We start from the raw sequence: 72,089 nt of genomic DNA, 5'->3' as shown, positions 1-72,089 counted from the left end.
GCCATTTGTGTCCCTGCTCTTTGCCGTGATAGGCTATGTAAATATATGCGTAGCCTATCATGGCCTAACATAGGGACGCAAATGGCAGCCGCCATTTACGGCCGCAGCAGTCCAGCTGCGGATGGACCCAGCCAGCGGCTCCGTGGACTCACTGCGGAGCAGAGCCAGCCAGGTAGGATTCTGGGGGGAGGGACTGATCGCCTCCCCCCCCCCACAGCAGAAGCCACCACTGGAATGAGGTAAGGGATTCGTACATCCCTAAAATTAAAAGGATAGGGTTCCTCTCACAGTTATGGCTGTTAGAGAAGTGTGGTGTATATTGTCACATCAATTACATTTTGATACATTTTCTCATGCTAAATTGACTCTATGAGGAAACCCAGATTTATAAATTGGTAAGAAAATGTTTTTCTGGTGAACCTGGATGGTAAATTGATTCTTACCTTGGATCAACTAGTGGGTGCTGCTGATGAGTTTTTGTTATTTTCAGCTGTGTAGGTCAAATATGACTTGCCTGCTTGAAGGGCAATACTTGCAGTTGCAACATTTGTTAGAATCTAGGTTTGGCCCTGCCGCTTTTACAGCTTCAGACTCTCCTTTGCTATTGGAAGCACTTATTGAGGCTGATCAGTTATATCAACCCACAATCCATGTATATAAATACTTACTATATGTGAATGATATACAGGGTCTTAAGCAGGAATGGAATAGGGAACTGGATTGTGCAATTTTGCCTAATCAATGGATTGCTGCTTTAACCTCTGTAACTGAAGCATCCATGGATCTCAAGTTATGTCTTATTCAGCAAAAATGTTTGTTCTGTGTCTATTGGATGCCACAATGTCTCCTTAATAAGGGTTTGTCTGAATTGGCTAATTGCTGGAGGTGTAACACAGGTGATGCTTTTTTTAACTGTATGCTTTGGCAATGCCCAATAGTTGCCTCTTTTACAGGAGAGGTTATTATATGGATAAACTTTGTACTGGAACACTCTTCAATATTTACTGATGTACATGTCCTTTTAAATTATTTACCTGCTTCCAGGAAGTTAACACACTGTCAGTGCAAATGGATTCTCCACGCCTTCCTAACAGCTAAAAGACTGATGTTACCATGTTGGAAGGATAAATGCTCACCTCCGGTAATGCAATGGATTGAAGAACTCATAACACTTTCAACATTTGAACAGGTGGTATATAGACACCACTTGCGAATGGATATTTGGTCTCCTTTTGCTGAAGTTTATGTATAATTCTTAGTAAGTTGTATTCATAGAATAGTAGGGTTGGAAGGGGCCTACAAGGCCATCGAGTCCAACCCCCTGCTCAATGCAGGAATCCAAGTCAGAGCATCCCTGACAAATGGCTGTCCAGCCTCGTCTTGAAGGCCTCCAGTGTGGGAGAGCCTACCACCTCCCCAGGTAATTGGTTCCATTGCCTTATATATATTCTCATATATATATATATATATATATATATATATATATATATATACACACACACACACACACACACTCTCTCTCCATATGCATGTATTTAAACTGATATATTCAAATTTCTGTAGCTACATTTTTTCTCCTTTCTCTTTTTGTTTTGTTTTTTATATTGTTGAAAATTTACTTATTTATTTATTTCTATACTGCCCAATAGCCGAAGCTCTCTGGGCCATTCACAAAAATTAAAACTAAAGAGCACACAATAAAACAATACAAAATATATAAAACATTAAAACCACAGTAAACGATACAACCAGACTAAAACCAGAATAAAACCTAGCAGCAGTGCAGGGATTTAAAATACAGATTTAAAACAGCAAAGCTAAAAGTCTAAAGAGCTAAAATGCCTGTGAAAATAAAAAGGTCTTCACTTGGTGCCGGAAAGAAAAGTCACAATAATTTTTTTAAGGCATGGAGCTATTATTGCTCCGGGTTAGGGATGGGTGAACCCACCTTAGCTCGGAGTATGCACTGCTCACCAGACCCACCAGCCGTCCAATCCTGCTCGCCGTGCACGGCAAGGTCCACAGGCACCGGCTGGTCCACAGGCACCCAACAAGCAGCATGCAGCCTCCCGCTCTGTTGCCAAGCTGTCATTTCGACCATTTACGCGTGTACTTTTGTGTAAATGGGCCTCTTTATGGCTGCCAGTTGCACAAAATCAGCCTTTATGTAAAAGGATGAGCCGCCATTTTTACACAGAACTGTGGCTCAGCAAGGGAGTGGGCAGCCGTGCGCTTGCCTGGCATGGCATGCGCTGAGTTGGGCAAATGCTGGGATCTGCAGACTGGCATCTGAGGGCTGAACTGGTGAGAAATTGCTGAGCCTCAAGCCCCAACCAGTTGTCCACAACATCCCTACTTCAGAGCTACTTTGGCTGACCCCACAACACCCTACCACAGTAACTGACCAACATGACTGAGGTCCAATTCATCTAGTCCAAGTTGCTGTCACTTGAAACCAAAGACAATGATCTAAAACACAGAAGACCAGTTTTGCCTTCCAACAGAGCAGAAGTTTTGGACACAGGAAGCCATCCTTTCACTTCACAGTTCTCCACCCCCACCCTATTAACTTAACTTGTTCATTGATTGTAAGCTGCTCCGGGAGCCTTTTTGGCTGAGGAGTGGGATAAAAATACAATCAATCAGTCAATCAGAACATGGTTCATGGTGGTGCATGAAAGGGAAACATTTGCCACAAGGTCGCCATCTAGTGACCTTGGCGGAGAGGAGACGGTACATACCACACAACAAATGGGCTGCGTTTGAGATTTCCAGCCAATGTGCGGGGCGGGGGGGGGGGGAATGTAGTACGTGAGCCAAAGTGCAGCTCAGTTCAGGGACTGGATTTGCCACAGAAGGTTCTGTGTCCTTTGCTGCGGCTGCTGTACAGACGTTTAATATCTCGACAATAATTAGAGGCCTTTGTACCAATAGTAATGTCATATCCAGTGTATGTGTACAACATAGCCAATTTAAAAAGAAAGCTTAAGTACAACTTGACAATTAAGGTCAGTCTCTGCCCTCTCAGAGCGTGCCTGGGGCCATCTCAAGCCCGGCATTGTCCAACACAGCCCTTTGCAGGCCATTCCCCCCTCCCCTCCCCCAACTATATTTCAGGGAGGGAAATATTCCTGCCACAGAGAGGACCCCATCTGCCTCTGAATAGCACATGAATGGCAACAATGCAACTATTCCACTTATATGTTAAGCTATAAAGCATTTTTAAACTTCCTTTCAGAGCATTCTAAATTTTCAGAACTCAATTGCATCAACAACTGCAAACACACGTAGCCAAATGTATTAACATTTGCTGGTGGCATTTAATATAATCAGAACCAAATCTATGCAGCTGTCCTGTGCTGAGGCAGAAAAGTGTTTTGGTGTTTTCTTTTTTTAACCATAGCCTGAGAATTGAAGTCTGCAGCAAATTATTTGTAATAGGCGTGAAAATCTGCATTCTGCTTTTAATATTTTGGGTTTAAATACTAGTTTCCATAAAAGGGGCAAATAGGAAAAACACTAAATAAGGCCTTGATACCAACCTCTGCTTATCCCCTAATGCAGGGCTGGGGAACCTGTGTCACTCCAGACATTATGGGACTATAACTACCATCATCCTTGACCAATGGCATGCTGGCTGCTGCTGTGGGAGCTGAAGTCCAACAACAACTAGAGAAACAGAGATTCCCACCTCTGCCCTCTAATGACTCTAGAAAATATATTGCTAAAAAACCCAAACTCCTTAAATTAAACAAAACAAAAAACATGCAAGAATATGTACAAACGAACTTTAGATCAAACTCTTTATACTTGTTCCAGGGCCTGACCAGCGCATCAGGAGAGGCTGACCGGATTCTGGTCCCTTCTGTCACATGCCATGCATGTTCTCTGCATTCAGCCCTCTCTGCTCCTCCTGGCTTCCAACTGGAACGCAGTGGCAGCTGGTGCCCACTCGGGCCAGTGGGGCAGAGGGCGGCTAACTGCAAGCAGAGCCAAGGATCACAATAAACAGAGCTAGTGGTGGGCAGACCCAGAGTAATCACGTGCAAAACAGAGGGCTGGGGGGTACAACAACCTGCCCAAAGTACAAAAACACTTCTTTGATGACACATCTTTCTGCTCCTGTCTCCAGCAGCAACCCACTACACTACACAGAAGAAGTCATGCTGAGGCAAACGAAATGAAGTTAGACCACAGAGCTAGCAGAGAAGAGCCATTGCAACTGGGCCGTGTAAGGGCAGGAGAGGAGGCGTAGCGCGATGACATCTCTCCTTTTTTCCTGTTGCTGCTGTGTGACTTTCCGATAACCAGGCCGAGGGGAGCCGTCTGTGTTTCCAGGCTGGCGGAAGCGCCCACCTCGTGACCTGCATTCCAACCAGCCAATGACCTTGAAATTGCCAGAGAAGAGCCACTTCAGGGGAACTGCAAGGGCTGTCCTATTGTTGTTATGACCGCCTTGCACGCACTTCGCACTGACAGCTGTCTAATTGCCCACTGACGGTTTGGGAAAGGAGAGCAGGTCGCTCACTCAGCAACCTGCTCCTCGGGCCTGAAGTGCTTAGCTGACACCTGCGGCTGCCCCGCTCCCACTGCACACTTGCCCGGGTCCCAAGCGGGTGTTTCAGCACAGGAGTAACCTGTGGGAAATTGACAGGTTGTTGAACAAGACGAATGCGGCTTTGCTGCGCTAAATGAAGCGATGTGGGGGGGGGCGGAACTAAGAAGGACATTGGCAAGAGGGCGAAATGCCTCTCCGTGGCTACAGAGCAAATGCAGGCGGGCTTGCGATGGTGTGCAGTTGCGCAAGAGCAGCAATATTTTTTCTAAAAAAATTACAGCAATATTTGTGCACGTTTGAAGACACACACGCCCTCAGTTCCACAGATTGCAATTTGCCCAAAGGGTGCAACTGGGAATGGGGGGGATACGCAAATGGGCACCATTTTAAAAAATGGAAATCTATATATTGGCTTGACTCGCAACAGAGTTAGTCAACACCAGCAGGGGGAAACAGAATGAAATCTGGGGGGCCAAGCCAGAAAAATCCATTGAGTTCTCAGTCCCCAAACTGAATTCTCATACATCCCTATGTGAGAGACCCCTAGATTCTGTTGTATCTCAACAGTGCCCCCTAGTAAGTTGGCACCATGACCGGCAACCCTAATAGGCTTATCTCATCTCTTTCTTTCGCAGCATACATTAAAAATGTAGGCTTTTTTAAAGAATACCCTCACTGGCTCAAACCACCTGAGCCTTTTGAAATTTAAGTTTACAGTCACTAGGAAGGACCATCCAACCATTAAGTAATTTTCTGATGTTCTGGCTAGAACACCGATATCAGAAATGGAAGCTATTGCATGATTGAACAAAACAATAATTGAACAAACCAATCAGTCTCTGCTAAGGGGCTAGTTTTTGCTGAACAGATACCCATAGAAGTAAGAGTTTGCTGGAGATTCTTCCACAATCTAAATGGAGGCCAATATTCTCTCTCTCAGGCCATCCTCTCTGGAATGAACTCTGCATATGCTCTGGAACCCTAGTCTACTTGTGTAACTAGATGTTCTTATGTTCTTAGATGTTAGATGGTCTTCTGATTTTATTTGAAATTCTCTCTGTGTTTGTGATTGTTGCCTTCCCTTGATTTTTTTTCCCTTTTCCCCCAAATAAGCTACTTTTTATATTTGGAGATTTGGCTGTGTTGTTTTAAAAGGGAATTCTCACTAAACTGTTCCCCATGTGAAGTTTCATATGGTTGCAAAGCTACCACTTGTATTTTTAGGATTTTCACACGTCTTTTTGTTGAGCTCTGTGTTCCTGGGCTTTGGGCAAGGAAATCCAAAGCATCTTTCTTATTTTTTCCCTAGGGCTGGGCTGAAGGGTGGGGTCCTTGGCAAGAAGGCTCAGGAACACCCCAAACAGCTGAACAGAATAGGGGCGGTTCTTCCTGACTGGTGACAGCCTAACAGTAATTATTGGGAGGGGGGAATCTTGTAAAGAAGGGGTCCACCAAGAGGAACAGGCTATTCCCCGCTCCTGGTGCGTAAATGTGGGGAAAGCATCCTGAGCCAATTGTCTAAGTGTCTCATGTGTGGGGCCCCATCTACACCAGACTTTTACTCCGGGGCGGGTGCGAGTCGAGGTCCCTCATGACAGATGATGCAGTTGCAACTTCGCAGTCATCCATGGTTTTCGACCGGAAAAAACGGAGTTCCAAGGAGTCGTTTTACTGAGATTTGGAGGATTGCTGTGGGTTCCCCCACGGTTGCTGGCCATCTGTTCCTTCCCCAAACTGACTTCACATCTTACAGTGGGCATGTTGTAGGCGTGCGTAGTGCCTACATGATGCCCCTTTACTCCCCCATCCCTTCGCAGCTGCACAGTTACAGAGGCACAGAGGGGCGTTTTCATTTATTTAATCACACTTTCGCACTTTTTTGCAGCTTTGCATCTTCACAACGGTTGCTTTTGGACTCAGTACCCAAGGGCTGAGGAGGGTCTTGGGGGAGGAACAACATCGCTCCGGGCACCATTTTGGAGTGATGGCTAGGAACGTAGCGCTCACACTTGTGAGTGCAAACCATCGCAAGAGTCTCGGGCTCAGGAACTGACAAACTGATGGTGCGGAAATGAAGGAGCACAAAACACCCAATTTTTACCTAAAACAGGGTCAGAAAGGCACAGCAGAGCCCCTCAAATATAAAACAGCCACTGAAGTGTCACACCCCACACTCATGGGACTGCACAGCTGTGCATTTCAGTATAACGGCAAAAAAAAGGGCACAGTGAGTCTCTTAAGGAAGCGCGCAGTTAACAAAGTCGCAGGACATTGCTGTGCAGTTGCAAGGGGGGGTCAAAGCAGTGCCCTATAGATGGGGCTCGGGTTTCTGTGTAAAATTAAGACCACTCACTCACACACACACACACACATGCACACACCTTTTCCAAAGCATGAGCTCCTGTTCTGTGGTGGGCAGAAGCCTAGAGCTCAGCTTTAAGCAAATGCACACTTCATGCATCCAAATGCCACGCTCAGACTGCACCCACGGAAGCTGAAGGCTTTCTGAGTGGCACCAAAGAATGGCTTCCGCCGCTTTCCAAGCAGGCAGCCAGGCCAGCCGCACAACTGGGCCTTATTTATAGCCCTCCTCTGTCTGGTTCATTTCTTCCGACTTCCCTGCAGAATGATCTGAACAGAAATGACACTATTGACTATCTGAGTAACAATAAAGGCCTTATAGAATTACCATTTTTATAGTTCAAGACTGAGGGTATGAAGAGCTTAAGAATTATGGGGTGTAGGAAGAACAGAGAACTCCAGTTGAGCTCATCTGAAGCAGCCCCTTCTGCCGGATCTTCTGCTCAGATTTCTTTCTTTTGAGTTTCCATTTGGCCTAACACAAGCTATATTTGAATGAATCAAATGTCTAACCGAAATATCTTAATAAAGGATGGCTGTAATGCCTCACTTCATTTGCAGCTAGTTTACAAAGGAGTGGAACGCAATGCCGACCTCCCTGTCAAAAACTAGAATATTATGCTTTAAAATATCTTTACATTTTCAGCTCACCAACTGTTCAGGGTTTTGTTCGTTTTTTGTCTTAATGTAGAAGGGGTCTTAATTAGCTTGAGCAGAGATGCTCTTTAACCATAGAGGAGTGTGAGATAGCACTAAGTTTCAGTTCCTCCTTAGAGAGAGGGAAAAAGGTTACAGAAGGTAAAATGCAAGAATGTCAAAACCATATCCATGATTTCACCTCCATGCTGTGCAGATTTACTCAGAAGTAAGTCCCAGAAGGACATAAGTGCTGGGTCACGCCAAAGGCCTACCTAGTCCAGCATTCTCTTCCCAAATTGGCAAACCAGTTGCCCTAATGGGAAGCCCACAAGCAGGACACAAGCACAGCAGCACCCTCCCAGTTATACTTCCCATCAACTAGCATTCAATACAGGCAAGTATGCATGTGTTGGCAGTTTTTGAAAAAATTCACAATCAAAGATTAATTTTTTAAAAATGTTTGCCGTCTAACGGTATATTCCACAGGCCAATACCAGTCTGTGGTAATTGCAACAGCACTGCCTGTACTGGACATTCCTGGGCCCCTGCATACATGGTGCTACTAACATGCTGGAAATTTCTCTGTGTGGAGAGGACACCGGGCTCTGCCACCATGCAGCAAACGTGTCTGACGGAAAGAAGTCTTTCGAGTTGTGTTGTACTCTGTCACCCTCTTCTGCCCCTACAAGTTCTTTCTAGAGATAATTGTGCTGATGAACAAACAAGAATTGCTGGTGGCACTCTCTGCTATACGGGTCCAAAGTAGGGATGTATGAGAAATTTGTTTCAGTTCATTTATGACCAGAACTTACCTCGTTTGCACCTCCCAACATGAATGCGAATGCAAGCACAATCTGCAGCCGAACTGCACACATCACCAAGCTTGCGATGCTGTTAGCGGGGGTGGGGGCAAAATGTATTTTCGACAGATAGGTGCAGTTTTAGCGTGAGGGGGTCTTAACATTTTTGTGGTGGATTTTAAAAGTTTGCTAATCCCCACCGCCACCCCATTGGCTTGGTTGGCAATTTGTATGGAAACAGCAGATATGCAGGGGAGGCTGCTGGCTCCAGGTCTGGAGGGTGGGTGATTCCATTCTGGGTTAGAGTTAGATCCAGTGAGAACTCTAAAAGTGCTATCCAAGGTGCCAAGCCCATTTGGGGGAGTAGGATGCAGCACCTTGGATAGCACCTTTAGAATTCTGGCTGGTTCTAACCAAACCCAGAATGGAATCAGTTCCCCTCCACAACCGGAGCCACCCGCCTCCACTGCAGTTATGGTAATGGTGCTTTTTACCCCTTTGGTAACTTGCAAAATAATGGAAGGATAGAGAAAGGGCTTTTCTACATGAGGCTTTTAACCCAACACTTTACCGACACTTCTGCTTACGGATCCTTTGTGGGATTAAGGTCAGCTCCATTCATGTGTTTTTTCCAAGGATTTTCTTTCTCTACCTTTCTATGTTCAATTACACAACCACTAGGCAGTGCTGTCATATACCAGAACTGTGCAAATAAACCAGGGTTTCATGTCACAATTCGCAGGTTTTCCTCATTAGAAAAAAAGTTATAATGGTTGCAAAGCACAGGAGAGGCCCTGGAGGATGACAGGGTGACAGTTAGGAGCTGAAGAACTAGATGCCACTCTGCACCAGTGGAAGCAGTGGCGCTGTGGAACCGATTCCAGGTACTTGCGGATGAGACTGGAGGACAACCTGCAGAGGAAGAATCACAGGGGAACCTACATGAGAGTGAGCAAGAGGCTGAAGGTCTCTTGAAGCAGAGGCAATGAAGCCAAGGCCTACAACAACAAGAAAAGAAGAGGAGGAGTGGGAGACTCCTTGCTGCGTGGGATCAAAATCCAAGTATGTCGCGAAGACCCGTGGACTCTCCAGGTATGTTGTCTCCCGGGAGGACAGATTAGAGACGTGACTGAAGGGTTGCCTGCACACATAAAGCCCACTGACAGGTATCCCTTTCTTCTCATCCATGTGGGAACAGATGATACCGCCAAATGGAGCTATGAAGAAATCATGTGATGTCAGACTTCAACGCTTTGGGAGGAAACTCAAGACCTTTGGGGCCCAGATAGTTTTCTCAGCCATCCTTCCAGTAGTTAGAAGAGGGATAGAAAGGGGGGGGGAAATACTCTGGGTGAATGGCTGGCTATGAAGGTGGTGCCAATGTTTCAAGGAAGCATGATGTAGGGGTTGGGGGGTCTGATGCATGATGAATGGGGGACTTCTATTTCCCCGATATTTGTTGGGAGACAAATGCTGCAAAAATGGCCCCTCCAAGAAATTCCTGACTTGTGTTGCTGATCATTTCCTCCTACAGAAAGTAGAGGAAGGAACTAGAGGATCGGCTATCCTTGACTTGATCCTAACCAACAGAGATGTCTTAGTGGATAAAGTAGCAGTTACAGGAACTCTGGGGGAAAGCAACCATGTAGTACTTGAGTTGTTGTCCCTATCTTCAAAAAGGGCAAAAAGGAGGAATCTGGGAACTACGGATTTCCCATCAATCCCTGGGAAAATTCTGGAGCAGATTATTAAGCAATCTGTTGATAAGCACCTTGAAAACAATGCAGTGATTACTCAAAGCCAACATGGATTTGTCAAGAACAAATCCTGCCAGACGAATCTGATCTCATCTTTTGATTAGGTAACCTCTGTTGTGGACTGTGGGAATGCTGTGGACATAATATACCTCGACTTCAGCAAAGCTTTCGACAAAGTTCCCCATGATCTCCTGATGAGCAAACTAGCTCAAAGTGGGCTAGATGGAACAACTACCAGATGGATCCACAGTTGGCTATAAAATTGGACTCAAAGAGTGCTGATCGATGGGATCTTCTCAAACTGGGGAGAGGTAGTCGCTGGTGATTAGCATCTGAAAGAGTCATTAAGTTGTAAAAGGATTAAAGCTTTGAAAAGAATCCTTTCGTCTGTGTCTTGAGTTGGCTATTGGAGTCTACTGAAAGACTCCAGGGAGTTCCTGACACTCTGCTCTACACTTAGTTTTCGTTGCTATACCTTAATGGCTGTGCCATAGTTCTGCATCCCCCCTGCCATGTTACCAAGATAAGAAACTGAATGAAGCTTTCCAAGCACTTTGCAAAAGGGCCTAAAATGGGCCCAGAGCTGATGCCTGTACCAAGCAAGCTTGGATCTGAATTTAGCGTCACTCAGCAAAGCGGTTCCTGGATTCTCCTGGAACTTGCACTGGCTGATGCTGTGAGCTGATGGTCTTGATTACACCCAGCAGGGAGCCCATCTTGGTGATGAGAGAAAAATATTCCACAGCCTGTCTCTGCAATCACAGCCATGAGGTACACAGAGGAGAGATTTTTACAAGATGCTTTTCCTACGTGCTCGAAGGCAGCACCTCAGCTCCTCCCCGTGAATCCTTCCAGCTCCTTTGGCATCGGCTACAGAAGCTCCGTGACAATCCACTTTCCCCTGGATGGGGAGGAAGGCTCCCTGCTTCATGGGGTGCTTTGAAGCCCTGCATCTTGTTTGTCATGCATTCCGTACAGTGCTTCTCATGCCGCCAGTCTTGCTCAGTTTCTCTTCTAAGACCCACGCTCTCACTCAGTAGCTTGACTTTGTCCAGTTGCTTCCAAAGGCAGCCCCCACATGTGACCCTTCCTGGTCCAGATAGGTGCTCAGAGAGTTCTAGATGTGGGTGTCTGCTGAGTTATTTCAGTTAGCAGACATTCGGGAAAAGGCAAGTGAGAATCAGGATCCTTTCATATTGCAAGGGCTTCACACACATTAACTAGGACAGCTTGGCAGCCCTGTGAGCTGGGCCAGCCTTGTTATCCTGATGTGGCGGGTCAGGGAGCAGGTGAGAGAGAACAGAGCTTCTTGCCTGTGCTAAACAGACACACTTCCATGTGGGACAGGCTATGCAAAGTATTTGAGTATTATCACCACCCAAGAGGTCCACTTTGGACTTTTCTGCCAGTCAGCATTTGAACTTCTCCTTGTGACCCAGTCAGCTGAACAGGCCCCTCTTCTTTACTTCCTAAAAGCAAAGCATGGCGAGTTCCTGAGGGCCACGCAGTGGGGCTTCTTTGCCCCAGGCCTGAACTGGCCAAATGGGCTGTGGGGGCCTCTTTGCATGCACCTCTGGAGGGGTGGCACCAGGACCCGGCATTGCATCTGACATGGCCAGAGCAAGGGCAGGGCACCCGGGCATAAAAGCCTGCCCTGCGTCGTGCTGGCCCTCATTTCCCTTTGCTCACTGCCTGCCCGCCCACCCTGGAGTTCTCGGGGCAGGTGAGGGTGGTTGCTTTGGGGCTGAGTGGGGTTTTCCCCTGCCGCCTAAACGGCCCTTGATGGCAGGGTTTCCACCGTCTCTCCGCTGGCCTGGCAAGGGGCGCACAGGAGAATGGAATGAGGCACTGTAGCTCATCATTCAGCCACGAGGGTGGGCCACGGATCACCAGGCACTCGCGGCTGAGCACCCTGAGACACCTTTGTGGCGAAGGAGGATTTGCTAGACTCACCCTTGCAGGCTGTGGGACTCGGGAGTGGGGAGCGAGATCTTCCTGAGGCCCGCCCGCGGCACACACTGGAATGGCAAGCCAGAAGGCTTTCCTCACCAGAGTGGTGGCCAGACAGGCATGAGCCAGAGACATACTGGTTGCCCCGGGCGGGCTGGGCTCACCCACAGCACTGCCATGCGGAGGAGAGCCCAAGGGGGCCCTGCCGTATTTCGCCCCACCCAGCCAGCTGGACTTTCTGCAGATCGCACTGCAATCAGCCCAGTGAAGCGGGGGCCTTCGTCGCGCCCGTAGCTGCGTTCCACCTCTTGCTGCCAGGTGAGTGGGCAGCGCTGGCTGCCCAGGCCCATCCTGTTTCCTGACTCCTAGCTGCTTTATTCCCTTGACCCTTCTTGGGGGCATGTTGTGTGCACAACCTTGATCAGGGGGAGGATCCAGTGCCAGACCTCGGAACCGTGCAGACCCAACTGACGGGCCCGAAGAACCAGCAATAATAAGGCCCCCAAGGCTCCCAGCCTCAGGCCTGCCAGCCAGTCGCGAGAATGCTGAGGCCCACAAGGCCGGCAAATGCAGATCGTCTAGGCCTGCGCAAGCAAACGCCTTCCACTGCTGAGAACAATAAAGGTGGGGAGGTGACGAGGTCACTGAGAACGTGATCCCCACCCGGCACCCAGCGATGCCTGGGATTCCTCAAACCTATGGGCACAAAGGCCCAGGAATATAAGGCCCAGGGCCTGCTAGGCACCTGAGTTTGCAGGCTGGGCACCAAAAACACCCATGGCTACCAGGCCCTCAGGCAGACACCTCCTGCCACCCCACAGGTCAGCAAGTAATGTGGGGAGGAGACAGGCCAGAATGAGGGGCCTCCGAGGAAAAGGCGCTCTTTCAGTGCCAGCGCTCCCACTCGGCACCGAACCGCCGGAGGGCTGCAGCCTCCCCTCCTTCTCGCAGCTGGGAGGGAAGAGGCTGAGTCGGGGGGAGGAGTGGGCTTATAAACCCTCAGCTCCGCCCCACCTCACAACTGCGCGATGTGTGGCTGCACACCACGCCGAGCACGCTTCGTCTCTCTCCTCCAAACCCTGCAGAGGCGTTCCCGACCAGCACATTCCAGCCAATCGGTGGAATAATCGTCTCCCAGATTGGAGAGACCCTTTTGGAGCGCCTCACAACCCTTCTTTGTTTTAAGCACCCTCAGTAATTGGGTGTCGTCGGCAAACTTGGCCACTTCACTGCTCACTCCTAATTCCAGCTCACTTATGAACAGGTTGAGAAGCGCTGGCATTAATACAGACCCCCACTATTTGCATCCTTCCTTTGGGAGAGAAGGGTCACGACCGGCATACCAGCCTAAGCTGGTAAAAAGTACCAGCTTAGGTCACCTCAGCCTCCCCAGCTAGCAGTACCAAGTCCAGAAGCACACTCAGATGGCACCCCTAGTCTTCCAGGGGGGGTGCAACCCCATCTCAGACCAGATGTGTTCCTCTGCCCAGATTGGTCTGCTCCCCTGCTCACAGGACCTCCCCTGTCAGGATTAAATCTCAACATGTTTGCCCTCTTCTATCCCAAAACAGCCTCCAGTCCAGTTCAGGCATTCAACAGCCTCACTAGGATCATTTGAGGGAAACAAGGGGTAGATAACTTGCTGCAGTCTATCGGCCAAAATTGTTGCTAATATGTTGATATCTACATTAATGCAGGATATAGGTTGACAGTTAGCACAAAATAAGTATGGTCCTTGCCAGGCTTAGGAATCCTGGTAATATAAGCATCATTTGACAATGAAGAAAGGAAGCCTGATTCAAAAACAGGATTACAAAGGCAGAACTGCTTTGGAGCTAAAAGGCTTTTATACCACTCAATTGGAAATCCATCTGGACCGGGTCATTTCCCAGTATTCATATTCGTAATTGCATCCATAATTTCCTCCAAACGCAAAGGAGCCCAAAGAAACTGTCATTGCAAGGAATCTAAGTGTGGAAGATTAACGTGAGAAAAAAACGTCCATATCTTGCAACAATATTTCACTACCAGTGCTGTAAAGTTCAGTATAAAACTTTTAGAATTGTGACTTTACATCTATAGGAGTATGTATTTTGTCACTCTCATCTCTGATAGCTCAAATAACATTGCAGTGTTGTTGCTGTTTAAGACGGTGTGCAAGGATCTTACTGGGACATTTGCCATTTTCCCAAGAAGCCTGTCGTAAACAACTCAGAGCAAATTCCGTCTGCTTGTGAAAGAATATCGTTCAACTCACGCGTAGCATTCTGCAACTCTCGATGAAGTCGTGCAGCAGGGGAAATGGCAAACTGAGTTATAAGAGATCTCAGCTTCATATTTAGAGACATCTGTTGAACCTTAAAAAAAATGGTCAGAGGCACAGGCAATAATTCGGCCCCTTATAAAAGCTTTACTGGCCTCCCACTCGATGGCAAATGAGCCAGCTGTACCCTCGCTAGTTTGAAAATACTCTGTCAGTTCAGCTAACGTCTGAGTTTTAAATGTCTCATCATTAAGAAGAAAAACATTAAGGCACCAAAGACCAGGGGCCCTGGGGTGCCAGGAAATTGCAACTCCAAGCATACCGGGGCATGATCCGACACTACCAGTGTGTCAAACTTGCAAGCTTTCAATTGACATCGCAAAGAGGTAGAAACCAAAAAATAATCTGATCTAAAGCAATGCAGATGGACCGGCAAAATATTGCTGATATCTCTGTCACCAGGATGTAAAATTCTGCAAGCATCAGTTGATCCATATCCAGCCATGTACGCCTGGAGTGCCAGTCTCACAGCTGTTTGGGTCTTTGGAGGAGGTATACTATCCAACAAAGGATGTAACACCTCATTACAGTCCCCACCCACAATCAAATAATCATGACTGATATCAACCAATTTACTGAAACAGCCATGAAACATAACCAGAGAATTGTTATTAGGCCCATATAAATTAATCACAGCAATTTATCCGGTACTTCCCAACCAGGATCAAAAAGAACAGAAGAAGAGCCCTGCTGGATCAGACCAAGGGTCCATCTCGTCCAGCATTCTATTCACACAGCAGCCAACCAGCTGTCGACGGGGAACGCACAAGCAGGACACGAGTGCAAGAGCACCCTCCTGCCCATGTTCCCAGCTACACAAGCAAGCAAGCAAGCTTCCAGAGAGAGAGTGACCAGAGAGAGAGAACAGAGAGAGCAAACAGAGTATGGCAGGGGAGTTGCAGTGGAGGAGGAGATAAAGGCAAAGTGGTGAGAGGGCTGGACTAAGCCCAGGGACTTTCTATTCTGAGTCGCTGTGTGCTCACCATATGTTCCTGAGAGCCCCAATTGAAGGGGCCTGTCCTGAGCACTGGACATGGCCTGAATGCTCTCAGCACCTACGTGGGTGGGGACTCTCACTCTGTTTCCTGACACCTAACAGAGCAGAGCAGAGGAGGCTGCCCCAGCTGGTTTAGGGGATATACAAGCAAGCAAGCTCCCAGAGAGAGAGTGATCAGAGTGAGCAAATGGGGAGAGCAAACAGGAGTTCGGCAGGGGAGTTCGGCAGCGGAGGTCAAAGGGGAGGCCCCTAACAATTTTTTTAAATTTCTTTTTCTTGTAACACACACTTCCATACCAGTGGGACTCTGTTGTTAACATCCAGTGAATAGAGGACAAAGCACAGGCTATCTCAGTACAATCAGAAAGCTGGAAACAAAAAGGGAATAGAGATGAAAGGAAAAGACTCTCCAGTGGTGGTGGCCTGCAAGGTCTGTGCTGTGTTTGTTTTCTTGCCTGAGATCAACATGGCCTACAAATGCAACAAGTGCAAGTTGATCATGCTGTTGGAAGAAAAAGTAAGAGGACTGGAGCAGTGAGTGTCGAACCTCCAGGGAATAAGAGAACATGAAGAGTTCTTAGACAGAATGGTGGAACTACAGCAGCAAAGGGAAGTACAGGAACTAGAAAAGCAACAGCAAGCTGAGGCAGAAGAGGAAAATGTTGAGGTGAGGAAAAATGAAGTAGAGGATACTCCTGGAAAAGGGTGGCAGGAGCAGAACTAGAAGCCACTCTGCACCAGTGGGAGCAGTGGAACTAGGGGTGGACGAAAGTCACTTACCTTTCGTCGAAGCTTGTTCGCGGTGGGGGGGAGGCGCTTCGCTGCTCCCCCCGCGAAGTTCAGGCCGGGGGGAGGCTTCCCACCTTGCCCGGCTGCGAACTTGAAAGTTTAAAAAAAAAAAAAAACGCCCCCGTGATAGGCTACGTGACGATTCACGTAGCCTATCACGGCTAGATCTGCAAAGTCAGCCGTGATAGGCTACGTTAATCGTCACGTAGCCTATCACGGGTGACTTAAAAAAAAAAAAAATTGCGTACGCTAATATCGGCCCCCATAGGGAGCCGCCATTCGCGTTCCTTATTTGGTTGCTGTAGTCTACGTAAATCTTTACGTAGACTACGGCGAAAATAAGGGCAACGCAAATAGCGTTGCCCTTATTTTCGCCGTAGTCTACGTAGACTACAGTGACCAAATAAGGAATGGGAATGGTGGCTCCCTATGGGGGCCGCCATTATCCGTACACGCTTTTTTTTTTTTTTTAAAGTCACCAGTGATAGGCTACGTGACGATTTACGTAGCCTATCACGTCTGACTTTGCAAATCTAGCCATGATAGGCTACGTTAATCGTCACGTAGCCTATCATGGGGGCGTTTTTTTTTTCTTTTATTGGAATGGCGGCGGCGGCAGCCAGTCGAAAGACCGGCTGCCGCTCCCGCCCCGCACGAACAGCCGCCGAACCGCCGGCCAGACCCGCCGCCAGGAGAAACATTCAGAGGGGGGGGGGTGCGCGGGGCGGGGGGGGGTGCGGAGGATTTCTCCCCGAAACTTGTTCGGGGGGCCGAACATGTTGGCGCTCGGCCCCCCAAAGTTTCGGGGAGAAATTCTCCGCCATCCCTAAGTGGAACTAGGGAACCATTTCCAGGTACTTGAGGATGAGAATAGAGATCAGCCTGCAGAGGAAGAATTACAGGGGAACCTGCATGAGATCAAGCAAGAGGCTGAAGGTCAGTCAAGCAGAGGCGATGAAACCCAGGCTTACAACAAGAAGAAGAGAAGAGTAGTAGTAGTGGGAGACTCCTTGCTGCATGAGATCGAAACCCAAGTATGTTGTGAAAACCTGAGGATTTGCCAGGTATGCTGTCTCCTGGGAGGACAAAAATGCTTTCTTCAGCTACATGCATAGTAAAAGGCAGAGGAAAGAAATGGTGGTTCAGCTATTAAATAAGGATGGCAAAACGATAACAGATGACAAAGAAAAGGCAGAGGTGCTCAATTCCTACTTTGGCTCAGTCTTCTCCCAAAAGAGGGTCTATGACCCCCCTGGCAAAGGCAAAGTACAGGCTGAAGGGGCAGGATTGCAGCTTGAGATCGACAGGCATATGGTCAAGGAACACCTAATGACTTGGAAATAGTTCAAATCTCCAGGGCCAGATGAACTGCATCCTAGAGTAATAAACGAACTGGCAGAATAACTCTCAGAACCGCTGTCTATTCTCTTTGAGAAATCATGGAGGACGGGGGAAGTGCCAGATGACTGGAGGAGGGCTAACGTTGTCCCTATCTTCAAAAAGGGTAAAAAGGAGGAACCTGGGAACTACAGACCAGGCAGTCTGACATCAATCCCTGGGAAAATTCTGGAGCAGATGATAAAGCAATCCATCTGGAAGCACCTTGACAACAATGCCGTGATTACTCGAAGCCAACATGGATTTGTCAAAAACAAGTCCTGCCAGACAAATCTGATCTCATTTTTTGATCAAGTAACCTCCCTTGTAGACTGTGGGAATGCTGTAGACATCATATACCTCAACTTCAGCAAAGCTTTCGACAAAGTGCACCATGATCTCCTGATGAGCAAACTAGCTAGATGGAAGTGGGCTAGATGAAACAATGATCCGGTGGATCCACAGTTGGCTACAGAATCGGACTCAAAGAGTGCTTATCAATGGGACCTTCTCAAACTGGGGAGAGGTAACGAGTGGGGTACCGCAGGGCTCAGTCCTGGGCCCAGTGCTTTTCAACATTTGTATTAATGACTTGGAGGAGGAGGTGCAGGGAATGCTGATCACATTTGCAGATGACACCAAATTGGACGGAATAGCTAATGCTTTGGAAGACAGAAACAAAATTCAAAGTGATCTGGATAGACTGGAGTACTGGGCAGAAAACCACAGAATTACATTGAATAGGGATAAATGCCAAGTTCTGCACCCAGGAAAAAGAAACCAAATTCACAGTTACAAGATGGGGGATACGTGGCTCAACCACACTACAAGCGAGAAGGATCTTGGCATTGTTGTCGATCACAAGCGGAATATGAGCCAACAATGTGATGTGGCTGCAAAAAAGGCCAATGCTATTTTGGGCTGCATTAATAGAAGCATAGCTTCTAAATCCCGGGAAGTACTAGTTCCCCTCTACTCAGCACTGGTTAGGCCTCATCTGGAGTACTGTGTCCAGTTCTGGGCACCACACTTTAAGAAGGATGCAGACAAACTGGAGAGGGTTCCGAGGAGGGCAACAAAGATGATCAGGGAACTGGAAACAAAGCCCTATGAAGACAGACTGCAAGAACTGGGCATGTTTAGCCTTGAGAAGAGAAGACTGAGGGGAGATAGGATAGCACTCTTCAAGTACCTGAAAGGTTGTCACAGAGAAGAAGGCCAGGATCTCTTCTTGATCATCCCAGAGTGCAGGACACGGAATATGGGCTCAAGTGACAGGAAGCCATATTCCAGCTGAACATCAGGAAAAACTTCCTGACTGTAAGAGCAATACGACAATGGAACCAATTACCTGGGGAGGTGGTGGGTTCTCCCACACTGGAGGCCTTCAAGACGAGGCTGGACAGCCATTTGTCAGGGATGCTCTGACTTGGATTCCTGCATTGAGCAGGGGGTTGGACTCGATGGCTTTGTAGGCCCCTTCCAACCCTACTATTCTATCATTCTATTCTGTGATTCTATGATTCTATGAAAACAGGGCAAGGCAAGAGCACATTGAAAGCCTCATCTGATCAAGCCCTTAGATGAAGGACATTTTCAAACCTAACCCTGCAAAGGACCCTTGAGCTTCCCACTTTCTATTTGTTCCCTGTGACTTTACATCCACATTGTAAGGTGTGAGCACCATTTTTGATAGAAAGACAGAATATACATTTAAGAAATACATTTAATAAATAAATAAGGTGCTTTCAGCACAAAATGGTTTAAGTCATACTAGTGGAAATGCCCCCAAGATCTGCTCAAAGTACATTCAGCAGCAGTTTCTCCCCGTCCAGCCCTGAGGAATCTTCCCTGACTGGAATGTGTTTTCCCTGTCTTGATGCACAACCACAGGGAGCAATGCTGAGCAGCTGCCTGATGCTAACGGTTACTGGGGGAGCCTTGGAATCCTGGCTGGCGCACGCAGAGCATAAACATTTTTGCATCTATGAGTTCTGCAGAAGCACGGCCAGTGCATGGCATTGACAAAAGAGCCCCACTCCGAAGGCAACCAGGGGCAGAAGCAGAGGCCTCAATATATTCATCCTGGCTCTGACTCTTCCGGCTTTATGGATCTGGATTTCACCCAGCCAGAAGCCCTCCTCTGTAGTGAGAGTGAGAAAATCCAACAACATGGCTTCATGCTAGTCTTTGGAAGAGCCCACTCTCTTTGGGCATTAGCTACAAGCAAGCTGTCTAAGGGAAGCACTTCCTGACTCTGCAAGTACCACAGAGCAGAGGGTGGCAGCAAGTAGAAGCTGACTGCAGGGAATCATGGGGCACAAGTCACTTGCCTTGGCCCTTCTGCAATACTTTGTGCAAGAGTGCTGCTTACTGATACCTGATGGATTGTGTAAATGGTAAAGCCCATTTCATCTTCCGTAGAGGCCACTCCTAGCATCAATGGCCGACCTCTGCGCAGCTGTGGACTCCAGGTCCCCAAACACCTCAGAGGTCAGGAAGGTGCCAGAGCTGCACAGAGCCTGAGCATGGCAGGTGGGGAGAATATCCTGCACCAGGACCCAGCAGGGTGCTTCGGGCAGCAGGCCTATTACCATGAGGAGGAAATTGAGGCTGAAAACATGGTAGATCATGCTTGAAGGTATTTATGGAAACTTATTGCCCTGTATAGAGATGGGAGTACCAGACCACCTTACCTGTCTCCTGAGAAACCTGTACGAGGGTCAAGAAGCAACAGTAATTACCGGACATGGAACAACCGATTGGTTCAAAATTGGGAAAGGAGTACGAGAAGGCTGCATATTGTCGCCCTGTTTCTTTAACTTATATGTATCATGAGAAATGCTGGGTTGGATGAATCACAGGTCGGAATTAAGATTGCTGGGAGAATTATCAACAACCTCAGATATGCAGACGATACCACCCTAATGGCAGAAAGCGAAGAGGATCTAAAGAGCCTGTTGTTGAGGGCAAAAGTGGAGAGTGCAAAAGCTGGTCTGAAACTCAACATTAAAAAAACGAAGATCATGCCATCCGGCCCCATCACTTCCTGGCATATAAAAGGGGAAGAAATGGAAGCAGTGACAGATTTTACTTTCTTGGGCTCCAAGATCACCACAGATGGTGACTGTAGCCATGAAATTAAAAGACGCTTGCTCCTTGGGAGGAAAGCTATGGCAAACCTAGACAGCATAGTAAGAAGCAGGTTTTCCCATTAGCAACGTATGGCTGTGAGAGCTGGACTATAAGGAAGGCTGAGTGCCGAAGAATCGATGCCTTCGAACTGTGGTGCTGGAGAAGACTCTTACGAGTGCCCTGGACTGCAAGGAGGTCAAATCGGTCCATGCTAAAGGAAATCAACCCTGACTGCTCATTGGAAGGACAGATACTGAAGCTGAAGCTCAAATATTTTGGCCACCTAATGCGAAGAGAAAACTCCCTGGAAAAGGCCCTGATGCTGGGAAAGATTGAAGGCAAAAGGAGAAGGGGACGGCAGAGGATGAGATGGCTAGATAGCATCACGGATGCAATGAATATGAACTTGAGCACACTCTGGGATAGAGCACAGGACAGGAAGGCCTGGTGTGCTATGGGCCATGGGGTCACGAAGAGTCGGACATGATTTAACGACTGAAGAACAACAATTGCCCTGTATCTGTGTACGAATTGTCCTGATCTTGTGAGATCTGCTAGATCCAATTGCATAGCAAGCCACATTCTGAAGGGAGCTGCATAGAAAAGAGAGGGTGTGCTGATTCTGCAGTTAAGCTAGGGCAGGGGCAGGCAAGGGGCTGGAGGCTCCTGAGGGCAGCACGGCGGCTTCTTCTCCCAGCACATCGGCTAGAAACCACGCTTGGCTGCACACCGGCTTCCCCTTCCCCAGCCCCACTGCATTCTGGCTTTGCAGGCTCAAGAAAGCCAGCTCCCAGAACAAGGCCTGGGTGGAGAAGTGATCCCACACTGGGCACGTTTTCTTCGCTTTCTGCCATTAGGGTAGTATCGTCTGCATATCTGAGGTTATTGATAATTCTCCCAGCAATCTTAATTCCGACCTGTGATTCATCCAGCCCAGTGTTTCTCATGATGTACTCTGCATATAAGTTAAAGAAACAGGGCGACAATATGCAGCCTTGTCGTACTCCTTTCCCAATTTTGAACCAATCGGTTGTTCCATGTCTGGTTCTTACGGTTGTTTCTTAACCTTAAGGGGAAGGAGCCTGGGGAAGGAGGACCAGCCAGCAGCTGCACCAGGTGGATCCTGAGCCTGAGCCTGCTTCTGCCCCCGCCCACAGGTACTTAAGGCGGGGCTGCCAGAGGCTGCTCTGGAAGGAGTATCTGAAAGTGATCTGAAAGTGGAGGAATTAACATCTGTCCCTTTGTCATGGTCAGATCACTTCCTGCTGAGGTTTAGACTTCTGGCGGCCTTTCCCCTCTGCAAGGGTGGGGGACCTATTAAAATGGTCCGCCCCCAGAGATTAATGGATTCCGATGGATTCCAGAGGGCTCTGGGGGATTTTCCTGCTGGTATGGCTGGTGCTCCTGTCGAAGCCCAGGTCGCTCTGTGGAATGCAGAGATGACTCGGGCGGTTGACACGATCACGCCCAAGCGCCCTCTCCCTCTGAGCAGAACCCGGCCAGCTCCTTGGTATACACCTGAGCTGAGGGCAATGAAGCAAGAGGGGAGACGGCTAGAACGCAGGTGGAGGAAAACTCGTGCTGAGTCTGACCGAACACAGGTAAGAGCCCACTATCGAGCCTACTCTGTGGCGGTGAGGGTGACAAAGAGGCAGTTCTTTTCCACCAGCATTGCATCTTCTCAGTGTCGTCCGGCGGAGCTTTTCCGAGTGGTTCGCGGCCTGTTACATTCTGGGCCAGGGAGAGAGACGGTGGAACCCTCGGTAGCACGCTGTGACGAGTTTGCGCGGCACTTTGAGGATAAAGTCGCTCAGATTCGTCATGAATTGGACACCACCATTAATGCAGTTCCATTGGTAGAGGCGTTCAGAGCACCGTCTGGTCCAGTTTTATTGGATGAGTTTCAGTTACTGAGGCCTGAGGATGCGGACAAGGTGCTTGGCCAAGTCCGATCGACCACTTGTGTGCTTGACCCTTGCCCTTCATGGCTTATTAAATCAAACAAGGAGGGGTTGTCTGGCTGGGTCCAGGAGGTTGTAAATTCCTCCTTGAGAGAGGGAGTGGTGCCTGCTGCTTTAAAAGAGGCAGTAATTAGACCACTCCTGAAAAAGCCTAACCTGGACCCAGAGGCTGTTAACAATTATAGGCCAGTGGCCAACATCCCCTTCCTGGGCAAGGTGCTTGAGCGGGTGGTTGTAGGACAGCTCCAGGCACTCTTGAATGAAACGGATTATCTAGATCCATTTCAATCGGGCTTCAGGCCTGGTTTTGGAACGGAAACTGCCTTGGTCGCCCTGTGGGATGACCTCTGCCGGGAGAGGGACAGGGTGAGTGCGACCCTGTTGATTCTCCTGGACCTCTCAGCGGCTTTCGATACCATCGACCATGGTATCCTTCTGGATAGGTTGTCTGGGTTGGGAGTTGGAGGCACTGCACTACAGTGGTTCCGCTCCTACTTGGATGGCCGATTCCAGAAGGTGGTGCTGGGGGATTATTGCTCTGTGCCATGGCAATTGTGCCATGGGGTTCCACAGGGCTCTATTTTATCCCCCATGCTGTTTAACATCTACATGAAACCGCTGGGGGAGGTTATCCGGAGTTGTGGGCTGAGGTGCCATCAATATGCGGATGACACCCAGCTCTACCTCTCTTTCTCATCAAAACCAGGTGAGGCAGTGGCTGTTCTGAACCAGTGCCTGGGCACGGTAATGGACTGGATGAGGGCTAATAAACTGAAACTCAATCCAGACAAGACGGAGGTACTGTTAGTGGGTGGTTCGTCTGCCCGGCTAGGTGATATTCAACCTGTTCTGGAGGGGGTTGCACTCCCCCTAAAGGATCAGGTTCGTAGTTTGGGGGTGCTCTTGGATCCAGAACTGTCACTTGAGGCACAGGTGAACTCAGTGGCACGGAGCACTTTTTATCAGCTTAGGCTGGTATACCAACTACGCCCTTATCTGGACAGAGATAGCCTAGCTACAGTTATCCATGCTCTGATAACTTCTCGTCTGGATTACTGCAATGCGTTATACATGGGGCTGCCTTTGAAAACGGTCCGGAAACTTCAGCTGGTCCAAAATAGGGCAGCAAGATTGTTAACAGGGACTGGCCTGCGAGCTCATATTACGCCAGTACTTTTCCAGCTGCACTGGCTGCCAGTCCATTTCCAGGCCCGATTCAAAGTGCCGGTGTTAACATTCAAAGCCCTTAACGGCTTGGGGCCAGGTTACCTGAAGGATCGCCTCCTCCCATATGTGCCTGCCCGGACCTTAAGATCATCATCAGCGGCCCTTCTCCGTGAGCCCCTGCCAAAGGAAGTGAGGCGGGTGGCTACTAGGAGGAGGGCTTTTTCTGTTGTGGCACCCCGGCTCTGGAATGAGCTCCCTAGTGAGGTTCGCCTGGCGCCTACATTGTACTCCTTTCGGTGCCAGGTGAAGACCTTTTTATTTTCCCAGGCATTTTAGCTTTCTAAATTTTTATCTTTGCTGTTTTAAATCTGTATTTTAAACTCCTGTACTGCTGCTAGGTTTTATTGTGGTTGTATTGTTATATTGTGGTTTTAATGTTCTATATATTTTAAATTGTTTTATTGTGTGTTGTTTGGTTTTAATTTTTGTGAACCGCCCAGAGAGCTTCGGCTATTGGGCGGTATAGAAATGAAATAAATAAATAAATAAATAAATAATAAACCCTCGTACAGGTTTCTCAGGAGACAGGTAAGGTGGTCTGGTACTCCTATCTCTTTCGGAATTTGCCACAGTTTGTTGTGATCCACACAATCAAAGGCTTTAGCGTAGTCAATGAAGCAGAAATAGACATTTTTCTGGAATTCTCTTGCTTTCTCCATGATCCAGCAAATGTTGGCGATTTGATCTCTAGTTCCTCTGCCTCTTCGGAACCCAGCTTGTACTTCCGGTAATTCTCGGTTCACATGCTGCTGAAGCCTAGCTTGTAGGATTTTGAGCATCACCTTGCTGGCATGTGAAATGAGCGCAATTGTACGGTAGTTTGAACACTCTTTGGCATTGCCCTTCTTTGGATTGGAATGTAAATTGACCTTTTCCAGTCTTGTGGCCACTGTTGAGTGTTCTAAATGTGTTGGCATATTGAGTGCAGCACTTTAACAGCATCATCTTTTAGGATTTTAAATAGCTCAGCTGGAATACTGTAATCTCCGCCAGCTTTGTTGTTAGTAATGCTTCCTAAGGCCCACTTGACTTCACTCTCTAGGATGTCCGGCTCAAGTTCAGTGACCGCACTATCATGATATCATGGCTATCAGGGACATTAAGATCTTTCCTGTATAGTTCTTCTGTGTATTCTTTCCACCTCTTCTTAATCTCATCTGCTTCTGTTAGGTCCCCTCCTTCTTTGTCACTGTTAACACACTGCCATGCCTGGCTATAAATACAAATCAGGCAGACAGAAATATAAGGAGGTTCAACAAAGGGAACTAAGGGAGCAATCCTATGGTACTTAGTGGATAAAGTAGCAGTTACAAGAGCTCTGGGGGAAAGTGACCATATTATACTTGAGTTCTTGGTTCTAAAGTAAGCAAAAGCCAAGTGTGGTCAAATGCATACCCTGGATTTTAGGAAAGCCAATTTTAATAAACTCAGAACACTGATGAGTAAGGTCCCCTGGCAAGCAACTCCAATGAGAAAAGGAGTCCAAGATGGGTGGGAGTTTTTAAAAAAGGAAATTCTCAAGGCACAATTACAAACTATTTCAACAAGACAAAAATGTGGAAGACAACAGAAGAAGCCAATGTGGCTTCACAAAAAGCTTAGAGATGACCTGAAAACAAAACAAAAAAATGACACATAAAGGTACTGGAAGGAAGGACAAACAACAAAAGAAGAGTACAGGCAGGTAGCACAGAATTGCAGGGATGGCGTCAGGAAGGCTAAAGCAGAGAACAAGCTGAGGTTAGCGAGGCATGCTAAAAACAACAAAAAGGCTTTCTTCAGCTACGTGCATAGTAAAAGGCAGAGGAAAGAAATTAGGGTTCAACTATTCAATGTGGATGGCAAAACGATAACGACAAAGAAAAGGCAGAAGTTCTCAGTTCCTACTTTGGCTCAGGGTCTATGACACACACACACACACACACACACACACACACACCAGCAAAGGCGAAGTACAGACTGAAGGGGCAGGATTGCAGCTTGAGATCGATAGGCATATGGTCAAGGAACACCTCATTAATTTCAATGAGTTCAAATCTCCAGGGCCAAATGAACTGCAATAAAGGAACTGGCAGAAGAGCTCTCAGAACTGCTGTCTATTATCTTTGAGAAATCATGGGGGATGGATGAAGTATCAGATGACTGGAGGAGGGCTAATTTGTCCCTATTTTAAAAAGGGCAAAAAGGAGGAATCTGGGAACTGCGGACCAGTCAATCTGACATGAATCCTTGAGAAAATTCTGGAGCAGATTATAAAGCAATCAAACAGTAAGCACCTTGAAAACAAAATGCAGTGATTATCAGAATAGTAGGGTTGGAAGGGGCATATAAGACCATCCAGTCCAACCAATATTACTCAAGCCAACATGAATTTGTCAAGAGCAAATCCTGCCAGACTCATCTGATCTCAGCTTTTGATCAAGTCACCTCCCTTGTGGACCGTGGGAATGCTGTGGACATCATATACCTCGACTTCAGCAAAGGTATCGACCATGTGCCCCATTATATCCTGATGAGAAAACTAGCTCAAAGTGGGCTACATGAAACAATGATCAGGTGAATCCACAGTTGGCTACAGAATTGGGCTCAAAGAGTGCTTATCAATGGGATCTTCTCAAACCAGGGAGAAGTAACAAGTGGGGTACCACAGGGCTCAGTCCTGGGCCCAGTGGTCTTCAACATTTTTATTAATGACTTGGAGGAGGAGGTGCAGGGAATGCTGATCAAATTTGCAGATGACACAAAATTGGGCAGGATAGCTAATATTTTGGAAGACAGAAACACAATTCAAAGTGATCTGGATAGACTGGAGTGCTGGGCAGAAAACAACAGAATGACATTTGATAGGGATAAATGCCAAGTTCTGCACCTAGGAAAAAGAAACCAAATGCACAGTTACAAGATGGGGGAGACATGGCTCAACAACATGACAAGCAAGAAGGATCTTGGCATTGTTGTCGATCACAAGCGGAATATGAGCCAACAATGTGATGTGGCTGCAAAAAAGGCCAATGCTATTTTGGGCTGCATTAATAGAAGCATAGCTTCCAAATCCCGGGAAGTACTAGTTCCTCTCTACTCAGCACTGGTTAGGCCTCATCTGGAGTACTGTGTCCAGTTCTGGGCACCACGTTTTAAGAAGGATGCAGACAAGCTGGAAAGGTTTCAGAGGAAGGCAATGAAGATGATCAGGAGACTGGAAACAAAGAGACTGAAAGAACTGGGCATGTTTAGCCTTGAGAAGAGAAGACTGAGGGGAGACATGATAGCGCTCTTCAAGTACTTGAAAGGTTGTCACAGAGAGGAAGGCCAGGATCTCTTCTCGATAATCCCAGAGTGCAGGACACGGAATCATGGGCTCAAGTGTCAGGAAGCCAGATTCCAGCTGAACACCTTGGGGGGCCAGGTGCAGGGGAGTCTGCCAGCCTCCGGGACCAACCCAAGCATTTGTGACATTCCTACTTATCACAGAGTCTGACCCAGCCAAAGGAGGACAACAGCAACCCTCACCCAAGCAACATATCTTAGTTGGTGACGCATTCAGGTGGACATAGCTGAGAGAGACCAGCACCTCCCAGCTCCTCCAGCCATGGTGTGGAACCCTCGTCTACAATCAAGTCAGGGAAGTTGCTGTTTTATCATGGACCAACCTGGCATTCAACAGCAACACCAAACTCAATGGTTCATCACCAGAGCAACTCATGTCACTGGGACTGGGGGTAAGACAGTAGATATAATATCTGAGCAGTCTTGCAGGGGCTTTTGCACTCTGCCTGTTTTGCCATGATTGACTGTGTCACAGACCATCAATGCCCTGTTCTCTGCCTGGAAGGGGAAACAGGCAAAACAGTGCACCCAACGTTCTTTCTGCTCTTCTCTTCCTGTGGTATTTTCCACTGCCACCAGGTGGAAATCTTTATTTCTCTGGCTGCTTCCATCACACTTTAAAACTCTCTGGGGCTGTTCACACACCACGCTAACCCATGGCAGGTTGCAAGCTACGCTGGGCAGGTAACATGCAAACAACCTACTGTGCTCCCGTCAGACAATTAGGTAAACTAGCTACACAGAGTAGTTAATTTCACATCCCGCTCCTCCTCCCCCTGAAGTCCTCCCGCCCACCCGGGCAGGTATCCCAGCTTCCTTTGTGGTGGGAATAGAGGTCACTTGAGAGGAGCAGAGCAGAGGCAGCATTTTGGCTGCTCTTGCCGAACAGCTCTGTAGGCACTCTCCATAACCCACGCTGGCATGACAGATAACATGCTAACCCACCATAGGTAAAATGCATGCAAAGCATGGGTTCTGAGGGTGGCTTAATTGGAGCAATTAACCCATCATGTGTGGAAAAACACCCCTGACATGACATGCTAACACATCATGGGCAGCTCAGGCCACTTACCCACCATGACTTACATCTGAACCCAGCCTCTGGATCTCATCTACTTCAGTTAGTGTGTGGGTTGGCTATTAGATGTGGAGTGTGTAACTCAAAAAGAGACCACGAAGTCTCAAATTACACATTTTAAATTTTACTCAAGAAAAATGTCAATAGGAAAAAAGTTCCTGTAAACTCTTTATGGACAGACACACACACACAGAGAGAGAGAGAGAGAGAGAGAGACAGAGAGAGAGAGCGCGCAAAAACAAAACAGACAAACTGCAAGAGCAATATGGTAATAAAACAATCAAAGTTACATGCATCCTGCTAACTTACCTAGACCTTGCCCCTATTTTATCTAGGCCCTTTATCCAAGCAATGTTGGTCCAGCTCTCTCAGTAAATTCTCCAGTTTCTGCAGCACTGACAATTTCTTTCCTGGTCTCTCCTTTTCTCTGCCTTTTTCTTGTTCATTTCTGGAAACTAAGTTTCCATTTCTTAAGTTGAAACTTTTTTTCTCTCTTCCTTTGACTTCTGTTTAACTTTATAATCTCCTGCTTCTTTCAGCACAATTTCCTGACTTCTAAATTCTGACTAAATCTTTGACCTCTAAGGGTGCAATCCTATGCATGTTTAGACAGAAAAAAATCCTACAACTCCCAGCATTCTCCAGCCAGCCATGCTAGCTGCGGAATGCTGGGATCTGTAGGATATTTTTCTATCTAAACATGCATAGGATTGTGCCCTGAACTATTAACCTTTTGTCTGAAACTGGCTAGCGCATGCATACACACAAAGACAGACAGACATTTAAGCCCATAAAAGCAAACTAAATACAAAAATGGAGGGCCATTCTATCCCTTCACAGACTACTAGATCAGAATCCTGTGCTCTTGGCATGGCTCAGGGAGCAGAAGGGGAGGACAGACCTTCATTGACTCCAGTGGGAGTGTTTTAGGTTAGGCCACCACTTATGTTGGGGTAATGTTAAACCATCGTTGTGGGGTGATACCAACTTCTGTATGTATTATTCTGTCCAAGCTCCACACCCTCCAATAGTGCCCACTATTGCTGCTTGCACTGGCAGTGTACCACCAGTGTAGCAGAATGCTGGTCGAATAGTAATGCTATGCTGGCATAAGTCCAGTATGCCTGCCTAATATTTTGTCTCGGCAATGTGAAAGTGTTAGTAGTTATCTCCATCCAATGGGCATAACTAAAGGTTATCACACTCAGCTCTTGGAAAAGAGTCTCAGGGCTTTTCACTAGCCTTGTTTGCATTCCTCCATCCCATCATTGTGGCTTCTTGTTTCCCCAGTGTCTACATACACACACACACACACAGAGAGAGAGAGAGAGAGATGGAATCCACATCTTGTTTTTATGACTTCCCTTTTCCCTGCACATGCAAATATCTTACAAGTTGTTTGGGCCATTAGCTTTAAAGCTTTTTAAACTCATAGAATCATAGAATAGTAGGGTTGGAAAGGGCCTACAAGGCCATCAAGTCCAACCCCCTGCTCAGTGCAGGAATCCAAGTCAGAGCATCCCTGACAGATGGCTGTCCAGCCTCGTCTTGAACGCCTCCAGTGTGGGAGAGCTCACCGCCTCCCCAGGTCATGGGTTCCATTGTCGTATTGCTCTAACACTCAGGAAGTTTTTTCCTGATGTTCAGCCAGAATCTGGCTTCCTGCAACTTGAGCCCATTATTCTGTGTCCTGCACTCTGGGATGATCGAGAAGAGATCCTGGCCTTCCTCTCTGTGACAGCCTTTCACGTACTTGAAGAGCGCTATCATATCTCCCCTCAGTCTTCTCTTCTCAAGGCCAAACATGCCCCGTTCTTTCCATCTCTCCTCATAGGGCTTTGTTTCCAGTCCCCTGATCATTTCTGTTGCCCTCCTCGGAACCCTCTCCAGTTTGTCTGCATCCTTCTTAAAGTGTGGTGCCCAGAACTGGACACAGTACTCCAGATGAGGCCTAACCAGTGCTGAGCAGAGGAAGACTAGTACTTCCCAGGATTTGGAAGCTATGCTTGTATTAATGCAGCCCAGAATAGCTGCATCATGATCCCCCCCTACTTCTCCCAAGCTTTTGAGAAAGAATGAAATCCTGCCTAACATCATGAATTCTGTCTCCATCCTTTCTGCAGGTAAGAAAAGCAGTAACTGACCACCCCTGACAAACTATCTCAACCCTCCAAAAGTGTTGAGGAAGTGGGCTTATTCATTTTAATTTCTCCAGAGTAACAAAGTGCAACCATACTGGGAACAGGAAGGTTTGGCAAGTGATGATCAGAGGTCAGCTTATAGAAGCAGCTGTTAATTTGGAACGCAGGTACCCTCTAACTTCACCCAGTTAGCGGATTTCGTGACGGGAAAACCTCAACAGGAAAGCCATGGTGGCATCTACCGTTTTCACCTCCTGCTAATATCCAACTATGGATTGTACATAAGGGTGGCACCTTGATAATCAGAAAAGGCTGGCCTGGGAAGGGATGTGCTCATTCACTTGTGTAACTGATGCACCGTCCTGTGTGGAGCAAGGCAGCACCAACCCTAGCTTGGCTGGATTCCTGCCATGCTGGCTGTCATGGCCTCTTCCTGCCCCAGCAGCCATGCTTAGGTCGCAGGAGAGAAGGATGGGGCAAAAGCCCCCACTGGGCAGCAGAGAGGGCACTAGGAGCACCAGACAAAGGAAGTCTTGTCGCAGGTTTCCTTGCCCCTCACAAGTTTTCCTGCATTTTGATACCAAAAAAATAGGAATTAGTGTTTGGAAAATGTTGACACTTTATATACATAAAATGTTAAACATGTACAATGTTAACATTTTCAGAACATTTTGACATCCAGGGGAAAAAAATATCAGAAGTCATTCCTTTGTATGGAAACTTGAACATTTGCATTCCAAAGACCCACAGAGCTGTAGGAAAGAGCATTTGGTCATCGCACTTCAATAAAGCATGGATGCGTGCCTTTCCACCATCTGCTGACTCTCCCCTTTCTGGATGGAGGGCCTGGGCTACACTGAGGCCTCACTGAGGCTGCAGGGCATGGGGGGCAGCTACCAGCCTCACCTTCCCTCCCACGCCACACACACAGCTCCTGCATCTGGTCCCACCACAGGGAAGGCCCAGCAGGGCCTCTGCTCCCCCCCACATGGGCTGTGAAGGGCCCTGCTGCCTCCTCAGATGTTCTTCACGCTCCCCCTGCAAGTCCCTCCCTGTTAAGCAATGTGATAAGAACATGCAGTCACACTTGAAATGAAGTGTCTGGTGTGTGTATTTTGGTTTGGTCTAAAAAGGGAGCTGGGTTGCTCAGTGTGAATGTTTGTGCTTTAATCACCCTGTCACTGCAGCTCTGGAAAACGGGGAGCAGAAGCTATGGGGACTCGGCTGCAGGCACCCCCAAGGGTTTCAGGTGTGCAAATTACCCATGGTGGCAGCCCGTTGGAGGGAGGAAACCCTTGAGTAAAAAGTGGGAAGCAAAATTGAACTGATGCCACAACAAGATCAATTCTATTTTGAGCATGGACGTTATGCACCACTTTCCATTTTTTCAAGAAAATTTCATTTTAACTTTTCTTTTCCCCACCCTGGGCCCGACAACTGAATTATAATGGAAAACAAAAGAAAAAATTACAGCATGACCAAATGATTAAAATAGATTTACACTTTCTTCTCCCTGCCCCTCAGTCAGAAATGGATCTGTCTCATATGTTGAAAGTTACTACCTCAAGCAAAGCAAAGCAAAGCAAAGCAGCAATAAGGGTAATTTGGTATAACAAAACCAGGGCTCTTGATGGAGAAAGGAAGTCTTCAGTTAGGGATGAGGGAGGATTTCATCCGGATCACATTTTGATAATAACTTAACAAATCTGCACTTCCGAAATCAATATGCAAACCAGAATTCCAATTTCTCACAATTTTGCAGTGGAATTCTCAGAACAAAACAATGCATACAAAAATGTGTATATAGGGGAAACACATATTGGGGCGGGGGGGTTGTACAAAAGGCATTATACAAGGAAAATGTGTACATTTGGCAAAACTATGTTCAGAAATGTGCTTGAAGAAGCAGATGCAAATGTTAATGCAAGTCAAAAAGTGAGACAGAAATGGGATAAAACTGAAGCGAGCAGCTGCAGCTGCCCTCCCCCTTCTGCCAGGGCCGTGGAGTCCAGCAGTGCCCTGGGCACAGCCTCTAAGGCTAAGAAACCATCAGCGCTGGCAGAGGAGGCACCTGGCCTGAGTACCACTGCTGAACCAGAGACCCCCAAGCCCAAATGGTGGAGACCCCGAAGCCTCAGACCCTTGAGCCGAAAAGCACAGCCCCCGCCTGGCTCCAGAGCTGGGCCACATGGGCAGGCTCTGCTTCTTTCCCTCTCACACACGCTACTACATGTTCCCACACACACAAGCTCTCCCATGAGCTCCCGTCTCCCCCTGCCTGGTCCCAGCCAGACACTCCTGTACAGCCTCTCTTGGTATCGTCCCAGCCCCAGGCAGGAACTTTAGAAGGGCAAGCAGGACTTTGACTGAGCCCTCACTATTGCTCAGCCCCGGGATCTGCTTTCAGTGCCCGGCCTCTGCTATGGCACATGAAGATGAAAGAGCCTCTGAGCATGGACAGGGAGCATTTCTTTCACCACTCAGTAGCCATGACACAGGTATGCCTGGCAGGTGAGTTTTCAGGAGGAAGGTGTAACTTCCATTCACATGAGAGCCAGAGCACCTAGAAGCTTACCACCAGGAAAAGGGTGCGAAAAAGGGCCATTGCTCAGTGGTGCTTTGCATGCAGAAAGTCCCAGGTTCAATTCCTGGTAGGGGTGGGCTAGTTTTCCAGAGAAGCCTTGTAAATTCAGCCATGTTCTAAAAGCATTCTAAAGTGTGTTGAGTTGCTTAGAGCTAATATATCTGACCAGAAACTAGAAGCTGGTACCAATGGAATGAATGCCACAGTGATTGCGAAATGAGATGAATATCTCAGGTCATTTAAGCTGAATAAACAGTTCATAATAGAAAGCCCTCAATGAAAAGCTAAGTCCATATTATACACGAGCAGTTCAGAGGAAATGTGAGAAACTCTTGAGTTCAATGAATATAACAAGGTTATTAATAGCTGAATTCCAAGAAAGTAGCTCAAGAAGACCGAATAGCTGAAATGAGATCACCAAGAGGCAGATCACCATATGAAATCAAGTGATTTCACAGTTCATAGAATCATAGCATAGGAAGGGGCCTATAAGACCATCGAGTCCAACTGCCTGCTCAGTGTAGGAATCTAAGTTCCACTATTTCCAGACAAAACTACGAGGATGAAACGTGGCATATTAACAGTTCTTGGACAAGAAAATCCTGGCACATGGAAGTTGTCAATACGACTGGATACAAACCTGCAAGATGATTTTTGGCTTTCCAAGAACTGGGCGGATTCTCAACATTCCTAAACTTCCTTCCAGAATCATTTTCTTTCATTTTGTTTTTAAATGCTTATTTTGTTTGGTGTTTCCTCAAATGACAGATGCAAATTTACTAGAATCTTAGAGTTGGAAGGTATCTCCAAAGTCAACTAGCCCAACCCTCTACTGATGCAGGAAATCAGTACAATTTGGGAACTTTTCCTGGGAAGGGCATTTTAGCACCTTACCCCCAGGTTCCAACTGTGTCCCAAAGGCCTGCTGGAATAAGAATGTTTTAGCCTGCCTCCAGAAACACATCAAGGAGAAAACTATCCTAGCTTCCCTGGGAAGGGCATTCCACAGCTGCGGGGCAGCCACTGAGAAGGCCCTCTCCTGGGTTCCCACCAAATGTGCCTGTGACAGCAGTGGGACTGAGAGAAGGGCCTCCCCAGAGGATCTCAGGACACGAGCACGTTAATAAGGGAGGATACAGTCTTTCAGATAACCTGGACCGGAGCCGTATAGGGCTTTATAGGTCAAAGCCAGCACTTTGAATTGTGCCCAGAAACAGACTGGAAGCCAGTGAAGCTGTTTTAACAAGGGAGTTGTATGCTCCCTGTAGCCAGCCCCAGTCCGCAGTCTGGCAGCAGCTCTTTGGACCAACTGCAGTTTCCAAACACTCTTCATAGGCAGCCCCACATAGAGCACATTGCAGTAATCCAAACGGGATGTAACTAAGGCATGTGTCACCGGGGCCAGATCAGACATCTCCAGGAACGGGCACAGTTGGCGCACTAGTTTTACCTGTGCAAAAGCACTCCTGGCCACCGCTGAAACCTGAGCATCCAGGCTTAGGGCTGAATCCAGGTGACCCCCAAACTGCGAACCTGAGTCTTCAGGGGGAGTGCATCCCCATCCAACACAGGCTGAATCCCTATTCCCTGATCTGCCTTTCGACTGACCAGAAGCACCTCTGTCTTGCCTGGATTAAGTTCCAATTTGTTCTCCCTCATCCAGTCCATTACTGATGCCAAACACTGTTTAAGGACAGAAACAGCTTCCTTGGAATCTGGTGGAAAGGAGTAGTACAGCTGGGCATCATCAGCGTATTGGTGGCACCGAATTCCAAAACTCTGGACAACCTCTCCCAGCGGTTTCATGTAGATATTAAATAGCATGGGGGACAGAACAGAACCCTGAAGGACCCCACAAGCGAATGGCCACAGAGTCAAACAGGCATCCCCCAACACCAACTTCTGAGTTCGTCCCCTAAGGAAGGAATGGGCCACTGTAAAACAGTACCTCCAAGTCCCATCCCAGTGAGGCATCTCAGAAGAATACCATGCTTGATGGTATCGAACGCCATTGAGAGGTCCAGCAGAACTACCAGGGACACACTCCCCCTGTCCAGTTCCCAGCGTAGGTCATCCACCAAGGTGACCAAAGCTGTCTCTGTGCCAGGCCCGAAACCAGATTGAAATGGATCAAGATAATCCGTTTCATCCAGGAACCCCTGGAGCTGGGAGGCCACCACACGCTCTAATACCTTGCCCCAAAATGGTACGTTAGAGACTGGACGATAGTTATCTAGTATGGTGGGATTCAGGGAAGGCTTCTTCAACAGAGGTCTCACAACCGCCTCTTTCAAGCATAATGGAACAATGCCTCGTTCCAGAGAGGCAATAACCACTCCCGTTATCCACTCAGCCCGTCCTCCTCGGGCTTCTTTAGTAAGCCAGGAGGGGCAAGGATCCAGCATACGTGTGGTGGCTCTCACTGCTCCGAGGATCCTGTCTACATCCTGGGGCTGCACAAATGAGAAGAATCCATCAGCACTGAACACGCAGGAGCCAAAGTGGCATCCACGGGATCTGCATCAACTACAGCATCCAGGTCAGGACGGGTCTGAGCGATTTTATCAGCAAAGTGCTGAGCAAATTGTTCACAGCGGGCTGGTGAGTGGTCGGAATTTTCATCACATGGGCCAGGATGTAGAAGGCCCCTGGCCACTCGAAACAGCTCTGCTGGCCGGCTCCCTGCAGATGCAGTGGTGGCAGAAAAGAAAGACTTCTTCGCTGCCCTCACGGCCACGGAGTAGGCTTTCAGATAAGCTCTGGCCCGTGTCTGATCGGGCTCGTTCCGAGCTTTCCGCCAGCGTCACTCCAGTCTCCGCCTCCTTCGCTTCATCGCCGCCAGTTCCCCAGAGAGCCAGGGCCCGGGTCTGGCTCCGCTCCGTGAGAGGAGGCACTCAGGAGCGACTGTGTCCACTGCCCCAGCCATTTCCCAGTTCCAGAGATCAGCCAGGGCTTCGACAGAATTGCCTGCCGAGGCAGCAGGAAAATCCCAAAGAGCCATCAGGAAACCATCCGGATCCATCAGCCTCCTGGGGCAGACCAATGTAATCGATCCCCCACCCACCCTGCAGAGGCACTGAGTTTCAGTGAGTCTAAACCCCACCAGGTAGTGATCTGTCCATGACAACGGAGCAACAGAAAGTTCCTCCACACCCATTGGCTCCCTAGGGAATTGGTTCCATTGTCGTATTGCTCTAACGGTCAGGAAGTTTTCCTGATGTTCAGCCGGAATCTGGCTTCCTGTCACTTGAGCCCATGATTCCGTGTCCTGCCCTCTGGGATGATGGAGAAGAGATCCTGGCCTTCCTCTCTGTGACAACCTTTCAAGTACTCGAAGAGCGCTATCCTGTCTCCCCTCAGTCTTCTCTTCTCAAGGCTAAACATGCCCAGTTCCTTCAGTCTCTCCTCATAGGGCTTTGTTTCCAGTCCCCTGATCATCTTTGTTGCCCTCCTCTGAACTCTCTCCAGCTTGTCTGCATCCTTCTTCAAGTGCGGTGCCCAGAACTGGACACAGTACTCCAGATGAGGCCTAACCAGTGCTGAGTAGAGGGGGACTAGTACTTCCCGGGATTTGGAAACTATACTTCACAGTCTGGCAGTTCCCTCAGCCTGGCCTTGTGGGTGCAGTGGCACCCGTGGGCTCCACGTTGGAGACCCCTGCTGTAGTGTATAACTGCTACAGCTGCCTCCCATGTCACCTCACCCTTTTTGTTATATATGAATAGGGGGTGCAAACTATGTTCACTGTATCGCTCTAACAATCTCTCTCACACACACACTCCCCAGGGGAAGCATTCTCCCCCACCTGCAAATAAGGTCCCTGCTGGCAGCGGTGAGGCACTCCACTCCAGCCATTGCCACTGCTGGCCAAATGTACATGAAGAGGTTTACCTTGCAGGGTAATGGCTGGATGCACAAGAAGCCCCTGCACACGCAGAGTTCCAGTGCAACTGCCATAGGGCGGGGGGCTCATGCGGTGAGCCAGCATGACCACAGTCACTGCAGTCCCCCTCCCTCATGGGGTTAGGAAGCTCAGGCATGAGCGCTGGCTGAGCACCCAGGGAGCACCACCTCTTCACACGCCCTCCTCACATCCAGGTTGAGAGCCAAAGTGCTCCAGAGCCGCTGACGACTGGTCCTGACATCGCTCCGTGTGCCTGTGGGCAGACTGTGTGGTTTACGAGATGAACAAATGAATAAGTGCCCTGTCTGTGTGTTCCCATATCCAGCTGATATGGGACCCATCCCAGACCCTGCCCTGTGCTGACCCCCTGGGAGGCCCACCAGGTGGGTCCACCCTTGTCATCAGTCGCAGTGCCAAGGGTGCTCCCAGCTCCATGGGCTCATTAACATCCTTGTTCCAGGCGGGCTCCTGCATCCTTGCAAGCTCCATGACAGACAGTTATGCAACAGGTGAAGGTGCATAGGGGCGCCACAAGGGACACTGCACCTGCTGCCCTGCTGTCTGTCAAGCCACTTTCCAAGGTGACTGGCTGGAAACTCCACATATCACCCGTTCCCTTTTGAGGGGGAGGGCTGCTGCAGAAAAGGAGTGGCTTCAGTGGCTGAGTTTTTCCCTTTCAGGATCCCCTCCATCCCAGATGCTGTTCAATCCGGGCATTGCTTTTGACAATGCTGAAATTGGTTCCCAGTTCCTTATTTGTAGGAACTGGGACCTGTTCTCCACTTCTGTCCAAAGCCCAAATAATGAGGCGAAGCGGGCTGATTCGGAGGTGCCTCATCGGGACACAAAGTAGATCAGACCAGCACCGAGGCACCCCGAACTGAAGCAGGTCACCTATGAGGTGCCTTTGGTCCACCTCGTATATTCGGAGCTCTTCTTAATGCCTGAGCAGTCCAGGCAAGCTGTCTCCAAAATGTATCAACTTCTGTTCTGATCATGTGGAGGGGCAGGAGGAGGAGGAGAGAGAGGGAAGGCAAGCAGAGGCGGGAAGGCAAGCAGAGGAGGAGGAGGGAGTGTGCTTTGGCAAATGGGAACTCTTGGGCTGAACCTACACCAGCAGTCTCCAATCAGGGACAGTGATGCAGGAGGGGAGTATACATAGTTTGGTGAAAGGCTGCAGTTGTTTATTGCACAAGGTGGTCGGTTGGGAGAGGGCTGTGTTTACTCCGTTAGATATGCGTGCACTCGTGGCAGCTTCTTCTTCCTTAGCCATTCAGCTCTGTCTTTCCTGAATTTGTAAAAAACCAAATATTTAGCTAGCTTCTTCTGGGCTCGTTCCTTCGCTCCCTCCCCACCATTACATTCTTCATTGCACAAGGTGGTTGGGACAGTTTGTTTTTAAAGTTTGGCACTCAGTGCAGCTGCCTTGTTCTATTCCTTCCTCCTGGTTGTTCGTTCTGTATTCAATTCTGTCTTTCCAAGATTTTTAAAAACAAGCATTTACTACTAGTTAGCTCGCTTGTTCTTCACTTGTTCCTTCACTCCTCCCCCCCCCGCCCCCACCTTCCATTGTTCCTTGCATGGGGTGGTCATTTGGGGACTCTGGAGAGGGCTGTGTTTGTTTTTTAAGTTTGGCCCTCACTGCTGCTTGTTCTGTTCCTTGTTGTTCACCATTCAACTCTGTCTTTCCCAGATTTCTAAAAACACAGTCTTATCTAGATTTTTTTAAATAAACATTTCTGGGCTTGTTCCTCTGTCCCCCCACCCCACCCCCTGGCCCTTTTGAATTATTATTCAACCATTTAGTTTTTTCTTTCTTTCTAAATTCTAAATTAAAGAAATATTATCAGTCTACCCATGCCTTGCCTTATTGTCTGTTTCTTTTCCAGCTTGATCCTCCCAAAGCATAAATTAAAGAAAGGGTTTTTTACCTGTTCTTTGCTTGCTCTTGGCTCTTATCTTATCCCCTCCACTGCCCTCCTGTATTTCTTGAACTTTACATGTCTTCCTTAAAATAAAATAATAAATAATAAACCCTTTTCTTTGCTTAGGTAGTTCTGTATTTGCTTTTCTTTTGCTCGTGTGTCTGTGTATCTGTGTGTGTATGTTGTGGTCAAGCAAAGCAATATGTCCATATTGCAATACAGTGGGCAAAGCACTAGACACAAATTATTTATTTTAATCAACTTATTATTCCAACAATACTCCACTGTGTGGCAAAACAAGCCAGCCCAATATGAGGCATCTTCAGGCAGGGGCAGAGGTGGGCAAGGTGCTGCTGTCACTAGCAGCACCATTAGGCAAGCTGGCTCTCCTCTAGTCTGGATAGCGCATCCCGGAGCAGTAGGGCAGCAGAGTGTGGAGGCCAGTGGCAGTGCCTGGAGGTCACTGTTCGAGGAGGCTGGTGGAGGCAGCAGGAGCAGCAGCACTCGTGCCAAAGGAGGAGCAGCATCTCCTTCTGTAGTGGAAGAGGGGAGCCCGCTGAGGGACCTCACGCCAGAGGTGCCTGATGTCCGCGTGGTGGAGGGTCAGCAGGAGGAGAACCTCCAGGGTGTGGAGGAGGAGGAGCAGCAGGCAGAGGCTCCCGCACCCAGCCCCTCTTCCACTGTTCCCCCTGCTTGTGTGGTGCCCCCCGAGACTCAAGGCAGGCAGTCTCTGTCTCCACAGAAATGTCAGGGCAGCATCATGTGGGACCGCTTTGAGGTGGGAGTGGATCCCAGCACTGCCATCACAGGTCCCACCTGGCAGAGTTGCTGCATCTTCCTGTCTCTGTCAGAAGACCACTGAGACCCTGAGGTCACTGGAGATCACCAACTGCATATATATATATATATAGAGAGAGAGAGAGAGAGAGTTTAAATTGGATAAAGATGTGCACTTGCTACACTCTCAGTTCCTTCAGTTCCCTTGAATCATTTTTTAAATTAAAAACTGTTTGAAATTTGGTAGGCGTGGTGTGGCTAACCCCCACCCCCCAAACATTAAAATATAAAATAAATACAAAATATTCATTTTGTGTGTGCTAGGGAAAAAAAGCACATTACTAAAAAAATACCAACCCCTTCCAGCCTGCCTGCCAAGTACTGTGTGTATTCAGCCATAGAGAGGCTGAGCTGGTGATTCTTCTGAATGAGGGTTGTTTTCCACTTCAAAGAAACCTACAGCAGAGATTAGGGATAGTGACCTCCACTTCAACACACTGCCCCTTCTGCGGTTGGTCTGAGTTTCTGGGAACAGCACATTTTACCTGCGGCTTGCACAAAAACCAGTGGACCAAACTGCCTGAGATTTGGCAGGTGGGATGCCCTCAAGGGGGCCCGAGAGGGGGCCCAGATTTCAAACCCTTCTGTGGAGACAGTGAAAAGTTATTGCTCTTTGCCTTGAGAGTTTTTGTGGAAAATATCAAATTTTAACTCCACCTTGCACAAAAACCACTGGGCCAAACTCTCTGAAATGTGGCAGAAGGAGTCCCCTCCAGGGCAGGGCTGAGAGGTCCCCAAATTTCATGTCTGCATCATACAAACCAAAAAAGTTATGGCCATTTTTGTTTTCCCATGCAAGTCAATGGGAAAACACCAAAAATGAGTGATCCAGATATCCGACTCTCACTTTGGATCTGGATCCGAGTTGAAGCAGAGAGGGTCCAAATCAGTCCAAAGTGGAGCAGGGTCACTTCAGAAGATCCAAAGCAGCATCCAAAGCAGAGCAGAGGGTCCGTGCACAGCCCTACTTATTTGCATGAAAGTTCAGACGGAGCTTACTCAGTAAACGTAATAAAGAACTAAAATGTATATGTCCCTGCATCCCACAATAAGCTTTGGATTCCTCCTTATCATCATATATCTCCATTCCTAGAGACCCTTCAGGATCAACAATTATATCCAATATTTTGCACAACACAGATCAATGAGTGACAATTCATGAATCGCCCAGTTGACAATTGCAAATGAGGAACTGGCATATGCACCCCACAACAAACTTTGGACCACCCAACATCATACCCCCACACTTCCAAGACACCATCTTCTAAAAGGTGGCACTGAACCATGGATGGCTCAGTGCTTCATTTGAGTGTAGGACACCATCAAGCAAAGTGGCCACATGCTAATAATAGCCAAAATATTTAGAAAAGACCTAGGAAATGGGGCTGTGCACCCCACAGTAAGCTATGGACCACCCAAATTCATACACCCACATATCCAAGAGAATGCCCACTACAAGCTCACATTGAAACATGCCCAGGCTGTTTAGTTGCAAGACACTGCTGCATGGTGACCGCTGCTGTTATGTGAGCACTCTTCTCTCTCTTTTCGGTGCTGTGCTCTAAAAAGGTGGTTGTGAAGAGCCAAAGGAGGCTGAATCCCTGCCTGTAGATTGCTAACTGTGCCACTGGGCTGATGGAGTGTGTGGGGGGGAGGGGTGCGCAGTGGTGTTGTCTTGCATGTTGTGTATGTTGTGGTGCAAGAGTGTGCTGGGGCCATGTCCCCATCATTGTGAGTTGACTGGCTCCCTCTGTGCATGGGTGGCATTGCCAGCACTGCTCTGGCAGAGTTTCCAAAGATACTTGGGAGTACATCCACTGTTTCTCCATCATGTTTGTATTGACTGGTTGTGTCCCGCCCCTCCCGTGCTGAACACATATGGGATGCAGCAGCCATTCTGCTGGCAAAGTTGTGGTGTTTCTCCCCCATCCCACCCCTGGTATAATGTGAATATAGGATTACTCTGCCCGTTTTCATCACAAAGCAGATGACTATGTTAGCAGATAAATGTTTGCAGCAGAATACTGTCCATTGGCTTCCCTCTGCTTGTACTGACTGGTCCATTATGGCAGGAACTGAAGAATGGGGGAGAGGTCTGTGATGATGCTCAGACATGTGATACTGGAGGGCTGAGAACTGAAGGCTGGGGAGGGGAATGCATGGTCCAGAGCAGAGGCCAGATGGATGCAGCCCAAGGGGCCACTGGCAGAGCTTTGGCCAAGTGTCCCATCACCCTCCTCCTTCCATTTCAGAGATGCTGTGGCTGAAACTTCTTGGGGGCTCTGGGGATGATTCTGCCTGAAACTCAGATTGGGCAGACAGCTCAGCGATGCAGAGGCTTCAAGATGAAAAACAAGAGCAAGGTCGAAGTGGCCTCCCAACAAGGCCAGCGTGCAAAATAACCAGTCTTGCCACAACCCAGCTGCGGGGTGTGGGCTGTGCTGGGGTCTCTCTCCTTGCCATATGGCGACTTGAGGAGCTCTCTGCTCAGACTGTCATACACCTGTTCTTCACCACAGGGATAGTTCCCGTCTCCAGCTTTTTATTCTCAGGTTTCACAAGTTAAACTCTTGCCGAGAGGCACTTCCAGCCCTGTATGAGACTCAGCTTATGGGCGTCTCTGAGACTGACACTCCACAAAGTGCCTGTGTGTTTGCTGGCCTGGATCCTTCTGCAGCCGCTCTCTGCTGCCTCCTGGCAAAAGCGCTGGAGCCCATCGGCTCCCTTCCCCGCCCGAACAAGAGAGCGCTCCAGCTCCCCTCCTTTGAGCCGATGTTCACACAAACTCAGTGCTTTCAGCTCTGCTGCCATCCCCCACCCCCACCCCCGTCTGCTCTGGATGGGCCTGATGTGCAGGACAACAGCTACTTTTCCTCCCAAATGGGGCTGGAATTGGCTGAAAGGACTTTGTTGTGTGACACTTTGACAAGATAGCAGTCAACTTTTGTTCGTTTCACTCCCAGCAAATATGCAGGGCCTTGGAGGATACAGTTTATATGGAGGGAGCTTTAATTAAGCATCTAGTGGAGAACTGCACTTCACTTGCCTTTTTTTCCATAATAAATCAGAGGCAACTTGGATGCAATATTTTCATCTAATCAGCAGCATTCCAAAAATTAGCATGTTGTTTTCCAGTAGACATTCCATTAGAAATCAGATAACATTATTTAACAAAGCAGCTTCCCTAATGTTTGACTGGACATGCAAAGAGCAGCACTTGGGATCAAAATCGCGCAAAGTTCTGTGGGAAACAGGGCAGACAGTAGCAATAATTCGATCTCATCCTTCAAATATGATATATACATAAAATCAAATGCTCTTCATAAATGCAGTGCTAAACATGGCGGACCTTTTTACTTATTTATTTATTTATTTCTGAAATGTATATACCACTTTCCACAGAGGTATCAAAGCAGTGAATATAAAATACAATGGCATCAAAACAATAATATAACAAGAAAACAACACGCTACAACATTAATCAGCAGTAAAACCACCCATGCTACTGTGTGATACAAACCCAGGAGCACACCTGGCCTTCCACTCAGGACGCTTGGTTCACTTTGAATTGTGCTTGAAGATAGATGGGCAGCCAATGACAATGGCTCAAAACTAGCATTACATGTTCCCTAGGCCTTGTCCCAGATATTAGCCTAGTATTCTGGACTAACTGACGTTTCTGAGAAGTCCTCAGAGGTAGCCCCATGTACAATTCACAGTGATGACTGAGCTGTCCTGCTTTACCAGAAAATACGCTTGAATTTTTACTTCTACCTCCATCCCAATTGCACAAGATATAAGGCCAGAGAAGAGAAATCACCTCATCAGCCTAGGTTCTTATAGGAATGACAGAACTTTGTTTCAGGGCTCCACTTAGTATGAAGGAACTGCAAGTCTGAATCTATTACAGACACTGTGGATCATTTTATATGCTGTGAGCAAAATCAGAGCCATCCTCTTTCATCAGTACCTTCTTCCAGTGAGGGATCAACCACCTTTTGCTCCAGGCACCGAACACATCGTTGGAGCCAGTGTGCTGTAGTGGGTGCAAATGCCACACTCAGCCATGCATATGGGTGTTTAAGAGGGAAGCAACAGTCTGTTCATCATTTCCCCTCCCCTTTTTACTCTTCCCCCACTTTCTTATATAGCAGCGGTTATATAACCTGTGGGTCGCAACCCCTTTGGGGGTCGAACGACCCTTTCACAGGAGTCGCCTAAGACCATCGGAAAACACATATTTCCGATGGTCTTAGGAACCGAGACACCGCTCCTCTATCCGTCTCCAGGCGGGTCCGCCCACATGCAGATACGCCCACATATGAGTACCCGGCGTGATGACATCATCACACCAACTTCATCACATACACCCTGTACAAATACAGGTGCATGTGACAGGGTTGGCGCCATAATGTACTTATGCAGACCAGTCACACATGTGTAGAGAGCAGCTACTGTGTAGAAAGCAGCTGCTGTGTTGAAAGCAGCTACTCTGTTAAAAGCAGCTACTGTGTTGAAAGCAGCAGTATTGGAGGTAAAACGACACTTCATGAATTATAATTACTGAGTAAATGTGAAATCATGTACTGTAAAAGCATCAACTACTGCAAAAAAAAATATCTGTACCATGGGAACTTTATCTGGATGCTGATCGGTCTTTTTATATTCAGCTGTGGTTGATGTGAATACTGCCCCCTTGTGATACTAACAGGTATGTAAAAACAACAACACAGAGAATGGTAAATCATAGGAAACTTCAATGAACTGTATTGACTGAACTATGCCATGTATCATCTTTTGTATTATTAAAGCTATTGTTATATATTATTTTCATTAGCAAACCATCCCATGACAATGGATCGTGTAGAGAAGAACGTTAAGAAAAGAAAATATAGTGAGGATTTTTTACAGTATGGTTTTACCTCAATAATTACAGCAGGAATTGAGAAACCACAATGTGTTATTTGTTGTGAAGTTCTATCAGCCGAATCTATGAAGCCGAACAAACTAAAACACCATTTTGATAGCAAGCATCCGAGCTTTGCCGGCAAGGATACCAACTATAATTTTTTTAAGAAAATAATTTTATGGTTGGGGGTCACCACAACATGAGGAACTGTATTAAAGGGTCGCGGCATTAGGAAGGTTGAGAACCACTGATATATAGCATCTAAAGTGAAAGCCCAACATAAAAGCATAACAAGCTAGTAATGTGGTATATATATGGGTTGTAGATTGGTTGGAAACCCCTAGAACATTCATATAGTTTCCATAGTTCTCACTGAGGCAAGCAAAGAAGCTGGCAAAAAGTATTCTTCAAATGTATCTTCTGGTGCTCCCCCCTTCTGGATATTCCATGGAAAAGCTTTAATGTTGCATGCAAATTAGATCTTCTTTGTTAGAGCCAGTGTGGTATAGTGGCGAGAGTGCTGGGCTGGGAGCCAGGAGATCCGGGTTCTAGTCCCCACTCAGCCACGGAAGCTCACCGGGTGACTTTGGGCCAGTCACAGACTCTCAGCCCAACCCACCTCACAGGGTTGTTGTTGTGAGGATAAAATGGAGGAGGAGGACCATGTATGCCGCCTTGGGTTCCTTAAGGAGGAAAAAAAGGCGGGATAGAAATGTAATAAATAAATAAATAGGCTGTGTGGGGGTCTGTACACAGAGCATTTCTACACCAGCCTAAAATCCTGCATTTAAAACGGGGCTTTCTGCTTCCGTTTTAAATGCAGGATCACAGCAACTCTCTTTTCCACGCGCTTCCTTCTCCCCCACCCACTTCCCCCTCCTTCTCCCCGTATCTGAGGCTTCCATTGTCTTTCATTGACCTCGCTCCTCTTCTTGCAACTTTTCCTCTTTTCACGGAGGGAACTCAAGCGGGACACAAGAGGGTAACTCGATCGCTCATTATCTGTGATATGTTTAAAAATGGAACAGAGGGCATTTAGTGCAGGAGGGGCACGGCAAGGTCATGGCGTGATGTAAAGAGCCCGCATACTTCCATGAAGGAGCAATCTCAGTCACAGGATAAAAGTCCGGTGTGAAGGAGCCCACACCCACTGGTAGGAGCTTGCTTGCAATTAAATTCTGAAGAGGGAGCAGGGCAGGAAGAGCTGCCTGTGAAATGCTAGTATTTTACACAATGTCTGATTTTACTGCCCCAGACTGGAAGGTTTGACTTTTACAGTAGCTCACTGGCTTTAGCACAGTAAAGGAATTAATTAGCATCCAAAAACTTCTTCACCCCACTGCACTCGCCACACCTTTTAACTTTTCCCGTACAGTGCCAGGCAGCAGATCATACCAGCTTGCAGCTTGAGATTGATAGGCGTATGGTCAAGGAACACCTAATGACTTGGAATGAGTTCAAATCTCCAGGACCAGATGAAATGCATCCTAGAGTAAGAAAGGAACTGGCAGAAGAACTCTCAGAACCGCTTTCTATTCTCTTTGAGAAATCATGGAGGACGGGGGAAGTGCCAGATGACTGGAGGAGGGCTAAAGTTGTCCCTATCTTCAAAAAGGGTAAAAAGGAGGAACCTGGGAACTACAGACCAGTCAGTCTGACATCAATCCCTGGGAAAATTCTAGAGCAGATGATAAAGCAATCCATCTGGAAGCACCTTGAAAACAATGCCGTAATTACTCGAAGCCAACATGGATTTGTCAAAAACAAGTCCTGCCAGATGAATCTGATCTCATTTTTTTATCAGGCAACCTCCCTTGTAGACCATGGGAATGCTGTAGACATCATATACCTCAACTTCAGCAAAGCTTTCGACAAAGTGCCCCATGATATCCTGATGAGCAAACTAGCTCAAAGTGGGCTAGATGAAACAATGATCCAGTGGATCCACAGTTGGCTACAGAACCGGACTCAAAGAGTGCTTATCAATGGGACCTTCTCAAACTGGGAAGAGGTAACAAGTGAGGTACCACAGGGCTCAGTCCTGGGCCCAGTGCTCTTCAACATTTTTATTAATGACTTGGAGGAGGAGGTGCAGGGAATGCTGATCCAATTTTCAGATGACACAAAATTGGGCAGGATAGCTAATACTTTGGAAGACAGAAACAAAATTCAAAGTCATCTGGATAGACTAGAGCACCGGGAAGAAAACAACAGAATGACATTTAATAGGGATAAATGCCAAGTTCTGCACCTAGGAAAAAGAAACCAAATGCACAGTTACAAGATGGGGGATACGTGGCTCAACCACACTACAAGCGAGAAGGATCTTGGCATTGTTGTAGATCACAAGCAGAATATGAGCCAACAATGTGATGTGGCTGCAAAAAAGGCAAATGCTGTTTTGGGCTGCATTAATAGAAGCATAGCTTCCAAATCCCGGGAAGTACTAGTTCCCCTCTACTCAGCACTGGTTAGGCCTCATCTGGAGTACTGTGTCCAGTTCTGGGTGCCACACTTGAAGAAGGATGCAGACAAGCTGGAGAGGGTTCAGAGGAGGGCAACAAAGATGATCAGGGAACTGGAAACAAAGCCCTATGAAGAGAGACTGAAAGAACTGGGCATGTGTAGCCTTGAGAAGAGAAGACAGAGGGGAGATAGGATAGTGCTCTTCAAGTACTTGAAAGGTTGTCACAGAGAGGACGGCCAGGATCTCTTCTCGATCATCCCAGAGTGCAGGACACGGAATCATGGGCTCAAGTGACAGGAAGCCAGATTCCAGCTGAACATCAGGAAAAACGTCCTGACTGTTAGGCAATACGACAATGGAAACAATTACCTGGGGAGGTGGCGGGCTCTCCCACACTGGAGGCATTCAAGACGAGGCTGGACAGCCATCTGTCAGGGATGCTCTAACTTGGATTCCTGCATTGAGCAGGGGGTTGGACTCGATGGCCTTGTAGGCCCCTTCCAGCCCTACTATTCTATGATTTTATGATTCTATACCAAAACATGGGTTCAGATGATGTTTGGTCATGTTCCAGGAAGTGCTGGGAAGGCTGCATGCAGAGTGCCTCACGGCACAGATAGCAGGCTTTTAAATCAGTCTCACAGTTTAAAAAAGAAAGAAAAGGCTCTCAGCAACCTCACCTCATAGTTAATTCAGTTATGTACAACCCTCCCATTGACCCCCCAAATTCCTCCGAAGTGCTCCCCCTATGAAAGGACCCACTTGGCTTAGGGAATTCTTTCCCTGCTCCCTCCATTTCCAGTAGCTTTTCTTCTTTTTCCCTTCTCTTCTGGTCTTTCTTTCATTATAATAATTATAATAATTATTATATGTTTAATCCACCCCAATAACCAATGTTCTCCGTTAAAGGATTAAAATGCCATACAAACAGTTAAAATATAAAATACAAGACAAATATTTAAAAGAATAATATATAATACAAAAGGAACAAACAAACAGCACAAGAATAGATAAGACAGCCATAGAAATCTTGAACTAGGTCTCTAAAGTGCCTGGGAGAAAAGGAAGGCCTTTGCCTGGCACTGGAAAGATAACAATGTAAGCGCCAGGGGAACCTCTTTGGGGAAGGCATTCCATAAGTGGGGTGCCACAAGTAAGAAGGCCCTCTCTCTTGTAGCCACCCACCTAGCTTCCTTCAGTGGAAGTGGGGGGCACATGGAGGAGGGCCTCTGAAGATGACCTATGGATCAATTTCATACTGGGGGAGAGATTCCTTTAGATACTCTGGTCCCAAACCATTGAGGGCTTTGAAGGTCAGCACAAACACTTTAAATTGGGCTCAGAAATGGACAGTGCAGCTGACAAAGCACAAGCATCACATGATCATATCAGCCATTCCGAGTTAGCAGGTTTGTCTTGAACTAACTGAAATTTCTGATCCATCTTCAAAGGTATCTCCACATACAATGCAGTGCCGCAATCTAGCCAGGAGGTTTCCAGAGTGTGGATAACTGTTATCAGGCTATCTCTGTCCAGACAGGGTTGCAGCTGGTATATCAACCTACGCTAATAAGAGGTGGTCCTGGCATTAAAGCCACCTGGACTTCAAGTGACAAAGATGGATCCAGGAGTGCCCCCAAGCTGCATACCTGATCTTTCAGGGAGAGTGCAACCCCCACTGGGCAGATGAACTACCTGATAACAGTACCCTTGTCTTCTCTGGATTGAGCTTCAGATTGTTGGCCCTTATCTAGTCCATTATCCTGCTCAGGAACTGATTCAGGACTTCCACTGCCTCACCTGGATTTGATGAAAAGAAGAGGTAGAACTGGGTGTTACCATCATATTGATGGCCCCTCAGCCCACACCCCTGGATAACCTCCCACCAGATATTTCATGTAATTTTTATTTGTTTGTTTGTTACATTTCTATACCACCCCATAGCCAAAGCTCTCTGGACATTTTACAAAAGTTAAAACATTAAATACAATATAAAAAGTTTAAAATCCATTTACATAAAAGCACACAGACAATATACACAAACAAGATATAACAAAAAACAACTTTAAACAGTCATTCATAACTAAAGACACATCCAGGACCAATTAAAACTCATCAAGTGCTGCCAAATGCCTGGGGAAAGAAATGGGTCTTAACCTGGCACCAAAAAGATAACAAGGTTGAGCCAGGCAGACCTCATCAGGGAGCTCGTTCCACAGATGGGGGGCCACCACTGAGAAGGCCCTCTCCCTCGTTGCTGCCTTCCAAGCTGGTTGAACTCATCCAGGCACCTGGTCTGCATCCTCATGTCTCAACAACTGAAACCCATCAATACAGCTGGGTCAGATGGTCCTCTGGATACCTCCATTAAAGGAACCGCACTGATAGAGGAGTCTAAGTCATGCCAAATACAAGCTATTTTCTTCAGTGTCATGTGAATTTATGATAGCAAGTGGTTGAGAGTGTGACCAAGTCTTTCTCAGCGTCAGATTGTAATAACCCCTTCACCACCCGAAACAGCTCTGCTGGACAACACTGTGAAGATGCAATGGAGGGGGAAAAGAGCTTCTTCTTTGCCACCACCACTACACACACACACACACCACATAGTAGGCTGAATAATGCCCATGCAGCACGAGTCTTTCTCCACTTGTATTCCAGCTGATGTCCTGCTTGCTTCATTGCTCTCAGCTCCAAGGTGCACCCTAGCTAATTTGGCTCTGCCGAATGGGAGAAAGTGCTTGGGCATGTTCATGTCAACCACCCTGGTTAATTCCATGTCCCATACAGTGACCAGGATTTCAACAGGAGACCAGTCATACCAACTGGAAAATCCCCCAGAGCCCCTTGGAAGCCACTGAACTCCATTAGTCTCTGGGGGCAGACCAATCCAATAGATCCCCCACCCTTGTGGAACAGAAAGCTGCTGAATGTCTAAACCTTAACAGGTAGTGATTTGACCATGACAAAGGGGTGGATGTGAAATCCCTCACCTTTGGATCACTGTTTTCCTGCCAAACTAAGAAAAGCAGATCCAGAATGTAACCTGCTGCATGTGTTGGGCCAACAATAAGTGGGGACAGCCCCACAATAGTCACAGTGTCTATGAAGTCCTGAGCCATGTCGGTTTGGACAGCCTCCGCATGAGCTATCGATCATCCTGGGATTTCTCAGCACCAATTTCGAGACTATCTCTGTCAGCTCAAGCTCCACAAAAGCAAATCTTGGTGAATTTTCTAGAGGGGAGGGCCGTGGGCAGGGATGGGGGAGAAATTCATTCAGTTTGCATTTTAACACGAACTCAACTGATTTCACACTTTTGAACCATGTTGCAAACTGAAACTCAGTTATTCTCCTAAACTTTCACTTCTCCAAATTTTGTAATGGAGTTTTCCAATCAAGACATGCATACAAAAATGGATACATTAGGAGAAATAAAGAAAGTTGCTTGCAAAAATATATATAGTACGCAAACATGCTGAAATCCCACAGTTCCATAGTCTCCAAAACACTCAAATGTTGGCAGAAGTTCCTATGTGGTAAATTCTAAATCCAAACTTTGCGTTTGTATTGGTGTGTCCAATCACTTCCCAACAGAGGCCCAAAAGCTATTTTAGCAAAAGTCAATTTCTCCCATCGGGGGGGGGGGGGGATGCTCTCCCTACAACTCCTTGGGCTGGAGGGTATGACTAGAATACCAAATGTTAAGATTTGCTCATCAAAGTCTGACTGCCATCTCTCCCTGCCGAAGCCATGGGAGGGCAAGAGGGGGACAAACGTTCCGGAATCAGACCACCTCCAATCTGCCCATCAGTCCCCCACTTCTCTTGCATGTGAAATGAACCAGTTGTTGCCCAACACTACAAAGGGGAGAGATCCCGTCAAAGGCAGCAGACCCAAGGGTAGGTCTGCTTGGCAAGGGGGCTGCGTCTCCTCTTCTCTTGCTGCTCCTTGTCCCCAGGGAGGAGAAGACAACAACACATGCAAACCCAATAAATACACCCCTCCTTGTGTCACAAAGGTAGAGGCCAAGAATGGTTTCCAGGTGGCCATTCAACTAGCAAGGAGGAAGTGGTTTCTCTGCCATTGGGGTTGCCCTCTCAGCAGCTTAGAAGCGTAGATCTTCCCTTCTCCCTTTCATAGGCAAGAAAAGTTAGGGTGCAGTCCTATTGATTGCACCCTCAATGATAGGAAGCCCCTGAACTCAGAGGCTTCCAATCATCCAGTGCTGGGTGGGAGAAGCAGCAGAGGCAACGTTCACCTCTCCGTCCTCCCACCCTGCATTTTTCACTAAATGGACTTTTTTGTCCATCTAGCAGTGGTGCTTCAGAGGGGGAGGGAAGGAGGCTGGAAGAGGCTCAGGATATCCTGGCCTTTCCAGTGTCCTCCCCTCCTCATCCACCAAAATGCCCCCTTTCTCCCCTCTCTGAAGTTGATTTCCCAACCTTGGAGGGCAGCCAGCGTGGTTCTTTCCACATCAGCTGAGGGGGGGGGGGGTCAGATCTCTGACTCCCTCTTCCGAAGTCAGAGCACTGTTTCCAGCCTCAGAGGGGGGATCCCCAGTACCCTATGGCCCCCTCAGACAATGTCTACAGGCCATAGGATTGCTCCCTCCAATAAGAACGGCTGACTTGAAGGAAAAGGAAACTCCCTGTTTCTCTGGAGGGTCATGTTGACCCCTCCCCACCCTCAGGTATGGTTATTGCTATTGTTCCTTCTTGACTCTGTGGCAAGCAGACCTTGAACTGCCATGGCATCTCTGGCTGTCTGGCCCAGTGAGAAAGAAATGTGTTTTTTCTCTGTTGAGTTTTGAGAGAGACCTACTTTGCATATGACCCCCTCCAAAATGATGTGCCTTATAACAAGGGAGCACTTGACTCCCTTATTACAACAGCTTCACTGGCTACTGGTTTGTTTCTGGGCAGAATTCAAAGTGCTGGCTATGACCTATAAAGCCCTATATGCCTTGGGACCATGCTACCTGAAAGACTGCCTCCTCCTATATGAGCCTGCCTGGGTCTTAAAATCTTCTGGAGAGGGCTTTCTTTTGAGACCACTGCCTTCAGCAGTGCATTTGGCAGTGATGTGAAACAGGGCCTTCTCGGTGGCAGCTCCCTAGCTGTGGAACTCCCTGCTAGGTTTGCTCCCTCTCTGTTGTCCTTCTGCCAGCAAGCAAAACCTTTTTTATTCAAGAAGGCCTTGGCGTGTATGCAAGTTTTATTGTCATGGTAAGCTACCTTGAGTGTCATTTTTCTTAATAGAAAGTAGGGATGGGGGAGAATTCCTCCACGGACCCCAATGAGGCCGGATTCCAAGAATACGGCCCCACTGGGGCCCGTGGAGGAACGGAGCACTCACCTCTGCCTCCCCCCAGAATCCGTCCGGGTCGGATCTGTCTCTGCACTGATCCTGTGGAGCCAGCCGCCTGCTCCGTATCACTGGCAAATGAAAATACGGCTGGCAGCCATTGTTCACGTGATAGGCTACCAGGCCCTTGGCAAGGAGTGGCTCCCGCACCAGCTGTTTTTCAGAAGTACAGCTCCCCCACCCCCATGCATCAAAGGAGAAATAATTCCATTCATTTCCATGGTGGGGGAGGGGGGAAGCAGCAAGAACCCGGTGAGCATCTCAGCATGGCCTCACAGGTGCAGTGATACCTGTGGGTGCAGCACGGCAGATGCCAAGCTTAGGCATTTTAATACCTTCAGGCCTTTGACTGACTGCCAATCCAGGGTAGCCACTGGATTCAAAATCAAAAAAGGAACAGCTGCACCAATTGAATTCTCAGTGTGTTTCAACACTGGTCTTTATCAAGGGAATTGAAGAATACAAAATATAAAATTCATGATAAATGATATATAATGTACACCAAAGCATTTAAAATTTACATGTTTCCAAAAGAATTCTTGAATAATATCTATTAATTAATTAAAATCTTCAGAGCATGCTAAACTATCCTAAAATGTTAAAATTCATTCAAAATGTGGATATACCGATGCATGCTGAAAATACCATGGACTAGTCAAGTAACACATAAAAACATCCTACAGAGCTTTGGCTATCGGGCAGTATAGAAATGAAATAAATAAATAAATAAATGAGTAAACAAGCAAACAGAATTGGGAAAGACCATCAAAAGAGGAAAGTTACAATACCTTGGTCATATTATCTGAGGTGAAAAATACTCCATACTTCAACTATATACTCCAACTATATACTAAATATGCCATACTCCAACTCATTATACAAGGGGAAATGGAAGGGAAAAGATCAATGGCAAGAAGATGAACATCAGGGTTAAAGAATCTGAGGGAATGGTTCAGCTGTACTTCTTTCTATACAACAATTCAGAGCAGTGGTATCAAAAACAAAAATAGCTGTCATGATAGCTAACCTCTGACAAGGAGATGGCACCTTAAGAAGAAGATGTTATGTGTGCAGGGCTTTACCCACTTTGTTTTGAAATGCAGATGTGTGTATTGCTTTGCTTGACTACAACACAAGCAGACACACAGAGAGAGCCATACAAGAGCAAAAGAAAAGCAAATACAGAAATACATACAAACAAAGAAAAGGGTTTATATTTAAAAGGGGGGAGAGATATAGAGTTCAAAACTGGGAAGGAAATGAATTAGAGGTGTGGGCAAATGGCCTCTTGAAATTCTCTACTTTACTTGTGGCTAGGGATGGCACAGAATTCCGCCACGGATCTCGGTGAGGCCGAATGCCAGTGCATTCGGCCCCCCGAAATCCGTGGCGGAACGGCCTGCCACCCCCTGCCCCCCCCCGCAGATCCCCCCCCCCCGGGGCGAGACTTACCTGGGGCAGATCTTCCGGGCAGCGGCAGCTCTGGCGGCGGCTCCGGCGGAGGCTCCGGTGGCGGCGGCTCCAGCGGCTGGTCTTCTGACCGGCTGCCGCCGCTGCCATTTGCAGACTTGTGGTTTTGTTTTGTTTTCTCAAGACGTGATAGGCTACGTAAAGATTTGCGTAGCCTATCATGGCTGGGTAAAAAAACCAACAACAACAACCGCGTATGCAAATGGCGGCGGCTACGGCCGCCGCCATTTACGTTCCTTATTTTTGGTGTCTTAGTCTACGTAAATATTTACGTAGACTAAGACAGCGAAAATAAGGGGAACGCAAATAGCATAGCGGGCGCTATTTGTGTCCCTTTTTGATTCGCCGTTTTAGCCTACGTAAATATTTACGTAGGCTAAAACGGCAAATCAAAAAGGGACGCAAATAGCGCCCACTACGCTATTTGCGTTCCCCTTTATTTTCGCCATCATAGTCTACGTAAATATTTATGTAGACTAAGACGGCGAAAATAAGGAATGCAAGTGGCGGCGGCCATAGCCGCCGCCATTTGCGTATGCGGTTTTGTTTTGTTTTTTACCCAGAGCCCTCCACGGCCAGAAATCCAACTGTGGACGGCTCTGGCCTGGGCCTGGCCCAGAGTACAGCCGGCCATCAAGGATTCCGGGGGGAGGGACGGGACGCCTCCCCCCCACACCATAAACATAATCCACGGAAAGGTAAGTACATTTTGTACATCCCTACTTGTGGCAGAGAAATTTGGGAGACAATTTCACCAAATTTCTCCAGGAGGATGAGAAATTCTCCACAGTTTCTCCCAGGTAGGGCTCCCCATTGTCAGGGCTTGTAGCACAGCTTCTTTCTTTTTGGGTAAGGGCTTGTAGCTTGTAGGGCATGTAGCACAGCTTCTTCCTTTTTTAGAAAGGAAGGAAGAAAGAACTAATAAGAATGGTTGAATAATTCAGAAGGGCAGGGAGAGCAGGAAGCCAAAGAACAAGGCAAGGAAAGGAGGAAACTAAACTACTGAAGTACTAAAAAAAAAAATTAAATAATCTAGAAAAGAAAGAAAGGGAATAGTTGAATTGAGAAGGGCTGGGTGGGAAAGAATAAGAATAAAGCTGCAGTACAACACACACACACACACACACCCCTACAGCTCTAGCCAACTAACTAACCAACAGCTCTCTCCAGGAACCACCTCTCTCACACAATGAAACAAACACAGGCTCTCCAATATATACAGTATTCCCACCCCTGCTTCCTCCAACACTGTCACTGATTGGAGACTGCTGGGTTAAGTTCAGCCCTAATTTGGCAACTAGAGTTGCCATTCGCCAAAGTTCACTCCCTCCTCCTCTCTCCCTCCCTGATCTTTCACAAGTTGACTCATTTAGAGATAGGCTGTCTGGGCTTCAGAAGGCATCAGAATAGCTCTGAATCTCCAAAGCAGACCAAGATGCTTCAGCAGTGACCCTCTTCACTTTGGAGTGCCTTGATCATAGAATCATAGAACAGTAGGGTTAGGGGGGCCTACAAGGCCGTCGAGTCCAACCCCCTGCTCAATGCAGGAATCCAAGTCAGAGCATCCCTGACAGATGGCTGTCCAGCTTCAGTCTGAATGCCTCCAGTGTGGGAGAGCCCACCGCCTCCCTAGGGAATTGGTTCCATTGTCGTATTGCTCTAACAGTCAGGAAGTTTTTCCTGTTCTGTTAGAGGTGTTCTGGCGCTTTGGATCTCACCGAGACACCCCCAAAGCACCCCGATTCACTTCAGTATTCAGATTCAGAACCAAAGTGATGCACGGTCCTAATTCAATTAGGATTTTGGCTGGGGTATGAGCCTGGACTGGTTTGGTCTCCTTGGTGGATGACTTACACTGAGAACTTGATGTGGCCCTATTGGCTCTTCTGGACCTCTCAGCACCTTTTGATACCATCAACCATGGTATCCTTTTGGACCGCCTGGCAGGGCTGGGCCTTGGAGGCACTGTATTTCAGTGGTTCCATTTCTTCCTATCAGATCATGTCTAGACGATGGTTTTGGGGGACTACTGTTCAGCACCATGGCTGTTGTTCTACCGCATCCAACAGAGTTCTGTTCTGTCCCTTATGTTGTTTTATATCTATATGAAACTGGTGAGAGAGATCACCCAGAGCTTTGGAATGAGATGCCATCAATATACTGATGATATCCAACTGTTTTGCTCCCTATTACCTGACTCCAGGGACACGGTCAACAGCCTTGAATCCTAAGTTCAATAACGGGTTGAATGAGAGTGAATAAAGCTGAGATTAAATCCAGAAAATACAGAGTTGCTGTTGGTCAGTAGAACACCTGACTGAGGGATTGGGATTCAACCTGTTTTGAATGGGGTCACCCTTTCCCTAAAAAATCCAGATCCTCATATTTTTCTCCATTCACTTCTATCTCCTTTGATGATCTTGCTCTCTGCCTCTTTTCTTCTAAACCACCTGCTCATGTGCTTGATCCTCTCTTATCCAGCTCAGACTGTTCTTACTTCTCTTTGGATATTTTTAACTTCTCACTCTCTTCTGGAATCTACCCTTCTACTCTTCTTTCTATAAGTCTATGCTGTCTCAACTAGGGCTGTGCCCCACTTTGGTCCAAATTCCAAAGTGAATCAAGGTGATTCAGACTGCTTCAGTCTGAATCCGAAGTGGGTCTGGTGTGGTCCAAAGCAGGTCAGAGAAATCCGAAGCATTTCAGATCACTTCAGACAATTCTGAAGCCCAGACAACCTGTCTGAGCAATTGTAACTACTTGCTAAAGAAGGGAGATGGAGAGGAGGAGTTGGGAGAGGGGAACTGAGCCTCGGAAAGTGACATCACTACGTGCTAATAGAGCTGTAGAATCTCTAGGACATCTGTAGGTGCTAATAGGGCTTCCATTTCTGTGGAAGCACCGAAGAATTTGCTTTGAGAGATTTCCTTGAAAAATGCAAATTTTACTTGTGCCGAGCACAAAAACTGTCTGAAATTTGGCAGCTTCAATCACATTCTTTAGGGGTGCCAGGTCCACAAATGTCACGTGTTTATCATTAAAACTGAGAAAGTTATGGTCATTGCTGTTTTCCAATGCAAGTCAATGGGAAAATCTGAATCATTTGGATATCCGAATTGAGATTTGGATGAGGAGGTGCAGGGAATGCCTATCAGATTTGCAGATGACACAAAATTGGGTGGGATAGCTAATACCATGGAAGACAGAAACAAAATTCAAAGTGATCTTGATAGGCAAGAGTGCTGGGCAGAATGAACAGAATGAAATTTAACAGGGATAAATGCCAGGTTCTGCACCTAGGAAAAAGAAACCAGATGCAAAGAAATGAGTTACAAAATGGGGGAGACTTGGCTGAACAACACTACAAGCGAGAAGGATCTTGGAATTGTTGTAGATCACAAGCTGAATATGAGCCAACACGGTAATGTGGCTGCAAAAAAGGCAAATGCTATTTTGGGCTGCATTAATAGAAGCATAGTTTCCAAATCCTGTGAAGTACTAGTCCCACTCTACTCAGCACTGGTTAGGCCTCATCTGGAGTACTGTGTCCAGTTCTGGGCGCTGCACTTTAAGAAGGATGCAGACAAACTGGAGAGGGTTCAGAGGAGGGCAACAAAGATGATCAGGGGACTAGAAACAAAGCTCTATGAAGACAGACTGAAAGAACTGGGCATGTTGAGCCTTGAGAAGAGAAGACTGAGGGGAGACAGGATAGCGCTCTTCGAGTACTTGAAAGGTTGTCCCAGAGACGAAGGCCAGGATCTCTTCTCCATCATCCCAGAGGGCAGGACACGGAATCATGGGCTCAAGTGACAGGAAGCCAGATTCCGGCTGAACATCAGGAAAACTTCCTGACCGTTAGAGCAATACGACAATGGAACCAATTCCCTAGGGAGCCAATGGGTGTGGAGGAACTTTCTGTTGCTCCGTTGTCATGGACAGATCACTACCTGGTGGGGTTTAGACTCACTGAAACTCAGTGCCTCTGCAGGGTGGGTGGGGGATCGATTACATTGGTCTGCCCCAGGAGGCTGATGGATCCGGATGGTTTCCTGATGGCTCTTTGGGATTTTCCTGCTGCCTCGGCAGGCAATTCTGTCGAAGCCCTGGCTGATCTCTGGAACTGGGAAATGGCTGGGGCAGTGGACACAGTCGCTCCTGAGTGCCTCCTCTCACGGAGTGGAGCCAGACCCGGGCCCTGGCTCTCTGGGGAACTGGCAGCGATGAAGCGAAGGAGGCGGAGACTGGAGCGACGCTGGCGGAAAGCTCGGAACGAGCCCGATCAGACACGGGCCAGAGCTTATCTGAAAGCCTACTCCGTGGCCGTGAGGGCAGCGAAGAAGTCTTTCTTTTCTGCCACCATTGCATCTGCAGGGAGCCGGCCAGCAGAGCTGTTTCGAGTGGCCAGGGGCCTTCTACATCCTGGCCCATGTGATGAAAATTCCGACCACTCGCCAGCCCGCTGTGAACAATTTGCTCAGCACTTTGCTGATAAAATCGCTCAGACCCGTCCTGACCTGGATGCTGTAGTTGATGCAGATCCCGTGGATGCCACTTTGGCTCCTGCGTGTTCAGTGCTGATGGATTCTTCTCATTTGTGCAGCCCCAGGATGTAGACAGGATCCTCGGAGCAGTGAGAGCCACCACACGTATGCTGGATCCTTGCCCCTCCTGGCTTACTAAAGAAGCCCGAGGAGGACGGGCTGAGTGGATAACGGGAGTGGTTATTGCCTCTCTGGAACGAGGCATTGTTCCATTATGCTTGAAAGAGGCGGTTGTGAGACCTCTGTTGAAGAAGCCTTCCCTGAATCCCACCATACTAGATAACTATCGTCCAGTCTCTAACGTACCATTTTGGGGCAAGGTATTAGAGCGTGTGGTGGCCTCCCAGCTCCAGGGGTTCCTGGATGAAACGGATTATCTTGATCCATTTCAATCTGGTTTCGGGCCTGGCACAGAGACAGCTTTGGTCACCTTGGTGGATGACCTACGCCGGGAACTGGACAGGGGGAGTGTGTCCCTGGTAGTTCTGCTGGACCTCTCAATGGCGTTCGATACCATCAAGCATGGTATTCTTCTGGGACGCCTCACTGGGATGGGACTTGGAGGTACTGTTTTACAGTGGCCCATTCCTTCCTCGGGGGACGAACTCAGAAGGTGGTGTTGGGGGATGCCTGTTCGACTCTGTGGCCATTCGCTTGTGGGGTCCTTCAGGGTTCTGTTCTGTCCCCCATGCTATTTAATATCTACATGAAACCGCTGGGAGAGGTTGTCCGGAGTTTTGGAATTCGGTGCCACCAATACGCTGATGACGCCCAGCTGTACTACTCCTTTCCACCAGATTCCAAGGAAGCTGTTTCCGTCCTTAACCAGTGTTTGGCATCAGTAATGGACTGGATGAGGGAGAACAAATTGGAACTTAATCCAGGCAAGACAGAGGTGCTTCTGGTCAGTCGAAAGGCAGATCAGGGAATAGGGATTCAGCCTGTGTTGGATGGGGATGCACTCCCCCTGAAGACTCAGGTTCGCAGTTTGGGGGTCGCCTGGATTCAGCCCTAAGCCTGGATGCTCAGGTTTCAGCGGTGGCCAGGAGTGCTTTTGCACAGGTAAAACTAGTGCGCCAACTGTGCCCGTTCCTGGAGATGTCTGATCTGGCCCCGGTGACACATGCCTTAGTTACATCCCGTTTGGATTACTGCAATGTGCTCTATGTGGGGCTGCCTATGAAGAGTGTTTGGAAACTGCAGTTGGTCCAAAGAGCTGCTGCCAGACTGCGGACTGGGGCTGGCTACAGGGAGCATACAACTCCCTTGTTAAAACAGCTTCACTGGCTTCCAGTCTGTTTCTGGGCACAATTCAAAGTGCTGGCTTTGACCTATAAAGCCCTATACGGCCCCGGTCCAGGTTATCTGAAAGACTGTATCCTCCCTTATTAACCTGCCCGTGGCCTGAGATCCTCTGGGGAGGCCCTTCTCTCAGTCCCATTGCTGTCACAGGCACGTTTGGTGGGAACCCAGGAGAGGGCCTTCTCAGTGGCTGCCCCGCAGCTGTGGAATGCCCTTCCCAGGGAGGCTAGGATGGTTCTCTCCTTGATGTGTTTCTGGAGGCAGGCTAAAACATTCTTATTCCAGCAGGCCTTTGGGACACAGTTGGAACCTGGGGGTAAGCTGCTAAAATGCTGTTTTCATGTTTTTAATATAATTTTAATTATATTGTTGTTTAATTATATTTTTTTTTAGGGGCCGCGGTGGCTTAGTGGTTAAGACACTGAACTGCAGACTGGAAGGTCGGCAGGTCAGCAGTTCGAGACCCAAGTGCTGCGTGACGGAGTGAGCTCCCGTCTTCAGTCCCAGCTTCTGCCAACCTAGCAGTTCAAAAGCAAGAAATTGCAAGTAGATAAATAGGTACCGTCTCGGCGGGAAAGGTAACAGCGTTCCGTGCACCTCGGTGTTCAGTCATGCCGGCCACATGACCACGGAAGCGTCTTCGGACAGCGCTGGCTCTTCGGCTTAGAAACGGGGATGAGCACCGCACCCTAGAGTCGGACACGACTGGTTGGGGACACCTTTACCTTTACCTTTTTAATTATATTTTACCTTTTGTATATTTTCATATGTTTTAATTGTATATGTTTTAATGTTTGTGAGCCACCTTGTGCCCCAGTACTGAGGGAAAGGCGGGTTAATAATAATAATAATAATAATAATAATAATAATAATAATAATGGGTTCTCCCATACTGGAGGCATTCAAGATGAAGCTGGAAAGCCATCTGTCAGGGATGCTGTGACTTGGATTCCTGCACTGAGCAGGAGGCCCCTTCCAACCCTACTGTGCTATGATTCTATGATTTGGATTCAAATCTGAAGTGAATTGGATTGTGTCCAGATCGGTCTGAAGCAAATCAAGGCTGATGCAGAAGATCTGACTCGGCCTCCGAAGTGAATCGGGAGGTCCATGCACAGCCCTGGTCTCAACCACCCCGATGAAACCTTCTCTTGGCTAAGGGTTCAGCTTCCTTTCTTTTTGCTTTATATTATTAATTATTAAAATGCTCTCTGCTTACAATAATATCTGCCTACAGTAATACTGCCTACAAAGTAACTAACAATATCAAGGACATATTGGTGCACAGTGACACCACTTGGAGAGATAGAAGGGAACAACATTGGGGATGTCAGAGAATTTCGCCACGAATCTCGGGGAGGCCGAATTTCGGGGGGGAGGGATGGAGCGCCCCCCCAGCCAGAATTTGGGGGGGAGGGACAGAGTGCCTCCCCCCCCGGCCAGAATTTTGGGGGGAGGGACGGAGCGCCTCCCCCCCACCATGAATGTCACCCTTCGAAAAGGTAAGTGACTTTCGTACATCCCTAATACATCTAGAACATTATTAGGCACTACTCTGCCTAAAGCCCACCCCCACCCCCCACCCCGTGGGCACTGTGGGCACTGCAAATACACATGTAAGATGTCGTCTTTCATGGATCCCAACAACCAATGGGAATATTTCTTGCAAAGTTTTACCACCTGTGTCAGTCAGGGTGTGGTTTATATTGTTAGATGTCCATGCAATTTAAGATATGTAGGATGTTTTGGCACAAATGAAGTTATAGGGAGGAAGATACAATGGAAGTTTGTGTGTAATAAGGTGGAGGTAGGGGAGAGTTGCACAAAACAGGACATCTGCTTTTATGAAGAGTTGCTGGAAGATGGTAGGATGAGGAAGGATAGTTACATCCAGGGCCTGCAAGAGGAGCCACCACCACAGGGGAAGAGGAGTGCCTGCTGCTGCCACCACTGCTACCACCACCACCAGGCCTTCCCCGTGGACTTCTGCCTGGCATTATTTTTAAGGGGATTTTTTAGTTGTTGTTGTTTTTAATTTCTGGGGGATTCTGTTGTGTTTTTAGGGGTGGGTAGCCTGCCTGATAGGCGGGAGCGAGGGGGCATGTGTCCACCTGATGGAGGCAGTGGGGGGAGTGTTGGGGGCCCGAACATACCGAGGCTGGGCAGCAGGCGCTGGCGGAGTGCTAGGGGCAGGCCATGCCAGGTAAGGGGAAAAAGGGAGAGATGTGTAGTATCTGTCCCCTGCTCCGGGCCTGTCCAGAGCCAAAGGATGGCTGGGGGAGGCGTGACCCCATCTTCCGGCCTTTGTTTGCTGCTCTGCAATGCCAGGTCTGTTACCCAGAAAACCTCCCTCATCCATGACATGATCCTGGACTAGGGTGCAGACCTGGCATGTATTATGGAGACCTGGCTGGCCGAGGCCGCTGCTCCAACTCTTACGGCCATGTGTCCAGCCGGATTTTTATATGCACATCAGCTGAGGGCTGGGGATCGGGGAGGGGGAGTGGCTGTTATCTACCAAGAGTCCTTGATCTTCACCAGACCCCCTCTCTGGGAGACCAAGGTTGCTGAGTGCATGTACTGGAGGTTGGGCTCGAAGGGCAGTCTGAGGATTCTGCTCGTGTACCATCCACCCCGCTGCACGACTGACTCCCTGGCCGAGGTGCTTGAGGTGGTTTCTGATGTGCATGTATGGTCCCCTAACTTATTGGTGTTGGGTCCCCAAGTTCTGAACAACTTTTGCCCGGTCTCAAATCTGCCATTTTGGGGCAAGGTGATTGAGCGGGTGGTGGTGATGCAGTTGAAGGCACACTTGGAAGAAGCCGATTATCTAGATCCATTTCAATCGGGCTTCAGGCCTGGGCATGGGACAGAAACGGCCTTGGTCACCTTGGTGGATGATATGTGGAGGGCTCTGGACAGGGGTGAATGCTCCTTCCTTGTTCTCCTTGACCTCTCAGCAACTTTTCATACCGTTGACCATGGTATCCTCCTGGACCGCCTGGACGGGTTGGGCACTGGAGACACCGTATTGCAGTGGTTCCGGTCCTTCCTCTCTGGCAGGTACCAGAGGGTAGCACTGGGAGAGGAGGTTTCGGACCCGTGGCCACTCACTTGTGGGGTGCCACAGGGTTCCATCCTCTCCCCGATGCTATTTAACATCTATGTGAAGCCGCTGGGGGCTATCATCAGAAGGTTTGGGGTGCAGTGTCATCAATAAGTGGATGACACACAGCTCTACCTCTCGTTCAAATCTTCACCAAGGTTGGCCGTAGAATCCCTGTCCAAATGTCTGGAGATGGTGAGTGGCTGGATGGGGAGGAATAAGCTGAAGCTGAACCCTGACAAGACAGAGGTACTTTTGGTGGGAGACAAGAGGAGGCTGGGGGATGTTGACCTGGTGTTGAATGGGGTACGGCTACCCTTGAAAGACCAGGTCCGCAGCCTGGGGGTCATTTTGGACTCCCAGCTGTCCATGGAGGTTCAGGTGTCAGCTGTGAGCCGGACAGCACTGCACCAACTCCATCTGATACGGCGGCTGCGCCCCTTCCTTCCCGACCATCTGCTCCCATCGGTAGTACATGCCCTGGTCTCCCCTCGTTTAGACTACTGTAATGTGCTCTACATGGGGTTACCCTTGAAGACGGTTCAGAAGCTGCAGCTGGTACAGAACGCGGCGGCTCGCCTGATTAAAGGCAGCCACCGGCGTGATCACATCACTCTAGTGCTGAAGGAGTTGCACTGGTTACCAGTTGTTTTCCGGGCCAAATTCAAGGTGTTGGTTTTGACCTTTAAAACCCTATATGGTTCTGGCCCAGCCTATCTCAAGGAGCGCCTCCAGCAACATCAGACAGGCCGCTCAACAAGATCAGCCTCGGATGGCCTTCTCTATGTCCCATCAGCCAGGACAGCTAGACTGGTGGGGATGAGGGAGAGGGCCTTTTCTGTGGTGGCCCCCACTCTGTGGAACTCCCTCCCTAAGGAACTCTGTCATGCCCCCTCTTTAATGAGCTTCCGCCGTGCATTAAAAACGTGGTTGTTCAGGCAGGCATTTGGGGTGGATGAAAATGTTTTTACTGTAGAATTTTATTGTTTTAATTATTAAACTGTTTTATTATATGTTGTACCATCACCCAGAGTGGCTGGGTGACCAGCCAGATGGGCGATTAATAAATTTAATTAATAAATAAATAAAAATACATGGAGGGGAATAGAATTGGTAAGGGGAGGATGTAAGTGCTCAGTGGTGAAAAAAAATCATTCTGCAAATGCTCAGAGGCACTCTGTATTTAAGAACATAAGAAGAGCCGTGCTGCATCAGACGAAGGTCCATCTAGTCCAGCATTGTGTTCATACAGTGGCCCACCAGATGCCCACGGGAAACCCACAAGCATACCATGAATGCAATAGCACCTCCTCATCCACATTTCCCTGCTGCTAACATTGGTGAAATGTAAATAAATTCTAGTAATTCCAAATTTGTATGCATGCATATCCTTCAGAAACTTTGCAGATTTCTTACCTGGGGGACACCTCTAATGACCTGAACATTTCCATACAAATTTACCCAAAAACTATAAGGGGGGGTGAAGGGAAGGGAAAGCAAATCAATCTCCCTCCCCCAAATTGGAGAACTCCCCTTCCACATGAATTGCTGCACATATCCTTCTGAAACTTTTCTGGTTTCTTACTTAGGGACACCTAGACTGTCCATAATTTTCAGAACAATGGTCTACAAGGACCATAGGGAGATAAGTATGTCCTGTTTTGGAAACCTCAAAATGGCAAGGCTACCCTTGCACAAAAAAACTCTGTGGCTATCATTCTGAAATTTGGCAGACATGATCTCCTCTGATGGAGCAATGAATACTGAAATTTTTTATCAAGTTCTTCCAAGGAATAAAAATGTTATTGGTAGTTCCCTTTAAAATAAAATCAAAATATAAACCCTGCATCTATTTTTCTGACATTGGGCAGGTGTAATCCCTTCTAGGGGGCTTACTATGCCTGAAATTAGCATCCAGTTCTGACTAGGGATGTATGAACCTCACATTGTCCAGTCTGGGGGGGTCCACTGCAGGGCAATTTGGGCTGCCTGGGCCCCATGGTGTCCTCTGGAGCCCTGCTACATCTGCCGGAGTTGGCGAAGTGGCTCTCTGGCTTTCTAAAAAAATGTGCTACGTTAATGGCAGCTGCCATTAGCCTATCATGGAAAATTACAGCTGTAAATGGCACATTTTATGCCATTCACAGCCGTAAAGCACTTACTTCTACCTAAATTACAGCTGTTTATTACTGCATTTAGGCAAAAGTAAGTGCTTTACGGCCACAAATGACATACAGTATGTCATTTATAGCTGTAACTTTCCTGTGATATGCTAACGGCAGCTGCCATCAGCATATCATATTTTTTAGGAAGCTGGACAGCTACCCTGCAGGAACTCCTCCAGACCCGGAGGTAAGTGCAGCTGGTCCACCACCACAGACTCTGGAGGTCAGATTCTTTGGAATCTGGCCTCATTTGAGTCTGCAGCAGGTTTCCCCAGCATCCCAAGATAAAAAAAGTTACAGTTCTTTCCTAATTTCCCATGGTAGTCAACAGAAAGCATAAAGACTTATTTTTCCAAACCTTGACTCAGGTTTGGTGTTGTTGTTGTTGTTGTTCAGTCGTTCAGTCGTGTCCGACTCTTCGTGACCCCATGGACCATAGCACGCCAGGCCTTCCTGTCCTGCGCTCTCTCCCGGAGCGTGCTCAAGTTCATGTTGAGCTGACTATAAATTGGCCTGAGCAGAAGCAAGATGTTTTCCAAAACACTGAGTTTGGGCCAGAGTTGCGTGGGGGAGGGTGTCAGTGCACAATTCGTATGTATATATGTTTGTATGTAATCTATACACACATATACACACACGCAAACACAACACATCCACACCACACACACACACACACACATGCAGATGTGTGTTATGGGCCTGTGCCCTGGATCTTTTAAGTACCTAGCCATGCCCCTGCCTCCAGGTTCAGAGATAGTGTGGGGGTCTGCTTGTGGATCTTTCAGAAGCAACTGGCTGGTCATTGTGTGAAACAGGATTGCTCAGGCTTTTGGTATGATCCAGCAGGGCTCTTCTTAGGTTCACTCTTACTTTTATGCCCATAACCTGTAGCTCTATTTATCTTCTTCTGTTCTATTTCTGTCTTCCATTTTTTATACCTTTGCTTGTTTTGCTGTTGTTGAGATGTTCTCATTCTTGTGAGATCACCTTATCCAAAATTGTGTTATTGGTTTGTCCTTCTGCATTTTCACATTCCTTTTTTCTCAGTCTGGGTAGTGCTTCTATTCTTCCTTCTCACTGAGTACACAACTTTTAAGTCCTTTTTGATTCCCCTCTTTTTTATGGAAGCTACTGCAAAACTTCCAATCTAGAGAGCTTTGGGTATTGGGTTGTATAGAAATGTAATAAATAAATTTTAGATATTGGTAAAATCTGTTTTGTTGGCCCCTTTGTTGCCAGATATTTCAATATTCTGCTATTTTTGACATGGAAACAAAGGTTTCATGGCTGCTTGGTTACGTACAGGAGAAGTCTACCATCCTACATAACAGCCCTTCTGGATCAGACCAAGGGTCCATCTAGTCCAGCATTCTGTTCACATGGCGGCCAACCAGCTGTTGACCAGGAACCCACAAGCAGGACTTGGGTGCAACAGCACCCTCCTGCCCATGTTCCCCAGCAATTGGTGTACACAGGCATACTGCCTCTGATACTGGAGGTAGCATATAGCCATCAGGACTAGTAGCCTTTGGTAGCCTTCTCCCCAATGAATTTGTCTAACCCACTTTTGAAGCCATCCAGGTTGGCAGCCATTCTCACATCTTGTGGACCTGACTTCCATCTTTTAAGTCTGTGCTGTGTGAAGAAGCCCTGCCTTTTATCTGTCCTGAATCTCCCACCATGCAGCTTCATGGGAAGACCCCATTTTGAGAGAGGGAGAAAAATGTCTCCCTATCCACATTCTCCTCACCATGCAAAATTTGGTAGACCTGTAGCATGTCTCCCCTCAGCCTCCTTTTTTCCAAGCTGAACAATCCCAGCTGTTGTAACTTCTCTCATAGGGGAGATGCTCCAGCCCCTTGGTCATTTTAGGTGCCCTTTCCTGCACTTTTTCCAGCTCCACGATATTTTTCTTAGGTCTGGTGACCAGAACTGTGTGCAGTATTCCAAGCGTGGTCGCACCGTAGGTTTGTACAACGGCAGGATGATGTTGGCAGGTTCATTCTCAATCCCTCTCCTAATTATGCCTGACGTGGAGTTCGCCTTTCTCACAGCAGCCGCACACTGAGGGGGGGGGGGGCCTCCATGACCCGCGCGCGCCGGCACGTGCTCCTGTTCTGCGCTCACACGACGGCCGCAAAGCGTCACCGGGGGGCACAGCGGGATCGACTCGGCAGCCCGTGGATTCGGGCCCGCCCGTTTAAGCTGGGGGGGCGGGGTCGTCGGGCAGCCCGTCCCCCGAGCTGCGCACGCTGGAGTTTCAGCGAGCCAGCGGAGGCGAGGTTCTTGCTAGTGCCTGAATTCTGATAATTGAGCTCAAATCTGGAGCATGCACCCTGCGCCCAGACACCCCAGTAGTCAAGACGCTTTGACCCAAAGCCCCCCCCCTCACACACACACACACCTTGAGGGACCTTGTGAAGCCCTCCCCACTTCTTCCTCCCTCTTCCCCTCTTTCGCTCGCTTTGTTGCTGCAGAAGCAAAGTACCCCCTGCCTCCATCTTAATCACACACCCCAAACCTGTGCGGCTATGGAGAAGTAAGAACCCCCTCACCAACTCTCCCCTGCACGTCCGTTAGTTTGCCAGATCCCCCTGCCTTCCCGTCCTACATTGCCTCGCTGGAGAATCCGGTCAGTTTTGCCCGGCTCCTTTCCCTCTCTCTCCCCAGGCTTGTGTGCCTTCCGGGATGAGCGGCTGGCTGGCTGGCTGCCTGCCGCCCTCGCTCGCCAGCTCGGCCCCGCCGGCCTCTCCCTCCCCCTGCCAGGCCGCACCGTCATCTCCCTCCTCCCCCTCTTACTGCCGAGGCGCCCCCGCCAAGCTGCTCATCAGTGACCCTGAGCCATTCCTTTAAAGGCGCCTGCCCCGGTAATTAGGACTGGTGGAAATGCGAGCCCCTAAAAGGCCGATCAGGTGTACAAGCGGGTTTCGAAAAGGCAGAGGAACGAGAGACCAGATTGCCAATATCCGCTGGATAATGGAGAAGGCCAGGGAGTTTCAGAAAGACATCTATTTCTCTTTTATTGACTATTCTAAAGCCTTTGACTGTGTGGACCATAACAAATCGTGGCAAGTTCTTGGTGGTATGGGGATACCAAGTCCTCTTGTCTGCCTCCTGAGGAATCTGTATAACGACCAAGTAGCAACGGGAAGAACAGACCACGGAACAACGGACTGGTTTAAGATTGGGACAGGAGTACAGCAGGGTTGTATACTCTCACCCTACCTATTGAACCTGTATGCAGAACACATCATGCAACGTGCTGGGCTTGATGAAGCCAAGGCTGGAGTTAAAATCGCTGGAAGAAACATTAACAATCTCCGATATGCAGATGTCTGCACTTGGATGGCTGAAAGCGAGGAGAAGCTGAGGAACCTCATGACGAAGGTGAAAGGAGAAAGTGCAAAAGCTGGGTTGCAGTTAAACCTCAAAAAAACCAAGATTATGGCAACCAGCTCGATTGATAACTGGCAAATAGAGGGAGAAAACGTGGAGGCAGTGACAGACTTTGTCTTTCTAGGCGCAAAGATTACTGCAGATGCTGACTGCAGCCAGGAAATCAGAAGACGTTTACTTCTTGGGAGGAGAGCAATGACAAATCTTGATAAAATAGTCAAGAGCAGAGACATCACACTGACAACAAAGGTCCGCATAGTTCAAGCAATGGTCTTCCCCGTAGTAACCTATGGCTGCGAGAGCTGGACCATAAGGAAGGCTGAGCGAAGGAAGATAGATGCTTCTGAACTGTGGTGCTGGAGGAAAATTCTGAGAGTGCCTTGGACTGCAAGAAGATCAAACCAGTCCATACTCTAGGAAATAAAGCCAGACTGCTCACTTGAGGGAAGGATATGAAAGGCAAAACTGACGTACTTTGGCCACATCATGAGAAGACAGGATACCCTGGAGAAGATGCTGATGCTAGGGAAAGTGGAAGGCCAAAGGAAGAGGGGCCGACCAAGGGCAAGATGGATGGATGATATTCTGGAGGTGACGGACTTGACCTTGGGGGAGCTGGGGCTGACAGGAAGCTCTGGCATGGGCTGGTCAATAAAGTCATGAAGAGTTGGAAGTGACTGAACAAATAAACAACAACAACAAAATGCCTATTGCCTCAGCCCAATCTTTGGAACGCGTGTTCTAATCCCTTTCAGTGCAATGCTCCTGGGTTCCAAATCCCCTTCAGGTGCGATCCTATGGCTGCCAGGCAGCGGCTAGACAGCAATAGGATTTGTCGCTTTTCGGAACCGGCCACGGAGCCCACACGACGAAGTCGGTTTGCAGAAAACCTCCTCCCCGCCCCTGCGCCCTCGGGCTCTGGGCTCATAAGAGCACTGCAGAGCAGGGGGGAAGGGGGCAGGGTGGGGACAGAGGAAGCATCATTAGGATGCTTCCGATGTGCTGGCCGCCCCCACCCCGTCCCCGCTCCGGAGTGCTGCAGCTAGACGTCCAAAGCCGCCGTCTCGCCGCCAGTGCAGGGCAGCCGGAGTGCAGAGGAGCAGATCCCCACACTTGGAGGTGGCGCCTATCCCCAAAGGCTTGCCCTCCCCCCGCTCAAGGCAAGGGTCCCCAACTGCACCCACAATGCTCTCCATTCCCTGCCCGCTTCGAACCTGTATTTTCAATTAAACCCTTGAGCAACTTTGGGTGCCAGGTCCTCCTTCCTGCCCCAGCACCTGCTGCAAGCCAGCTGCCGACATGCGGACGCCCGTCCGTGGGAGAGGGGAGCCCCCTCCACAGCAGGGCAGGAGCTCCCGCTGAGAAGCCCTTTCCCTGCAGCGCCTGGAGGGCTGGGCCAGGGCTTCCCAGCTGGCGATGGCCAGCGTCGCCAAGGCGGAGCCCGGCCTGCTGTGCCGCTGCAGTTCCACACCCCATGCGTGCTCCCTCCTGGGCCCCATTCACCTCCCCCCTTCCAGCCTCTGGGACATCGCGCCCCGCTTGCCACCGTGCCGCCTCCAAGGGGACAAGCCGGCGGCTGGCGGACGTGTGAGCGCGGAGCCCTCCTTCGACGGAGTTGGAGCTGAAGGACTGAAGGGAGAGCCAAGGAGGCAGCAGTAGTCCGGGGGGGGGGGGGATATCCATTTCACTAATGGGCATGAATTATTCCTTTGACCCTCATTAGCTGGCTGTGATTTTCTCTATTTGCATTTCAGAAAAGGAATATATTTGCATATCTGTAACGGAAGAGTGTTTCTGTCTTTGAGCTCTGAACGCTTGCCAGAGAGCAGCAGAGGGAGGGGGGGAAGGAGGCGGGTGTCTGGCAGTGCCCGCCTGGCAAACTGGCTGAGGCAATACATCTGCCAGCAGGGAGTGCAGCAAACGGCCCCCTGCCCTGGCTCGCCCCCAAAGCCCAGGCAGCCCCAGGGAACTGAGGGAATGGCCCCACTGAGCAGTTGAGGGAGGACAGCCGGCTAAGTCCGGTTCCCCTCCTCCCCTTCCCAAGCCAAGCACTGAGTTTCCTGAAAAGCATGGATTAGAGAAAGTTGCCTGGAGGGGCCCCATCAGGTATTCACTGGGGCCAGGAAGGGGAGGGAGTGGCAGAAGTCCTAAAACATGGGGCGTTCCCAGTGGGATGGGAGCCCAGAGCCCTAAAAGTCCTCAAAGCGATGCTGGAGAAGCAATGGTCGGGTGGGACGGAGCTGCTGTAGCCTGCAGCAAATGCATCCGTGGGTGAGCGGAGCGGGAGAGGCGGGCTCAGAAGGCCCCTTGGTATTGTTGGTGAACTTGCCCCTCTTCCTGTGGGTCGCTGTCTCCCTGAAAATGTTGCCCTACTGAATGGAATGTTCTGGCCTTGCGGATCACCTGTAACCACATCTGCTCAGGGTTGACCCGCCATAGGAGCTCTCCGCCGCAGAGGGCTCCCGGCTAGCCGGCCCTCTTCAGCTACGCCTGGGAGAGATCCTTCTTGACTGATGAAGAGCTTTTGACAGAAGTATATGGGGAATGGATCTCCCATGGGATCTGATATCAGAGCTGTTTGTTTGATTTTGAAATGGCCTTGCTGCCATTTCAAATTGTGGGGGGTGTTTTTGTCAGAAAACCCAAATGCTGTGTTTTTCTTGGCTGAGCTGGCCTCACTTGCAAGGATGCCTCATGCAAGATGCTCCTATTTTGCATCACCTTTCCCACCCCCCACCCCCACACACCCCTGCTCGTCTGAAGCAACGTTGTCAGGAGGGAGGGGTGTTGTTTTCTCTGCCCCCACCCCACATGGCTTTGTATGCACTACCTGACACAGCCTTCTGCCTCTCTTGAGCTTTTTTCTCAATACACATTTTAAAGAAAAATGCTGAAATAGTTCGACATTAAATATAGAATCACACAGAACTAATACTTCACATCAGGGGGAGGGTGAGAGGGAAGGGCGACAAGAGAGTCTGGCTAGTACAGATTGCTGGAGTCATGAATATTCATGATTCGAGCAAGAAAGGCTTGCTAGAGTTAGTATGACAACTCCCCACCACTGAAACTAACATTGCCACCTTTGCCTCTACAGACGCAGGTGGATGCCACCGAGTGGAGGTGGCTGACCTGCTGCTGGCCGAGCAGGACTCGTCCCCTGTGTCAGCCCAGAAGGCGCCATGAAGTATTTGCAGGACAAACCAGTACGACCCCCCATCTCTCTCACTCACTCTCTCTTTCCCTCCCTCTCTCTCTCTCTCTCTCACACACACACACACACACACACACACGCTCCAGTCCACGTCAGTAGCCATGGTGGAACTATGCATTTGGTGGGGAAGAGGAGTCTATCAAATCTTTAATGGCTTAGCCACCAGAGGTCCACTCCTGTTGCAGGGTGAAGGAAATAAAGGTAGCAAAATCAGAGTGGAGCAAAGAAAATGAAATACATTCACTTTAAATATATATAAAGGAGGCCAAGAATATATTCTTGGCCTCCTTTCAGGGCAGAACTTCCATGAACTGAAAGTCATGACTGAGATGCAGGGACTCCATTCAAGGAGGGCAGCACAGAAGAGGCCTGCTCTGAGCTTTGCAACTCACGGGCTGTGCAGAGCTTTAAAAGTTGAACCAACATCTTAAGACTACTGGACCCTCAGCAAGCAGGCTACCAATGCAACTGCGGTAACA

The 72,089-nt window shown here is 48.3% G+C and overlaps 2 pseudogenes; one reads left to right on the top strand and one right to left on the bottom strand.

The window, feature by feature from the left end:
• Positions 1-21,314: 21,314 nt before the first annotated feature.
• Positions 21,315-50,168, bottom strand: LOC146338265 (uncharacterized; annotated as a pseudogene).
• On the top strand, positions 50,167-67,068 carry LOC146338264 (uncharacterized; annotated as a pseudogene).
• The last annotated feature ends 5,021 nt before the right edge of the window (positions 67,069-72,089 follow it).

The sequence above is a fragment of the Heloderma suspectum genome, chromosome 10 (genome assembly GCF_057233095.1).
Source record: "Heloderma suspectum isolate Gila_16-S chromosome 10, 16-S_ref, whole genome shotgun sequence".
NCBI classification, from domain to species: domain Eukaryota; kingdom Metazoa; phylum Chordata; class Lepidosauria; order Squamata; family Helodermatidae; genus Heloderma; species Heloderma suspectum.
The sequence above is the reverse complement of the archived record's forward strand: the minus strand, read 5'-3'. Positions and strand labels throughout refer to the sequence as shown.